At 45.4% G+C, this 72,089-nt stretch overlaps 1 protein-coding gene across 1 annotated transcript; it reads right to left on the bottom strand.

Moving 5' to 3' along the window:
* Window positions 1-14,080: 14,080 nt before the first annotated feature.
* Window positions 14,081-71,518, bottom strand: KIF11 (kinesin family member 11). Its single transcript, XM_038764615.1, has 22 exons — window positions 71,453-71,518; window positions 61,551-61,683; window positions 54,699-54,796; window positions 54,541-54,619; window positions 47,465-47,650; window positions 47,240-47,364; window positions 45,044-45,134; window positions 44,616-44,858; window positions 43,398-43,493; window positions 39,992-40,080; window positions 36,742-36,829; window positions 35,874-36,062; window positions 33,901-34,108; window positions 33,060-33,232; window positions 31,273-31,398; window positions 31,047-31,190; window positions 28,448-28,587; window positions 25,574-25,853; window positions 23,037-23,259; window positions 21,422-21,573; window positions 17,741-17,881; window positions 14,081-14,385 (listed from the first exon to the last, which is right to left on the bottom strand). Exons 1-22 carry the CDS (start codon window positions 71,512-71,514, stop codon window positions 14,251-14,253), a joined length of 3,201 nt encoding a protein of 1,066 aa, XP_038620543.1. The 5' UTR covers window positions 71,515-71,518; the 3' UTR covers window positions 14,081-14,250.
* Window positions 71,519-72,089: the final 571 nt, after the last annotated feature.

Here is a 72,089-nt window from a genome sequence, read left to right as displayed (position 1 = left end):
TGTACTAAGCGTTTGGGAAAGAACAATGTTACCGAGTTGTTAAAGTTCCCTGCCCACAGTGAGCTGACAGTCTAGTCGGGGAGACGGACATTAACATTGATATAAATAAATACAAATTATGAGAAGCATTGAGGCCTAGTGGGTAGAACACAGGCCTGGGGATCAGAAGGACCTGCGTTCTAATCCAGATCCACCACTTGCCTGTTGTGTGACCTTGGGCAAGTGGTTTTACGTCTCTGTGCTTCGGTTACCTCATCTGTGAAATGGGGATTGAGACTGCAAGCCCCACGTGGGGCAGGGACCGCGTCCGACCCCAGCACTTAGTGCAGGGTCTGGCACGTAGAAAGCGCTTAACAAATACTGTTTAAAGAAACAAAAGGAGAAAAATTGAGTTGAGCGGACACATTAAGCTGGAAATCATGGCGGGGTGGGGAGAGGCAGGGGGAGGTGGCCACTGAACCACTTCCCTCTCCATTGCTGGCAGGGCCGGGACAGAAGATTTCCGAGTGAGTGATTCTGTGAAAGTCTGGGGGCGTCAGTGGGGAAGTGAGAGGGTGAGAGTAGGAGGGTGGTTGTGAGAGTGAGAGGAGTGGGGGAATAGGCCCTATCTCGTGGAAAGACCGCCGGCTTGGGAGTCAGAGGAGCTGGGTTCTAATCCTGCCTCCACCTTTACCTGTGGCATGACCCCGGGCAAGTCACTTCTCTCCTCTGTTCCTCATTTCCCTCATCGGCAAAAAAGGGATTCAACCCCAGATGCTCCCTCCTATTGAGATTGAGAGCCTCATGTTACACTTGATCAATCAATCAATCAATCGTATTCATTGAGCGCTTACTGTGTGCAGAGCACCGTACTAAGCGCTTGGGAAGTACAAGTTGGCAACATATAGAGACGGTCCCTACCCAACAGTGGGCTCACAGTCTAAAAGGGGGAGACAGAGAACAAAACCAAACATACTAACAAAATAAAATAAATAGAATAGATATGTACAAGTAAAATAAATAGAGTAATAAATATGTACAAACATATATACAGGTGCTGTGGGGAAGGGAAGGAGGTAAGATGAGGGGGATGGGGAGGGGGACGAGGGGGAAAAGAAGGAAGGGGTTCAGTCTGGGAAGGCCTCCTGGAGGAGGTGAGCACCTCGTAACCTCTCCAGCGCTTAGAACAGTGCTTTGCACAGAGTAAGCGCTTAATAAATGCCATCATTATTATCTCCCTCCACACACTCCCGGCCCCTACTTTCCCGCTGCACCCCATGACTCCGGCCGTAGCCCTCCTTGCCGAGGTTCCATGCATCTCCTCAGGCGAATAGCTTGTATCTACTCCTGCACTTTGTAATAATAATAATAATAATAATAATGATGATGGCATTTGTTAAGCGCTTACTCTGTGCCAAGCACTGTTGGGATTACAAGGTGATCAGGTTGTCCCATGTGGGGCTCACAGTCTTAATCCCCATTTTACAGATGAGGTAACTGAGGCCCAGAGAAGTTAAGTGACCTGCCCAAAGTCACACAGCTGACAAGTGGCGGACCTGGGATTAGAACCCATGACTCTAACTCCCAAGCCCGGGCTCTTTCCACAGAGCCACGCTGCTTCTCTAAGTGCTTGGCACCTAGTAAGCGCTCAGCAAATGCTTCAATTATTATGAGCACAGGAGCAAGAAGAGGGCACAAATTTTCGGGGAGATGTGGATTGGGAGCGGTTGAGCAAGTCTGGAAGTTCAGCTCAGAGAAGAGCAGGAGGGTTTTCTTCCCCCCGTGGCTCTGTGGATTATTCCCCCATGGCGGTAGGATCTCATTTTCTCTCGCTGTTCCCTTTCCTTATCCCCGTCTCTCTCCCCTTATCCCCTGTCTCTAGTGGATAGAGCACAGGCCTGGGCGTCAGAATAATAATAATAATAATAATGGCATTTATTAAGCGCTTACTATGTGCAAAGCACTGTTTTAAGCACTGGGCCAGAAGGACATAGGTTCTAAATCCCAGTTCTGCAACTTATCTGCTGTAATAATAATAATAATTACAGTGTTTGTTAAGCGCTTACTATGTGCCAAGCACTCTTCTAAGCGCTGGGGTAAATACAGGGTAATCAGGTTGTCCCACATGGTGCTCACACTTTTAATCCCCATTTTGCAAATGAGGTAACTGAGGCATGGAGAAATGACGTGACTTGCCAAAGGTCACACAGCAGACAAGTGGCAGAGCCAGAATTAGAACCCATGCCCTCTGACTCCCAAGCCCAGGTGACCTTGGGCAAGTCACTTCACTTCTCTGTGCCTCAGTTACCTCCTCTGTAAAATGAGGATTGAGCCCATGAGCCCCACGTGGCTCACAGAGCTTGTATCCACCCCAGCGCTTAGTACAATGCCTGACATATAGTAAATGCTTAACAAATCTGAATATTATTATTATGGAGCTTATTGGTGACCTCTGGGTGACCTAGGTGACCCGGGGCCCCTGGATGGATTGCGGGTATCCCCCTGGGGAGTCTCAGGAGCAGGGTTTCAGAGGCAGTGGAAGAAGGAGAGTGGGGGAAGGAGGGGCAGAGCTGGAGGCTGGAGCTGTAGTATTTGTCAAGTGCTTACTATGCCAGGCACTGTACTAAGCACCCGGGTGGATACAAGCCAAGCTGGTTGGACCTGCCCCTGTCCCACGTGGTGCTCAAAGTCTTAATCCCCCTTTTAGAGATGAGGTAACTGAGGCCCAGAGAAATGAATAATAATAACTGTGGCATCTGTTAAAGCGCTTATTTTGTGCCAGGCACTGTACTAAGCGCTGGGGTGGATACAAGCAAATCGGGTTGGCTCAGTCCCTGTCCCACGTGGGGCTCACAGTCTTAATCCCCATTTTACAGATGAGGTAACTTGACTCACCCAAGGGCACACAGCAGACAAGCAGCAGAGCCAGGATTAGAACCCAGGACCTTCTGATTCCCAGGCCGTGTTCTATCCACTAGGCTATGCTGCTCGTGTAGAGGGTGAGGGCTAACCAGAGCTGGTGCAGGGAATGTCTGCTAATTCTGTTGTAATATACGCCCCCAAGCACTTAGTACAGTGCTCTGTACATAGTAAGTGTCCAATAAATGCCACTGATTGATTGATTGATTGCCTCTGCCACCAAGGGATGATTTGCAAAGCTTAGAACAGTGCTTTGCACATAGTAAGCGCTTAACAAATGCCATCATTATTTTTATTAGTATTGATGTCCAGGGCAGCAGTGGGCAAGGCATGGCTTGCATCACTGGTGATATTTATTGAGCCCTTACCGCAGGAAAATACGAACAACAGAGTTGTCAAACACATTCGCTGTCCCAAGGAGCTTACAGTCTAGAGGGACTAGGGTTCATTCATTCGATCGTATTTATTGAGCGCTTACTTTGTGCAAAGCACTGTATTAAGTGCTTGGGAGAGTATAATATAACAACAAGCAGACCCATTCCTGCCCACAAGGAGTTCACAGTCTAGAGGGGATTTCTGTTAAACACCTGCTAGTTCTGTGTTCTTGAACAGCTCTAAGTTGTTGATTCGACTATAACTTGAAGGATTCTTCAATTAATATTAAGCTCTCAGTGCAGTGCCCTGCACATAGTAAGTACTCAGTAAATACCGTTGATGATTTGGCTCCTGCCACACATTGGCTCAGTGAGTTAAAAGAATAGGCAATAATAATAATGGCTTACTATGTGCAAAGCACTGTTCTAAGTGCTGGGGAGGTTACAAAGTAATCAAGTTGTCCCACGTGGGGCTCACAGTCTTAATCCCTGTTTTACAGATGAGGTAACTGAGGCACAGAGAAGTTAAGTAACTTGCCCAAAGTCACACAGCTAATTGGCAGAGCCAGGATTTGAACCGATGACCTCTGTCTCCAAAGCCCATTCTCTTTACACTGAGCCACACTGCTTCTCTGAGATCTCTTTCATTCATTCATTGTCGTATTTATTGAGCGCTCATTGCGTGCAGAGCTCTGTACTAAGCATGAACTACAATGTTGGGGCCTCTGTCAATTTAGCTGTACAATTATTTCTGCCAAAAGGCGTGTTTTCATTCTGCAATTTAAACCAAACCTAATGGAATCTGTTAAGCACTTGCTAGGTGTTGAGACCTGCACATAGCGAGTTGTAAAACACGTTCCCTGCCCACAAAAAGCTTACAGTCTAGAGGGGGAAACAAAGATTAAAATTAATTACAGCTTGTACATAAATGCCTTAGGGCTGAGGTTGGTGGGGTGAATATCAAATGCTTAAAGGGAACAGATCTAAGTGTATAGGCAACACAGAAGGGAGAAGAGGGTAGGAGAAATGAGGGCTTAGTCGGGGAAAGCTTCTTGGAGGCGATGTGATTTTAAGGGGGGGTTTGAAAGTGGGAGAGTGGTGGTCCATTATATGGGGGCGATCCAGGCCAGAGGAAGGACGGGGGCAAGGGAGAGAGATAGAAGAGATCCAGAAACAATGAGTAGGTTGTAGTTGGAGGAGCGAAGTGTTTGGACTGGCACACTGACAACGTTGGCAACTTAAGACTCTGCTTTTCTAGTCCCAGGGCCCCACTGCTCTGTCAAATACATCTTTGTCTTTTTTTATCATCTTTGATTTTTTAATGTTCCGCCTTCCCTAAGAGTCCATCGCCCACTTTTCTTCTTAGTTGTAAACGTCTTGAGGGCCAGTGACCCAGTCTAATTCTCATCAATGTATTTTTTCCCAGCATCCTTTGACCATGAACCCTGAGCCGAACAGGGCCTGCCTCGGATCTAATTATCTTGTGTAATAATGATGGCATTTATTAAGTGCTTACTATGTGCAAAGCACTGTTCTAAGCGCTGGGGAGGTTACACGGTGATCTGGTTGTCCCACATGGGGCTCACAGTCCCATTTTGCAGATGAGGTAACTGAGGCACAGAGAAGTGAAGTGACTTGCCCAAAGTCACACAGCTGACAATTGGCGGAGCTGGGATTTGAACCCATGACCTCTGACTCCAAAGCCCATGCTCTTTCCACCGAACCACACTGCTTCTCTAACCATGATGCTTATCTTGTATCTACCCTAGTGCCTACCTCAGAGTTTGGGACATGAGAAGCAGCACGCTATGGTGGGATAGAGCCCGGGCCTGGGATTCAGAAGGTCATGAGTTCTAATCCCGGCTCTCTTACTTGTCCTGCTGTGTGACCTGGGGCAATTCACTTCACTTCTCTGTGCCTCAGTTCCCTCATCTGTAAAATGGGGATTGAGACTGTGAGCCTTATTTGAGACAGGGACTGTGTCCAACCCGATTTGCTTGTATCCACCCCAGCGCTTAGTACAGTGCCTGGCACGCATTAAGCGATTAACAAATACCATAATTGTTATTAGAAAGTACATAAGTAAGCGCTTAACAAATACCATCATTATTATTATTAGGAAGTAATTAATATCACCATCCTCCCTGCAGTATTCTGCCCACAAGAAGCACGTGATAAACACTAATTGCCAGAATTACTACCAGGTGACCCCCCCCCCCCATTCATTACCATGGCGAAATGAACTCTTTGGCAAGTATTTAAAATTCATTGTTTAAAAGAAACTGATTGTAAGCCGCGATAATTGCTTTCGCATGATAATTGTCAGCGATAAAACACAAATACAATAGCTCCCTCCCAGTTTTAGCTTTAAAACGCTGGAAAGAAGCCACACTAGGCTTTTTCACCTTTCTCTGCCTTCTTGGATTTTAACTCAGTGTGATAGAAGCCAAACAGAATTTCTTTTTAAATGGTATTTCTTAAGTGCTCACTGTGGGCCAGGCCCTGGGATGGATACAGTCTCTGTCCCACGTGGGGCTCACAGTCTTAATTCCCATTTTACAGAGGAGGTGACATGGAAGTGGATTGGAGGTGGAAAAAGGCCTATGGCATAGGGATTAGAAATTAGGAATTTAGACTAGATTTATGAACGTCTTCCGACTCTATTATACTGTACTATCCCAAGTGCTGCTAAGCACTCAATAAATACCATTGAAAGGGATTTAAAATGAATTGTAAGAGCTGTCTACCATATTCTATGGGAGTTTGGCTTTTGTTTCTGAAATAGTAAGTGGGCTAAATCCCAGAGGGTCCTCAAACAGGACTTGATGATGATAATGGTGGCATTTGTTAAGCGCTAACTACGTACCAAGCACTGTTCTAAGCACTGGGGTAGATACAAGGTAATCAGGTTGTCCTAGGTGGGGCTCACAATCTTAATCCCCATTTTACAGATGAGGTAACAGACACAGAAAAGAGAAGCAGCGTGACTCAGTGGAAAGAGCCTGGGCTTGGGAATCAGAGGTCATGGGTTCCAATCCAGGCTCCGCTGCTTGTCAGTTGTGTGACTTTGGGCAAGTCACTTGACTTCTCTGTGCCTCAGTTACCTCATCTGTAAAATGGGGGTGAAGACTGTGAGCCCCACATGGGACAACCTGATCACCTTGTATCCACCCCAGCACTTAGAATAGTGTTTTGCACATAGCAAGCGCTTAACAAATGCCATTATTATTATTATGTGACTTGCCCCAAGTCACACAGCTGATAAGGGGCAGAGCCTGGATTTGAACCCATGGCCTCTGACTCCCAAGCCCGTGCTCTATAGATCTCACTTGGATCTATACCCTTTGAGCACTCAATATTTACCCCATCCTGAACCCCTCAGCATTTACGTATTTACAAATAGAATTATATCTATATGCACATCAACAAAATAAACAGAATAGTAAATCTGTACAAATCAAATAGAGTAATAAATCGGTACAAACATATATACAGATGTTGTGGAGAGGGGAAGGAGGTGGGGCGGGAGGGATGGGGAGGAAGAGAGGAAAAAAGTTAGGAGCCCCTTCCTTCCTCTCCCCCTCGTCCCCCTCTCCATCCCCCCCCCCCCGTCTTACCTCCTTCCCTTCCCCACAGCACCTGTATATATATATATATATATATACGTTTGTACATATTTATTACTCTACTTATTTATTTATTTTACTTGTACATATCTATTCTATTTATTTTATTTTGTTAATATGTTTGGTTTTGTTCTTTGTCTCCCCCTTCTAGACTGTGAGCCAACTGTTGGGTAGGGACTGTCTCTATATGTTGCCAACTTGTACTTCCCAAGCGCTTAGTACAGTGCTCTGCACACAGTAAGCGCTCAATAAATATGATTGATTGATTGATTGATTGATTTACGTACATATCCATAATTCATTTTTATGTCTGTCTCCCCCTCTAGACTGCAAGTTGCTTGTGGACAGGGAACGTGTCTACCAACTCTGATGTATTGTACTATCCTTAGCGCTTAGTACAGTGCTCTGCACATGGTAAACACTCAATAACTACCGACTGATTGATTGTCTCGATTTGAGTCTTGCATTCTTTTCATTTGTATCTCTGATTAAAATATTGTTAGCAGATGTGCATAATCAAAGTTTTACCGTTCTTCCAAGGACTCAGGCCTAGTTCTTTTTAGGATTCTGGAAGGATTTCATGATTCCCTTATGCGGTTTGAAAGCCCGGTTTGGTGAAGGACTCTGCTGGCTTCTCAGTCTAAGTACTTCAGCAAAGTGGTCTCTAGCATTGTCTCAGAAAACAATCAAGCCCAATATTTACACATTTGTCCATTGTACTTGAAGAAAACGCCACAGACACCATGAAGATGTGTGTGGTTGGAAACGTGCACACTCGAAGGATGACTACTGGCTACCCTACTGTCCATCATCAACGGCTTTCGCTCCCAACATGCTCCGTGTCTTAAAGGATTGCGAGGGATTGAAACAGTCCATCAGTCGGTGATATTTATTTAGGACTCACTGTAAGCATTTGGAAAAGTGCAGTGAAATAAGTAGACATGATCCCCGCTCTCAAGGAGGATCATTCCAGATGGGGGAGACAGACTCTAAAATAAAGTACAGATAGAAGGAAGTATTAACAGGAAGTAATAATGGGAGTGTGCGAGTACTCAAGTGCTTAGTTGGCATGAAAGTGCTAAACTGGCAGTTGTGATTAATAGCAGTCGGAGAATGAGAGATCAAGCAGGGAAGCCTTCCTGGAGGAGATGGGCTTTCAGAGGGCTTTGAAGATGGGGAAAACAGCGGTCTTCTAGATGTGAAAGGGTGCAGAGTCCTAGGAAGGAAGGGTGGGAATAAGAGGTCAGTTGTGGGAGAGATGAGAAAGAGGAACAGAGAGTGTGTTGGATTAAAAGGAACAAAGTGTGCAAACTGGAGCGTCCAGGGAGAGGAGTGAGGATTCGTAGAGGGGAGAGAGCTTGACTGAATGTCTCGAAGAAAGAGTTGCTGCTTGATGCAGAGATGGACGAACAACCATTACAGGGTTTTGAGGAGGAGGGAGATGAGTTCCAAATGATATTTAAGAAAAATGACCAGGGAACAGAATAAATTATGGGCTGGAGAGGGGAGAGTCAGGAGGCAGGGAGGTCAGCGAGGAGCCTGATGCATTAGTCAAGACAGAATATGACAGGTGCCTGAATTATTCATTCATTCATTCAATCACTTACTGAGTGCTTACTGTGTGCGGAGCACTGGACTAAGGGCTTGGAAAGTACAATTTAGCAACAAATAGAGACAATCCCTGCCCACAGTGGGCTCACAGTCTAGAAGGGGAGAGGCAGACAACGCAACAGGTATACAGGCTTCATCAATAAAAACAAATAAAATTATAGATGTATACACATCATTAATAAAATAAATAGAATAATAAATATGTACATATATATACTCAAGTGCTGTGGGACGGGGAGGGAGGTAGAACAGAGGGAGGGAGTTGGGGTGATGGGGGGGGAGCAGAGGAAAAGGGGGGCTTAGTCTGGCAAGGCCTCCTGGAGGAGGTGAGCTTTTAGTAGGGCTTTGAAGGGGAGAAGTGTGCTAGTTTGGTGGATGTGAGGAGGGAGGGCATTCCAGACCAGAGGTAGGATGTGGGCCAGGGGTCGACGGCAGGACAGGTGAGAACGAGGCCCAGTGAGGAGGTTAGTGGCAGAGGAGTGGAGGGTGCGGGCTGGGATGTAGGAGAGAAGGGAGGTGAGGTAGGAGGGGGCAAAGTGATGGAGAGCCTTGAAGCCGAGAGTGAGGAGTTTTTGCTTGATACGCAGGTTGATAGGCTACCACTGGAGATTTTTGGGAGTGGGGTGACATGCCCAGAATTTTTCTTTAGAAAGATAATCCGGGCAGCAGAATGAAGTATAGACTAAAGTGGAGAGAAACAGGAGGTTGGGAGATGAGAAAGGATGCTGATGCAGTAATCCAGTCGGGATATGATGAGTGATTGTACCAGCGTGACTGAATTAGCATGCTGGCCTTTTGTATGAAGAGGAAGGGGAGGATCCTGGAAATGAGGTGGAGAAAGACCTCCTCTCCTCTCCTGCTTGACCTATCCTCTCTATCTTACAAGCATTGTCTTCAAGTCCCTCGCCCATATAACCCACATATTCAATCTCTCACCAAGTCCTATAGGTGCTACCATCATAACACCAAGCACAGGTTTGGGAGTCAGAGGATGTGGGTTCCAATCCTGGCTCCACCATTTTTCTGCTGTGTGACCTTGGGCGAGTCAATTAACTTCTCTGTGCCTCAGTTACCTCATCTATAAAATGGGGATTAAAAGTGTGAGTCCCAGTGGGACAACTTGATTACCTTGCATCTACCCCCAGCGCCTAGAACAGTGCTTGGCACATCATAAGCGCTTAACAAAAGCCATCATTATTATTATTGTTAGAACATTGCTAAAATCTGCCTTTACTGCATCAGCCTCCTCCTGACCTCCCAGGCTCCTGTCTCTCCCCACTCCAGTCCATACTTCACTCTGCTGCCCAGATCATTTTCCCAAAAAAAGTTCACTCTGCATCTCCCCACTCCTCAAGAGCTACTCGTGGTTGTTCATCCATTTCTACATCAATCCGAAACTCCTTACCATTGGCTTTAAAACACTTAATCAGCTTGCCCCCTCACTGAGAAGCAGCATGGTTTAGTGGAAAGAGCCCGGGCTTGGGAGTCAGAAGTGGTGGGTTCTAATCCCGGCTCCTCCACTTATCACCTGTGTGACTTTGGGCAAGTCACTTCACTTCTCTGTGCCTCAGTTACTTCATCTGTCAAATGGGGATGAAGACTGTGAGCCCCACGTTGGACAACCTGATCACCTTGTATCTACCCAGTGCTTAGAACAGTGCCTGGCACATAGTAAACGCTTAGCAAATACCATCGTTATTATCTCCTACTATAGCCCAGCCTGCACTTAGCTCCTCTAATAACAGTTTGTTCACTGTGCCCTGATTCATTCATTCATTCAATCGTATTTATTGAGCATTTACTGTGTGCAGAGCTCTGTACTAAGCGCTTGGGAAGTACAAGTTGGCATCTTGCTGTTGACCCCTTTCCCACATCTTTCCTCTGGCCTGGAACTCCCTCCCCTTCCCTACAAGCAAGACCACCCCTCTCCCCACCTTCAAAGCCTTATTAAGGTCACACCTCCTCCAAGAAGCCTTCCCCAATGAAGCCCTCTCTTCCCCAGCTTCTTCTCTCTTTTGCATCATCTATGAACTTGGATCTGTACTCTTTGGGCAACTGATATTCACCCCACCCTCAGCCCTACAGCACTTATGTACATATCCGTAAATTATATATTTATATTCATGCCCGTCTCCCTGTCTTAGACCATAAGCTCATTCTGGACAGTGAATGTACCGATCACTTAACTTCTCTGTGCCTCCGTTACCTCATCTGTAAAATGGGGATTAAAACTGTGAGCCCCTTGTGGGACAACCTGATCAACTTGTATCCTCCCCAGCACTTGGAACAACGCTTTGCACATAGTAAGTGCTTAACAAATGCCATTGTTATTATTATTATCAACTTTGTTATATTGTAACACTCAGTAAACAGTAAGCACTCAATAAATACGATTGAATGAATGAATGTTCTACTCACTCAAGTGCTTAGTAGTGCTTTATTGACTGATCTGTCCCTTAAATCTGACTGAGCAATCAAATCAATGGCCATTATTTATTTATTTATGGTATTTGTTAAGTGCTTACTATATAATAATAATAATGATGGCATTTATTAAGCGCTTACTATGTGCAAAGCACTGTTCTAAGCACTGAGGCAGTTACAAGGTGATCAGGTTGTCCCACATGGGGCTCACAGTCTTCATCCCCATTTTACAGATGAGGTAACTGAGGCACAGAGAAGTTAAGTGACTTGCCCAAGTCACACAACTGACAAATGGTGGAGCCGGGATTTGAACCCATGACCTCTGACTCCAAAGCCCGGGCTCTTCAAATGGGGATGAACACTGTGAGCCCCACGTGGGACAACCTGATCACCTTGTAACCTCCCCAGCGCTTAGAACAGCGCTTTGCTCATAGTAAGCACTTAATAAAATGCCATTATTATTAAAGCTGAGTACATGCTTACAGGTGAAGACTCAAATGCATAGGTAAAGTAATATGGAGGTGAATAAGGTGCGGAAATGAGGGAAGACTTCCTGGAGGAGTTGTGATTTTAGTTCAGCTTTGAAGACGGGAAAAGCAGTGGTCTGTTGGATGTGAGGGGAGGAGGAAGGGCAGGAGGAAGAAGTCAAGAGGGAGAGAGATGAGCACGAGGCACAGTAAGTAGGTTGGCAACAGAGGAACAAGTGTAGGAGATGAGCTGTAGTAGGAGAGGTGTGAGGAGAGGTAGAGGGGGAGAGAGCTGATTGAGTACCTTCAAGCCATTGATTAGGAGTTTCTGCTTGATGTGGAGATGGACGGGCAACCAGCGAAGGTTTTGAGGAGCGAAGAGACCTGCAGAATGTTTTAGAGAAATCATATGGGCAGCAGAGAGGAAAGGCTGGCGGCAGGGAGGGTTAGCAAAGAAACTAATGCAGGAGTTGAGTCAGGATACGACAAATGCTTGAACCAGTTTCGTGGCAGTGTGGATGGAGATGAAGGGGATAGAGCTTTGAGACGCTGTGAAGGGAGGGCTGACAGGATTTGGTGGCTGCCTGAATATGCAAGTTGAGGGAGAGATGAGTTGTGAAACAGCAAGGTTGTGAATTTGAGAGACAGGGAGGATTGTGGATCAGGTTGGTCTCGATAGTGAGAGGAAGTTGTGGGGAGGAGAAACTCTGGGCAGGAAGATGAGGAATTGAATTTTGGATACGTTAGATTTGCGGTGACAACGGGGCATCCAAGTAAAGATGTCTGGAAGGCAGGAGGGAATGAGAGACTGCAGGGATGAGGCAGGGTATGGAGTTGTAAATTTGGTAGTCGACAGCATAGAGATGGTACTTCAAGCCTTGGAAGCAGATGAGTTTTCCAAGGGAGTGGGTAGAAGTGGAGAATAGAAGAGGACCCAGAATTAAGCCTGAGGGACTCCCACAATTAGAGGGTGAGAGGCAGAGGAGGAGCTAGTGAGACTGAGTGGGAATGGCCAGAGAGATAGGGAGGAAGTTGAGTTCGGGGAAGAAGGCAAAGTTGAGGTTGTGGATTTATGCTTCAAGATAATGGTAAGAGGTAAGATAATGGTCTGGGATAAATAGTGGGGGTCAGAAGATTGGAAGTCTTTATGGGGAAAGAGGACAGTTCTCTGGGGAAAAGGTGTACAGGAGAGAAAGAAGGTGAGGAGGTTGTCATTGAAAAGTGAGATTTTAAAGCAGGTGAGGTTGTTGTACAATGATTACCAAAACAACTTGTAGCTTTACATTTCTATCCTACTTATCCTACTTATTTTATTTTGTTGGTATGTTTGGTTCTGTTCTCTGTCTCCCCCTTTTAGACTGTGAGCCCACTGTTGGGTAGGGACTGTCTCTATGTGATGCCAATTTGTACTTCCCAAGCGCTTAGTACAGTGCTCTGCACATAGTAAGCGCTCAATAAATACGATTGATTGATTGATTGATTGTAGGTAGTGAGGAAAAACTGGTATAAGGCAAACAAACATTTTCTCCGGGTTAATTAGGAAGAACCGGAGGATTTAGAAAAAGGGGCACAAACTAGCCAGCTGGAAGAAACATTGTTTGAGGCAGGCAGAAAAATGGTATCATTAGGTTGCAGGGATGGAAAATGGGACCGCCTTTCGATCTTTCTTAGGGGAAGGTCTGAAATGATGAAACCTGGACAGGGAATCAAGGAAGTGCTGAGCAACTGTCCCCCAGCACTTCATGTAGAGGAATGTGAAAGTTCTGGGGAGAGGAGGGTAATTGAACTCCTGTAGGCTAGGTAGCTTGCAATGGATTTCCTTTTATAGTGTTCTCTGGAAAAGAAATGCTACATACTTTGAGCACGTTTTATATTCAGACAGGTTATTATGACCCACCGGGGGTGTGGATGTTTCCAGGTGAAAAAAAGACCCAAGCTTGCAGCTGAGAGGAAAGAAAAATTGGAAATATCCAGAAGGGTGTGTACAATCTTCAAATTAACAAGCAGCCCTCTAGAAAAGGGGGGTGGGGGGGAGAAACAGACGAACCGCAAATGAACAGTTTGTTTTGGGGGGGGGGTCTAATTGGAAAGCAAGGTGCTGATGCACTAGGTGAGGGAAATTCCTGGGTGCTCTCCTGAAAACAGCCTGGGTCCTGGGAAGGGGCAAACGTGAGGTTTTTTTTGTTGCTTTTTTTCCCAGGGAGGTTTGCTGGGGTGGTGGAGGGGAAAAAATGGGAGCAGGGGCCTGGAAAATATCCTGACATCTTCCCAGTGACCCTTGCAGCTTTTCTGGATGGGAGGAGAGCTATGGGGGACTCCAGCACGTCACATGATTTTATGGAGTCTTTTTCCAATAATCAGTGCTCCAGGGTTGTGTTAGGAGGAGAATAATAATAATAATGGCATTTATTAAGCACTTACTATGTGCAAAGCACTGTTCTAAGCACTGGAGCCCTAGGAAAGAAGACCCACTCTTTTCTAAAAGTTACAAGAATTGTGGTATTTGTTAAGTGCTTCCCATCTGCCAAACATTGTACTTTGTGCTGGGGTAGATAGAAGATAATCAGGTTGGACACAGTCCCTGTCCCACATGAGGCTCCCCAGTCTGCCCCGGCGGATAAAAGGACAAGGGCTAAACTGTCAAGGGAGTTAATACCAAACATACAAGAGGAAGGTTTATTACATGTACATTCATTATAAAAATTCCAAATGATATTTTATACATTTATCGTGACAAGAGGAAATCAAGTTTGAAGTTCAGCTTTATGTTCAAGTTTGGAATTACAAGATCACAGACACAGGTAAGGAAGACCAGGAGTGACAAAAAAAGATAGTTTGCAAGAGTCCAAGTTAATTATTATTTAGCTGGGTTCGCAGTGGAAGTTTGGATTTGGGCACGTACTGCTCCAACGTCTCTTCTCCTTTTGCCATTTCCAAGACGGCTATAGCTTTGTTTTCTTTATCCTTTTTGTGCGACTTTTTATGCTGTGGATTGAAGGAAGGAGAAACATATTACTACATTTGACCCCGAAAATTCAGTATTTCTCATGGGTTTTCAGTCTTTGGAGGTGGATCTGGAAATAGAAATTGGAATTACCTTCTCCCCTTCCTTCCTCTACTCTGAGGATCAAGCTAGGTGGGAATGACAATGATTTCATATTCTCTGGATAGGAGAGGGACAAAGGGACCTTGTTTTGTGTGTTTTCTTTTTGAAGGCATTTGTTATGGGCTTACTATGTTCCAGGCACTGTATTAAGTGCTGGGATAGATATAAACTAATCAAGTGGGACAGTCCGTGTCCCACATGGGGCTCACAGTCTTAATCCCCGTTTTACAGACAAGGTGATCGAGGCACAGAAAAGTGACGTGACATGCCCAAGGTCACAGCAGACAAGTGGAGGAACTGGGATTAGAACCCAAGTCCTTCTAGCTCCCAGGCCCGTGCTCAATCCACTAGGCCAGTTTCCAGAGTGGAAATAATAATACTGCAATAATAATAACAAGTGTGGTATTGTTAAGCCCTGACTCTATGTCAAGAATTATGCTAAGTGCTGGCATAAATACAAGATAATCAGGTCAAACAGTTCCTGTCCTGTTTGGAGCGCCCCATAGCAACCCCACCGCCACTCTGTTTGAAGTCAATCCAGCCGGTTTCCACTTCCTCTATGCACACATAGTTCAACCCTCACTAAGCACTTTGGCTCCTCTGCCACCTTCCTCTCCAGCCCTCTGGCCACTTCGCTGTTCTTAGTATATCATCTACGTGGGGCAGAAGGAAGTATTGCTCCTCGCAGGCAGCCCTGACCGACATTTTTTATTTTATTTTTAAAGATAAGGGGCTGAAATTCGTGGTCCACTTGAGGTTTTTGTTTTCTCCGACGTTGAAACGCCATTCCCTGGTTAAAGCAGAACTCTCCAAAGAGGGAGCCGTCTCCCTAGCTGATAAGGCACCAGATCAACAAACTATGTTTGAGGTGATGATGGGAACGACAAGATCCACAGGGAGTTGAGCAGAATATTAACGAGGGCGGGGAATTGAGACTAGCCCGGAAATGACTGTCAGAAAATATGGTGCATACGTGTTTCTCACAGTTGAGTTGTTCTTAACTAACTCATGGTGTTTCTCCACCTATTGCATTAGGCGCACTTAGCTAATAATAATGGTGCTTGTTAAGGGCTTACTCTACGCCAAGCCCTGCACTAAGTAGAGGGATAGATCCGAGATAATCAAGTCAGAAACAGTCCTCGTCCCACGATGCTAAATAGTGGGGAGGCTAAACTGTGTGATTCTTGGGCTCAGACGTGGGGAGTCTGGCTCCCTGTGGCCCTTCTGGCTAGGGAGCCTGTGGAGGCCTAGGAGCCTGGTCGCGCTCTGTCAGTTATCAAAGGACATCTTGGCTACATGGACTTCCTTCCGGGTGGGTCAGTGAAAAAAACACATCTGAAATTCTCTCCACTCCAGCTCCGAAGTCCTTTGAGGGCGAAGACCTCTTTGGAGGAGAAAAACCTCCCCTAGAGTTACTGGCCTGTAGGATTCGCCACAGTCTTGAAATGGAAAATGTCAGAAACTGTTTGGAAGAGGATGAAGTTCAGTAGTCAGTGAGTTCTTTCTCAGCTTGTCATTAAGGAGGGGAAAGAGAAGAAAGAATGGTGTGACGGGGGAGTTTGAGGAAGGGTGCAAGACAAGTAGGTGGGGGAATGGACATAGCCGGTGGTTGTGTGAGGGGGGACAATGAACATAGAATTCCTAGAAAAGATGGTGTGAGAGAACGTGAAGGGCCAGAGGATTGGGGAAGAGTGAAAGAACCAGGCCGGCTTCTTACTTTCCTGCTGACAACCGTAGGGTTTCAGCTGCAGCCTTGAATTGCTGCTCTCTGGGGCCTCTGCTCTTCTGTTGTTGCTTGGCTTTATTCTCCTCCAGGGAAGATGGGAAAAGAAGGCAGGAGATGGTGAGGGGCCTGGTTGCTACAGTGGTAGCAGGTTCCGGGGAGAGGCCATTGATCCTTAAGCCCCAGGGATGCCAGGGGCCAGTTCCCTTTTTCCGAAGAGGCCCCGGGCTGCTTCGTCTGGACAGGTCTAGGAAGTTCTAGGATGCCCTCGCCAAGCAAGAAATCCATCTCTCTCAGATCGTGATCCTTGAGGAGTTAACACTATCCCAGCAGGATACCGCATAAACATATCGGCGGTGTCGATGAAGATGTGGTGACAGACCTGTTTGGTCCCCACCTGGCCATGGGGCTTAGGCCTCAGATGCCCGGACAAAAATTAAGGCAAGATGGTCCCCAGTGTCTTGGAGAAGCTAAGGGGAAGTGATGGGAATCTGAATATCTCAGCCTTGATTCTTTCCTTGGGGCTTCAGGCAGGCGCCTGGGGGTGAAGTGAAAAATTCCTACTGCTGCTGAGTGTGGGAAGAGTCCCACTGAATGTTCCCAGCAGCGGGGGAGGATCAGAAGCTGGGCTTCCCTGCAGTCCCTGTGGCCTGAGAGAACTGCAAGCCCCAGGGGTAAAGAACCTTAAGAACCTAGAGAAGCAGTGCGGTCTAGTGGAGAGAACAGGGGTTTGGGAGTCAGAAGGACTTGGGTTTTATTCCCGGCCCGGCCGCTTGTCTGCTGTGTGACCTTGGCCAAGGCCAAGAACTTCTCTGTGCCTGATAACTCAGCTGTAAAATGGGGATTAAGACTGTGAGGCCCATGTGGGACGGGGACTGCATCCAACTTAACTTGTATCTACCCCAGCGCTTAGAAGAGTGCCTGGCACATAGTAAGCACTTAATACATACCATAAACAACAACAAAACAAACAAACGCTCAACTTTGCTCTGCCCACTCCTGAAAGGATCCTGGCTGGATCAGCTAGTAAGTGGAGATGGGACGCAGTCATCCCTTCCTCCACTGCAATTGATCCAACTTGAGTAGCTCGACAGAGTGCTGAGAAAAACTCTTTCTACCGTAAAGAACAGAAATCAAGGGCTGTGTTCCCGCAGACTGACAAACGAACCCACTCAGATGACAAGCAGGCCTCTTTATGGGTTTGGTTCCTTTGGATACGGTATCCCACTCTATCCAAAGAGATTCATGTTGGTGGAAGAATGTTCCCTAATTTCCTAACACAGTTCCAAGCCAAAACCCAGATGAAAACGTTTTGGCCTAACCGAATATACGATAAAAAACTACTAGATCTAAGTCAACACAATGGAGCAAGTTTCTTTTCTGCAGGACTTTGGGGAAATTCTAATGTTTCCAGTTACGACGATAGAAAATTCTGTTTAAAAACCCTTAAAAGCCCAGCTTTTCCTTCATGGTAGGACTTAGAACTGGTCCAGTATTATCAGCAGAAATACCTGGAAAAATGGAACTCCTGCTTTGGCTTGATAACAGATGCTCACGTCTACAGAAGACGTGTCACTGGGATTTTCGTGAACGGAGTCCGGAGCGGGTTTTCCTGCAGCAGGTTCCAGCAGTAGCTTCCCAACCTCTGGATCCTAGAAAACAGGAAGTTCAAACTTTACATTCATTTTACAGGTATTTGCTGAGCTCCCTGAGGGTGTACTGCCTATCAATTCATGAACCACAAGAATGAGCTGAGGGGGTGTAGGTGGCTAAAACTGCACTGGGAAGGAATGATGAAGGAAAATTTTTTGGAGGGGATAAACTCCCTCAACCCTTATAATAATAATAATGATGGCATTTATTAAGCGCTTACTACGTGCAAAGCACTGTTTAAAGCCCTGGGGAGGTTACAAGGAGATCAGGTTGTCCCACAGGGGGCTCACAGTCTTAATCCCCATTTTACAGACGAGGGAACTGAGGCACAGAGAAGTTAAGTGACTTGCCCAAAGTCACACAGCTGACAATTGGCAGAGCTAGGATTCGAACCCATGACCCCTGACTTCAAAGCCCATTCTCTTTCCACTGAGCCACGCTGCCACTTATCTCTGCCAAACCACTTTCCACCTCACCCTCAGAGCCCTTCTGAGAAGTCACCTACCAGAAGCATTCATCAGCAACCTTAGCACTTTTTTAATGGTGTTTTTGTAAGCGCTTACTATGTGCCAGGCACTGTACTAAGCGCTGAGATAGATACAAGCTAATCAGATTGGCCACAGTCCATGTCCCACGTGGGGCTCACAATCTTAATCCCCATTTTACAGATGAGGTAACTGAGGCTCAGAGAAGTTAAGTGACTTGCCCAAGGTTACACAGCTGACATGTGGCCGAGCCGGGATTCGAACCCATGACCTCTGACTCCAAAGCCCGGGCTCTTTCCACTGAGCCACGCTGCTTCTCTGCTAATCTCTCCAATGATTAGCTTGTATCGACCCCAGAGCTTAGCACACAGTAAGTGCTTAAATACCATTTGAAAAAAATGTGGCCACCATGTCTAATAATTTGGATCTGTTCAGTCCTTGACATTTCTCCAAAGTGCTTTCACATTACTTATCTCATTTTGTCCTTATGACAGCCTTATGAAGGAGCAAGGACTTTCTCCAGGGGAGGAAACTGAGGCCTAAAGGAATCACTTGCCTGACCTCTCACTGCCGGTCAGGACTGGGCCTAGAACCGAGAGCTCTGACTTCCAACCCTACTCCGAACCCCGACCAACCCCTTGGGGTGAGGCAGATAAGATTAAGGTCGAGTTGGTGTTAGTAGAGGAGTGGAGTGCGCAGGTTGGGTTGTAGCAGGAGATCACCTACGTAAGGTAGAAGGAGGTGAGCTGAGTGCTTTAAAACCAACAGCGAAGAATTTGTTCTTTGTGGAGGTAGATGGGCAACCACTGGAGGTTTCTGAGGAGTGGAGAAATACAAAGCGAATGTCTTCGCATCTCACCCTGACAGCTCACTCTTATCCAACCCTCCCCTGAACTCTGTCTAAAACGCAGCCTGTGAAATTCCCGTTCCACCATGAGCAATCTCCCTTTCAGCACTGACTTCTTTCTGCCCCAATCACGGATCCCCTCCTTCACTGAGATCTGGCTCACTCCTGACGATAATATGTCCCCTGCCACTCTTTTCCAAGGGGATTTCACCTTCTCCCACTGCCCCAAAATCCACTGCTTGCCTGCTGCGTGAACTTGAGCAAATCATTTAACTTCTCTGTGCCTCAGTTACCTCATCTGTAAAATGGGGGCTAAAATCCCTATTCTCCCTCCCATTTAGGTTGTGAGTCCCACATGAGGCAGGGGCTGTGTCCAACTTACTTGTAGTGTCATTACCCCAGTGCTTAGCACAATAATAAGTGCTTAACAGATAGCTGAATAGGAAGAGGGGAAGATTTTAGCCTGCCCCTTTCCCCTTCCTCTGACACCCTAATTATAATGGTATTTGTTAAGCACTTAGTATGTGCCAGGCACTGTGCTAAGAGCTGGAGTAGATACTTGTTTTGATGTCTGTCTCTCCCCTTCTAGACTGTAAGTCCAGTGTGGGCAGGGATTATCTCTCTTTACTGCTGAACTGTACTTTCCAAGCACTTACTACAATGCTCTGCACACAGTAAGTGCTCAACAAATACGACTGAATGTATGAATACAAGCAAATCTGGTTGAACAGAGTCCCTGTCCCAGATGAGGCTCACTGTCTCAATCCCTTTTACAGATGAGGCACAGAGAAGTGAATTGATTTGCCCAAGGTCAGAGTAGACAAGTGGAGGGTCTGGGATGAGAAATTAAGGTCACGTCCATGTTGCAGGGCTAGCGTATGGACGCTGAATGAAAGAGTCAAGATTTAAGATGCAACTCAACCAGAGAGGGTGACTAGGATGACGTGACCATTTCCCTCACGTGTGAATCTCCAGTGCACAGCTTTACTATGCCCTGGTTGCCCTAACCCCTGGGGCACTGGGGGATTCTCATCAGCCCCTGCTTCAGCCGAGAAAGGTTTCAAACAACAGCAGGTTGCCCTCAGAGTCAACCTCCCAGGGCTCATCTGGGTGGGATCGATGCCGCCACACCCCCATATGAACAGGACTCCCACCAGCCCCTGCTCCAGCCCGGGAAGGACTGACCACGGGCAGCCGTGATGCCTTTTCAACTTTTAAAACGGGGAGAAAGGTCACTGCTGTAACTGCAGAGCTCTGAGGAGTCAGAAATCTTGCTGCTCTTTTTATGTTTACCAACATTATTGAATATTTATTGTGTGCAAAGCACTTGGGAGAATACAATAGTTGTTACACAAGTTCCCTGCCCTCAGAGAGCTTATAGTCCAGTGGGGTTTAATCATTGTCTTTGTTTGCCTTTCCCTGCATGTCTGTAGCTAACTCCTCCCCAACCCCCCTTCTTATTCTTACATTATGAGCTCCTTGGAGGTCAGGGACCATATCTAAATCTCATCCGTATATTCCTTCCCCAGGACAGAGTACTAGGCTTTGCGTATAGTGTTTAATTCTATGGCTATACCTACTTCTTGGTATATTGATCCAGGGACTTGGATTTCACCTTAAGATCACTGATCACCTTGGAGAAGGTTGAGAAAAGACACTTTTCCCGTGGAAAGGACACCCAAATTTTTCATATTAAAAAAGCAAATCACCCCACAAAATGAAATGAAAAACACATATAAGCTTTAATGGGAAATCACTGGGCATGAAATCCTGTCCTGCTCTTTTGAAGTTCTACACCCAAAACACAGGTCTGGGGGAAATGAATGAAGAAAAGCCGAGGCGCGCTATTTAAAAGGATTGATTATAGTATTTGGCAAGCAGTGTGACCTGGTGGAAGAAGAATGTGCTTGGGAGGCAGAGGACCTGGGTTCTAATCCTGGCCCTTAAGTGCTTGCTGTGTGACCTTGGGCAAGTCACTTGACCTCTCTGCGGGTGAGTTCCCTCACCTGTAAAATGAGAACTCAATCCCTGCCCTCCCTCTTAGACTGTGAGCCCCATGTGGGACAGGGATTGTATCCCAGTGCTTAGAACAGTGCTTGACACATAGTAAGCACTTAAATACCATCAAAGAAGAAGGCGGGGGGGGGGGGGGGGGCAAGAAAGAAAGGATTGATCCATTTAGGAATTCACAAGTCCAACAACTTTACCTCACTGGCATCACCATTGGTTCTTGCTGCATTGTTCAGTGAGCTCAACAGCTCTGGCTGTTTTTCCCTCAGCTGGCTCAGAAGAACATCCCGAGGCTCAGTCCTCTGCAGTTTGGCTGGGTACAGATAGTCCTTTCTCTGAGGAGTTGTACCTTGAACGAGTCGCCACACATGAAGAAATTAATTGCAGGTACAGAACAGAGTGCCCTGCGCAAAAGAAGTGCTCAATAAAGACTGTCCCTTCTAATACGATAAAGATGGGATTTGTGAAGTACTTATTATGTGGCAAGCACTACCCTAAGCACTGGGCTAGATGCAAGTTAATCCGGTAAGACGCAATCCCTGTCCCAAATGTGGCTCGAGGTCTAAGGAAGAGAGGGGACAAATACTTCATCCCCATTTTACAGTCGAGGAAACTGAGGAGTGAAGTGACTTGCTCAAGGTCACACACAGCAAGCAACTGGGCAGAGCTGAGATTAGAAAACAGGTGACCTGTCTTCCAGGACTGTGCTTTTTCCACTAGGCCATACTGCTTCTATTCTTTCAACCCTCCGAAAGACACAGGATCCATCCGCAATGTTATCACTGGTCAGTTCCATGATCCATCCAGTTCGAGATTCTGTCTCTGACAGGGCCACTAAAAGGACGGAAGCCATTTGCCGGTTACCTTCCGGAACCTCTGTCCTCATAGTAATAATAGTAATGGTTTCTAGTAAGCACTTACTGTGTGCCCAGAGTACTTTACTAAGCGCTGGGAAAGAATACAGAGGTGGGAAAGATCGCGGACCATCCTTAAACTTCCCTCTAGACTTTGGCTTCGTGTTCCAGTGGTAGGTTTGAGGGAAAAGATTGAGCTCAAATTCAAATTTTACCAAGGTGCCCTTTGAGAAGCAGCATGACCTAATTGATAGGCCACGGGCCTGGGAGTAAAAGGGACCTGAGTTCTAATCCCATCTCCGCCACTTGCCTGTTGTGTGACCTTGGATAAGTCACTTCACTTCTCTGTCTCAGTTATCAGGGGGGTTGAAGACTCATGTGGAATAGGGACTGTGTCCAACCTGATTAGCTTCTATGTACCCCAGTGCTTAATACAGTGCCTGCCACATACTAATAATAATAATAATAATAGCATTTATTAAGCGCTTACTACGTGCAAAGCACTGTTCTAAGCACTGGGGAGGTTACAAAGTGATCAGGTTGTCCCATGGGGTCTCACAGTCTTAATCCCCATTTTACAGATGAGGTAACTGAGGCACAGAGAAGTCAAGTGACTTGCCCAAAGTCACCCAGCTGACAATTGGCGGAGCCGGGATTTGAACCCATGACCTTTGACTCCAAAGCCCACGCTCTTTCCACTGAGCCATGCTGCTTCTCATGGTGAGCGCTTAACAAATGCCACATGTTATTATTACTTAGAAAATAAAAGCGTCTCACTCTGGTTTCCAGCCTTATATAAATGACGGTTCTAAAGGGCAACATTCGTTTTTTTACAGTACTTACGACCACCATGGGGAACAGGGACTGTGTCCTACCTGATGAACTTGTATCTACCTCAGTGCTTGGACCCACGTTCAGCGCAAAGTGAGCACAAAACAAATGCTGCAATTATTATTACCTGTTGGGACGTCCTGCCTCAGGTCCTCTTGCAGGAAGCAATCAAGCTTATTCAGTCCGGTCTGAATGATCTCATTAAGTTCCAGACTCTGGTCCACTTGCTTTTCCTTGTCTTTTGATATCTGATTGAGAAAGGAGTTCAGCTGGCCCTCTTCAACCACTTTCCGGCTATCTTCTTTCTCTGTGATTTTGGAAACGGAGGTGCTGCAACCGTCGCTCACAACCTAAAGGACACAGGAATGAGGTTTCCCGTTGGAATGAAAACAGCAGGGGCTTCCACCTTATGTTTTTATCCCCATCGGGTTCCCCTGAGGCAGGGGCAAACTGTCCTACTCTCAGAAAGGGAAGTTGAGATCCAGAATTTAGCCCAAGCGCCCCAATAGAGCAGCAAGCCCATTCAATTAATCAATCGCATTTATTGAGTACCTATAATAAGGGTACAATACAATTGACGTAGCAGACACATTCCCTTCCCTTAAAGAGCTTACAGTCTAGAAGGGGAAGTAGACGTTAATATGAATAAGTAATTTATCTTCTATAATTTGAAGATATTTACATAAGTGCTTCGGAGTTGGGGATGGGGCGGACATTAAATGTCTTAATGTCCAGAGAGATGAATAGATGCGGGATTCCTGGGCACAACTCAGAGAGTCAAAGTAGTCTGTCACTCACTCAATAGCGTTTACTGAGTGCTTACTCTGTGCAGAGCACTGTACTATGCGCTGGGAGAGTACAATACAAGAATAAACAGACACATTCCCTGCCCACAACAAGCATACAGTCTTGGAGGTGGTGGTGTGGGGGGAGAGACAGACATGAATATAACTAAATTACAGATATGGACATAAGTGCAGCGGGGCTGGGAGCGGGGAAGAGCAAAGGAAGCAAGTCACGGCGACGCAGAAGGGAGTGGGAGAAGAGGAAAGTTGCGGGGAGGGTTTAGTCAAGGAAGGCCTCGAAGGAGCTGTACCTTCAATAAGGCTTTGAAGGCCGGGGGGAATAATTGTCTGTTGGATTTGAGGAGGGAGGGCATTCCAGGCCAGAGGCAGGATGTGGGTAAGGGGTCAGCAGTGAGACAGACAAGATCAAAACACAGTAAGAAGGTTAATATTAGAGGAGCCAAGTGTGCGTGCTGGGTTTTAGTAGGAGAACAGCGAGGTGAGATAGGAGGGGGTGAGGGGATTGAGTGCTTTAAAGCTAATGGTCAGGGGTTTTTGTTTGATGTGGAGGTGGATGGGTAACCACCGGAGGTTTTTGTGGAGTGGGGTGACAAGTCTTGAGCATTTTTTTAGAAAAATGATCCTGGCAGCAGAGTGAAGGATGGACTGGAGTGGGAAGATAGGAAGCTGGGAGGTCAGCAAGGAGGCTAATGCAGTAATCCAGGCAGAACAGGATGAGTGGATCAGCATGGTAACAATTTGGATGAAGAGGGGTGGATTTTAGCCATGTTGTGAAGGTGAGACCGACAGGATTTAGGGATTGATTGGGAATATGGATTGAGTGAGAGAGAGGAGTCAAGGATAACACCAAGGTTGTAGGCTTGTGAGACAGGAAGGATGGTGGTGCAGGCTAAAGTGATGGGAAAGTCAAGGAGAGGGCAGGGTTTGAATGGGAAGTTCCGTTTTGGACATGTTAAGCTTGAGGTGACAGCAGGACATCTAAGTGGTGTTGTCTTGAAGGCAGGAAGAAATGAGAGACTGCAGAAGGAGAGAGATCAGGGCTGGAGACGCAGATTTGGGTACCACTGGCATAGAGGTGGTAGTTGAATCCATGGGGTCAAATGAGTTCTCCAAGGGAGTGGGTGTAGATGAAGAATAGAAGGGGACCCAGAAGGGAACCTTGAGAGACCCCCCCAGTTAGGGGTTGAGAGGCAGAGGAAGAGCCCATAAGGAGACTGAGAATGAACAGCCAAAGAGATAAGAGGAGAACCAGGAGAGGACAGTGTTGGTGAAGCCAAGGTTGGAAAATGTTTCCAAGAAAAGGGATGTTGCCGACTTGTACTTCCCAAGCGCTTAGTACAGTGCTCTGCACACAGTAAGCACTCAATAAATACAACAATGAATGAATCAACCACCCTCTTATGAGTCTGACTGCCACTCAGAGTGTTATCGGGGTCAATTCCATACGGGTACTGTGCTCGGGAATTCTGGATTGAAAATAATAATAATAATAATAATGGCATTTGTTAAGCGCTTACTATGTGCAAAGCACTGTTCTAAGCGCTGGGGAGGAGACAAGGTGATCAGGTTGTCCCACTTGGGGCTCACAGCCTTAATCCCCATTTTACAGATGAGGTAACTGAGGCCCAGAGAAGTAAAGTGACTTGCCCAAAGTCACACAGCTGACAGTTGGCAGAGCCGGGATTTGAACCCATGACCTCTGACTCCAAAGCCCGTGCTCTTTCCAATGAGCCACACTGCTTCTCGTGAAAATGATAAATGCAAGCAACTACTTAGGCTCCTATAGCCGAGAATAAGAACATTCAATGTCCTGGTAAGCATATTCTCCAGAAAGCAAGTGCCTGGTACAAAGAATTACCATTTGTAAACTCCGAAGCTTTTCCTTCTTATCCTTTAAGCAGGAGGCCCTTTCATCGGAATTGTCAGCAATGATTGTAGTTGTAACTCCACACCATTGTTGGCTCTCTTGAGACACCTCTTTAAGCTTGCTGCTAACTTGTTCACAGTATTGGATAGACTCATCCACAAGCTTGATGTTTTCACTGTTCGCCTGTAGGAGTTCTTGTGAGAAGTCATTAGAAACAGCAAGGAAATTTAGGTGGTGAGATGTTGCGCTCCTGATTATATCCTTCGTACGCCTGCGGGACAATGAAGAGTCATCATCTGGTGATCCCATCGAAACCGACAAGACCCGTGACACGCTAACACCCAAGGCCAGAGTCCACCATCAGCACAAGGATGAGATCCGGATGACCTCAGGCTCATATGGTGATCCCAGCCCTTACAAGAAGTATGAGAGTAACCACGGTTCGATCGTGATCGATGCGCCAATAATACTTTGGATTTGTCTAGTGTTCTAATTTCCCCCAAGTGCTCTGATAATGCATCTCATTTTATCCTCTAGACTGTAAGCTCGCTGTGGGCAGGGAACGTGTCTGCCCACTCTGCTCTAATAGGATGTAGTACCGTATCCCAGCCCACACACTTCACTCCTCTAGTGCTAACCTTCTCACTGTATCTCGATCTCATCTATCTTGCCACTGATCTCTCGCCTGCATCCTGCCTCTGGCTTGGAACACCTTCCCTCCTCTTATCATCAATCGTATTTATTGAGCGCTTACTGTGTGCAGAGCACTGTACTAAGCGCTTGGGAAGTACAAGTTGGCAACATATAGAGACAGTCCCTACCCAACAGTGGGCTCACAGTCTCTTATCCGACAGAAAATTACTTTCCCTGCCTTCCAAGATTTATTGAAGGCACATCTACTCCAAGAGGCCTTCCCAGAGTAAGCTCTCCCTTCCTCCTCGTCCACTCCTTTCTGCATCACCCTGACTTGCTCCCTTTATTCATCCTCCCCTCATTCATTCAATCGTATTTATTGAGCGCTTACTGTGTGCAAAGCACTGTACTAAGTGCTTGGGAAGTACAAATTGGCAACATATAGAGACGGTCCCTACCCACAGCTCTTATGTACCTATCTATAATTTATTTATTTTCACGGCCCCACAGCTCTTATGTACGTATCTGTAATTTATTTATTTTCACGTCTATCTCCCCATCTAAACTCTAAGCTCCTTCTGGGCAGGGAATGTGTTTGTTTATTGCTATACTGTACTCTCTCAAATGGCTAGCACAGAGCTCTGCACATATAAGTGCTCAATTAATTCAGTTGACAGTTATCGGTATTTAGATGCTGGCAAGAATAAGCACCTCCAATCAATCGGCCACCACTGAAGAAGTAATGGTATTAAATCCGAACTGAGGAAGACTGGCCTACTTGTTTGAGTTCCAAATGAAAAGAAATTTGAATGCATGAAAAACAGAGGAGATTCAAAGCTCAGCCAACTGATGGCTATCCAGAGGCAACTGCAAAGAGCTCAACTTCAAAACTCTTCTAGATCCCTTATTTCATTTCGGAAGAACTAATTCATATGCCAGCTTGCTGAGATGATCACTGCATCAGAAGCCGTAGCCACAAGAGGTTCATTGAGCAATTTTACCCTTCCCTGGGCCCCGGCCTACAATTGCCAGGGTCAAATTCTCTCCCATCAATGATAATAATAATAATAATGGCATTTATTAAGCGCTTACTATCTGCAAAGCACTGTTCTAAGCACTGGGGAGATTACAAGGTGATCAGGTTGCCCCACGGGGGGCTCACAGTCTTAGTCCCCATTTGACAGATGAGGTCACCGAGGCACCGAGAAGTGAAGTGACTTGCCCAAAGTCACACAGCTGACAAGTGGCGGAGCCGGGATGTGAACCCATGACCTCTGACTCCAAAGCCCCTGCTCTTTCCACTGAGGGAAGAGCAGAAGCCAGAACTGCAGCAAATCTGTAGAAACCACTAGAACGCTGGAGGAGCAGTGTGGCCTAGTAGAAAGAGCCCAGGGCTGGGAGTTCAGGTTTTAATCCAGCCCTGCCGCTTTTTTGCTGCGCGTGACTTTGGGCATGTAACTTAACTTCTCTGTGCTTCAGTTTCCTTACCTGCAAAATGGGGGATTCGATAACTGCCCTCTCCCAATTTCAATTAAGTCCCATGTGGGACAGAGACTGTGCCTCTTCTGATTAACCTGCATCTACCCCAGCACTTAATACAGTGCTTGACACATATAGTAAGCACTCAACAAATACCACAGTCATCATTATCATCATCATCAGCCAGGGTGAGATTGTATCTGTGAGTGTAAATGTCATTGAAAGAAAAATCTCTCTCATATTTAATCCACAAAATACAGTAGTGCACTGCTTCTGGTCCCTGGCCCTTTGGAGTGCCACAGGATTAAATTCCAAACTCCTGGAGAATATGAACTCCCTCAGCTTGTCAGTGAATTCATTCTAACCCCTCCAGAAACTATTGCTATTTTCTACCTATACAAAGGCTGTGGTAAAAGACATCTTGAGCTTCTCATTCACTGGTTGAAGAAATGTTTCCTTTCACTGGTTTTTAGTCCTACCACCTTCAGGCTTCAATCGGCACCCTCTCTTCCTGACACACCTTTGCCTTGTCCCCCCTTTTCATGATTTTGTAGACTTTTTATCACGTTCTCTCTCGCCCCTAGTTCTAAGTCCTCTAAATGCAATAGGTCAAATACTCCACAAAGAGCAATCCACATTCTCCATAACCAGCACCCTCCCATTCTCACCAAATCAAAATAACTTAGGCTGAATCCTACCCATTAGTCATGAGATACACTGCCATAAATAAGACGGTGAAAAGTCTTTGCTTACTGTGGCACGCTCTCTTGGCCGGAGCAAATTGGTTTCTGAATGTTTCCACAGGTTTCTTCACAACTATTCAATTTCTCTTCAGATTCCTGAAGAAAGCTTTTCATTTGGCTTTGCACGGAAGCCATGAATTGGTGAAATTTCTGTTGATAAAAATGAGAATATTCAGTATGTACCCAGATTGAACAACCATTAAAGAATTTTAGTTATACAATGTAGTTGAGTCCTGGAGCTGCAGGACAAAGAGGGAAGTTTGTGAAACCGCGTGGCCTACAGGAAACAGCGTGGGCCTGGGTTCTAATCCTGACTCTGCCACGTGTCTGCTGGGTGATCTTGGGCAAGTCACTCCCTTTAGATTTCTCTCTTTAGACTGAAAGCTCCTTGAGGGAAAAGACAGCCTGGCTTGCTTCTGCTGCCCTTCCACAAAAAAGCACCACTCAGTGGGTGCTCAATAATTAGGATTGATGAGGACGAGGAGGAGGGCGTTAACTCAGGTGGCACGGAGGGCATTAGCTGGGTTGTAGCGGAGAAGAGGGCAGTTAGAAAATAGGGAGACAACTGGTGGAAACTGAAACAAGAGCTGTCCTTAGAGGAGTTGGCATTGTTCAGGCGATTACATACGTTAAGGAAACGGTACCTTTTTTCATGTAATAATTTGTTTGATTTTATAAGAAACGTTCTGATCCAAGGGGGCCAACTTTTCCTTTTGAGGTTTGGGGTGAGTGAGGAGGACAAGGAGAGGGAGTGGGAGGAAGAGGAGAGGGCTGCTTGATGGGAGAAGCAGCGTGGCTCAGTGAAAAGAGTCAGAGGAGTCAGAGGTCATGGGTTCAAATTCCGGCTCCATCAACTGTCAGCTGTGTGACTTTGGGCAAGTCACTTAACTTCTCTGTGCCTCAGTTACCTCATCTGTAAAATGGGGATTATAACTGTGAGCCCCCCGTGGGACAACCTGATCACCTTGTAACTCCCCAGCGCTTAGAAAAGTGCTTTGCACATAGTAAGTGCTTAACAAATACTACTATGATTATCATTATTATTATTATTATTGGGTCACCCCATGAGGTTTAAACCCATGCTGCAGCAGCTCAGAGCCATGATCCGACGGTAGCCTCGTCCTCAGAGGATCACTTTGGGATACCTGGGAATCGGGCATGCTTCTCATCCTCATCCATCACCGGGCCAGGGAGCAAGAGGAGCCTGTGGCCCAACCTTATCCACTAGGTTAGTCCAGTATCTGCCACATAGTAAGTGCATAATAATAATAATAATGGCATTTATTAAACGCTTACTATGTGCAAAGCACTGTTCTAAGCACTGGGGTGGCTACAAAGTGATCAGGTTGTCCCACGTGGGGCTCACAGTCTTAATCCCCCTTTACAGATGGGGGAACTGAGGCACAGAGAAGTGAAGTGACTTGCCCAAAGTCACATAGCTGACAAGTGGCGGAGTCAAGATTTGAACCCATGACTTCTGACTCCAAAGCCCATGCTCTTTTCTCTGAGCCACGCTCTTACTGTGTGCAGAGCACTGTACTAAGCGGTTGGGAAGTACAAGTCGGCAACATATGAAGATGGCCCCTACCCAAAAACGGGCTCAAAGTCTAGAAGGAGGAGACAGACAACAAAACACGTCGACAGGTGTCAAAACCGTCGGAATAAATAGAATTATGGCTATATGATAATGATGGCATTTATTAAGCGCTTACTATGTGCAAAGCACTCTTCTAAGAGCTGGCTTGCTTCTGTTGCCCTCCCGCAAAAAAGCACCACTCAGTGGATGCTCAATAATTAGGATTGACGAGGAGGAGGGCATTTACTCAGGCGGCACAGAAGGCATTAGCTGGGTTGTAGCGGAGAAGAGGACAGTTAAAAAATAGGGAGACAACTGGTGGAAACTGAAACAAGAGCCAGCCTTAGAGGAGTTGGCATTGTTCAGGCGATTACATACGGAAAGGAAACGGTACCTTTTTAATACCACTCCCACCCTCCCAGAGACAAACACATACAGTTACCAAAACCAACCTGATCACCTTGTATCCCCCCCAGCACTTAGAACAGTGTTTTGCACATAGTAAGTGCTTAACAAATGCCATTATTACTATTATTTGCTCGTGAAGCTACCTGCCTTGGTTGGTTATCATTAACCAGTCAACATCCAGGACCAGAGAACGGTTCTGATTTTTGCGGGCAGAGGGTTAAGGGGAAGAGGAAAAGGATTAATAATAATTATGGTATTTGTTAAGCACTTACTATGTGCCTAGCAGTCTTCTAAGCGCTGAGCACAGTTCTAGATCTTGCTGCCCATTTCTGAAAGTTCTCTGGTGCTGGTGTAACTCTGCTCTTTCCCTCCGGACCACGTGAGGAGACTTGCCCCTAATTCATTTCTCTCTCTTAACCATGCCGGTCTGCTGTGATGGATGTTTCTGACCTTTCTATAAACACTCCGTCCCCATCCCCATTCATTCAATATCGCCACTGTGGAAAGTGCTATTGGATTTGACACCATTAAAGCCATCTAAAATTTCTGAGAATTTCTTGAATACATAGGCAATTACGCTCTAAGCCCACTTGCCTCCGCTCCTGACTCAGTATTGAGGGAATACCTTGATGGGCCTCAGGTCCTTGGATAAAGTCTCGCAATGTCGCTGGGCTTCAGCCAGAGAACAGACAGTAGTTTCCTCTAGTTCAAGGAGACGCTCACACAGAGTGTCATGAAAGACGCTCGCTTCCTTTTTTTGCTCTTCAATCTATAAGAAGGAAACAGATTTGTTTTTTCTATAGACGGTATTGTTTGGTTGCAAGATTCTAGGTAACATCCTTGTGCGTTACCTTCTCTTGGACCTGCCCTATCATCTTAAAAGAATCCTTTAAGCGACAGTTGAGTTCCAATATAGATGTCACTATAGGTGAAATAATCATTTCCAGTGATTTTTGCATTCCAGTTTTATGCTCTTCCTGGTTTAAAGAGGAGAAAGAAAAGTTAGCAAATACTCAAATAGATTTTAGATGTTTACACCAGTATCTCTACTTAGTATTACGGTATTAAGAGCTTACTACGTGTTGAGCGTTGTTCTAAGTGCTAGGATAAATACAAGTTGATCAGATTGGACACAATCCATAATAATGGTATTTATTAAGCGCTTACTATGTGCCAAGCACTGTTCCTAAGCACTGAGCTAGATACAAGGTAATCAGGTTGTCCCATGTAGGGCACAGAGTCTTAATCCCCATTTTACAGATGAGGTAATAGGCACAGAAAAATGAAGTGACTTGCCCAAAGTCACATGGCTGACAAGTGGCGGAGCTGGGATTAGAACCCACGACTTCTGCCTCCCAAGCCCGGGCTGTTTCCACTAAGCCAAGCAGCTTAGCCATCATCATCATCATCATCATCATCAACATAGGTATTTATTTAGGGTTTAGTACAGTGCTCTGCACAGATTAAGTACTTGGGAGAGCATAGCAGAGTTGGTAGACACGCTCCCTGCCCACGAGTTTACAAGTCTAAAGCGGGAGACTGACATTAATATAAGTAATTTATAATGATATAATTTTGGATTTGTACTATAAGTGCTGCGGGACTGAGGGTGGAGTGAATATGAAATGCCCAAAGGCCACAGAACCAAGTTGTAGAGGATTCAGAGGGAGAGGGAGCTGGAGAAAAGAGGGCTTATTCAGGGAAGGCCTCTTGGAGGAGATTTGACAATAATAATGATAATATCTGTAAGTAAAGAGTCTAGATAAATGCGGAGAATATTTTTAAAAAATATCTTATGCCCTAGTCATCTCAAATCCCCTCCTCCCTACCAAAGCGTCTCAAAAAGAAATTACCACTGAGAGTTACCAGAACTTCCAAGGAACAGAAGGTCTGAACTGCCAGCAATTTTGGAATGCCCCAGAGGAATTTTCTAAGGCAGTGGGTAGAACCAACCAGAGCCTGAACCTTTCCAGATTTGACAGTGTCCAACTGAAGGAGCTTGTTGGTTCAGGGGCTAAATGTGGGCTGCAGCCTTAGAGAAAATGATTTCAAGGGTCCCAAAGAAAGAAAAATTAAGTCTGAGAGAGTTCAAGAGGCTCCAAAAGGAGCCCCATGCACAAATATAAGAATAGCACAGAAGACGAAATAAAACATCCACAAAGCATCCAGGTACGGCAGCACAAAGTAGACACACAAACACATACATAAAAAACCAGAAACTAAGGTTTCCTTTAAAAAACAAAAAAAAAAAATGCAAAAGAAAATTATTTGAAATACAACAGGAACTAGAGAAGGAGAAAAGAACGTGGGAGTCATTTTTTTAGAGGGGAAGGAAAGGGTTGAATAGGTTTACAGAATAAAGCTAGAGGTTTCACTAGCTACAAAAATGAGTAAGAGGTGTTGGGGTAGAAGAATAGGCTGGCCCCTTCCCTTCTATACAGCCTAGGGGTCATAAGGTTTCTGTTTCTAGAAAATCATGACTGAAATATGTTGGAAATGGAATCCCTTGGGACATTAGGGAAGGGCACGCTAAGTCATTCAACCACCTTCAGTTACAAGGAATAAGCAGTAACAGCTCAGAGTTGTTGCTGAAACAGTTCTCAAAGTTGATTCAAATAAGGTCGAAAGAGTTACGAACAATTCGTTTCTGAAGAATATCTCGATTCTCAGCCTCCAAGAATGCCTCCTTTGATACTGCATCAGAAAACTGAGAAACACCTGTAGAAACCATTTCTGTAATTGATGTAAAAGATCCCAGTGCTATTTTTGTAATATCTTTCAGTGAAGATAGATGGGCAGTCATCTGGTTGCCTAGAAAAAGAAGTGGAGATGGGAAGCTGATGACTACTTAAAATAATAATGATAATAATGGTATTTGTTAAGTGCTTACTATGTGCCAGGCACTGTATCAAGTGCTGGGATAGATACAAGCAAATCGGGTTGGACACAGTCCCTGTCCCGCTTGGGGCGCAATCTTAATCCCCATTTTACAGATGAGGTAACTGAGGCACAGAGAATTTAAGTGACATGCCCAAGGCCGCACAGCAGACAAATGGCAGAGTCAGGATTAGAACCCATGACTTACAGCCAACCTTTTAGAGACAGGGTTAAACACACAGTAAAGCAATGACTTTAACTGTCCACAATGTGACAAAGCCCTGTTCATTCGGTCAACTGAGGCTAAAAATTTCCTGGACTTGTTCAGATGTCTCCTTCACAGAGAGTGAGGATAAGAAACCAGGCTGACCAGGGGGAAGGGGTGTGAGGACCCACTGTAAAGAACAAAATTTGAACACGAGGAGCGATATACCATTATCTATCTGCTCCCAAAATGAGATCAGTGAATATCACTGGGTCCCTTTGCCTATGTGCAAAATTTCGTTTCTAAAGTCGGATTTATAAATTTTGATACCAGTGTGGGCCTCTAAAGCAATACACGATTCCGTCAATTAGGAACTTCTCCGAACATAAAAACTTACCGATCAGTGTGGAGTACAGGTCGAACATTCTTTCCTGCTTGGTACTGCCATCATTTACCAATGTGTGCAGGTCATTAAAGATGCTATTCATCTGACTTCCAAACACTTCTTGTGCTCTTGTGTTATGTTGATCAATCGCCTTTTTACGATCCAGTTTTAAGTGGAGTCCTGACACATCTTTTGTAGTTTCTTCAACTGTATTAAGCAACTAAAGATGTGGGGAAAAGGGAAAAAAAGAAGCATAAGCCCAGCAGTGTGGTTCAGTGGAAAGAGCCCGGGCTTGGGAGCCAAAGGCTCTAATCCCGGCTCCGTCACTTGTCAGCTGTGTGACTTTGGGCAAGTCACTTAACTTCTCTGGGCCTCGGTTACCTCATTTATAAAATGGGGATTAAGACTGAGCCCCACGTGGGACAACCCGATCACCTTGTATCCCCCCCAGTGCTTAGAACAGCACTTCGCACATAGTAAGAGCTTAACAAATGCCATCATTAATTAATTAATCACGGTGGAGTAACACAGCACATCGCCAGGTGGGGTTAATCTTTCGAGCCTATATTGGAGTGGCTGAGGATTCATTTCTTTTCATTTCATTTCTCCCCTACTTTCTTTTCTTAATGGTCCTTGATAAGTGCTTACCAAGTGCCACGGACCTGGCTTAACAAAGCACTTAAATACCATAATTATTATTATTATTTATTGAGCGCTTACAACGTGCACAGCACTGTACTTAGTGCTTGCTATACTGTACTCTCCCACACTAAAGCGCTCAATAAATACGATTGATTGGAAGAGTACAATACAACAAAGTTAGCAGACATGTCCCCTCGTCACCATGAGGTTACAGTCTAGGAGACAGACAGATAATTTGACTTCATGGCTACAAGAGCAAGATTTGTATGTGACCCTGATGCCCGATGAGTTTTACTGTAAACACCTAGAGGGTAGGGTCTATACCTATTGCTCTGTAGAGCATCATGGGCAAATAGGCACTTAGATGTATTTTTGATAACGGACCTCTGGAAACTTTCAGTGCTAAAGGGAAGTTTGGACACCTCAGTGTAGACCTACTGGGTAACCTTTGAGGAGAGACAGCAAAGGTAACTAGGCAACAAGCAGTTGATGCCAATGTGCCTCCTACTTCCATCTATCAATAATAATAATAACTATAATAATGGTATTTGTTAAGCACTTATTAGTTGCCAAGCATTGTGCTAAGCACTGCAGTAGGTAAAAGGTAATCAGGTCCCACATGGGGATCACAGTCTAAATAGGTGGGAGCAGAGGTTTTGAATCCCCATTTACCAGATGAGGAAACTGAGGTACAGCAAAGTTAAGTGACTTGCCCAAGGTCACACAGCAGGTTAAACATCGGAGCCAGGATTAGAATTCAGGTCCTCCAACTCCTTGGCCCATGCTCTTTCCACAAGCCAAGATGCTTCCCAACAGATTTCCATAAAGATAAATTAAAGTGGTCTCTCCGCAGTAGATACAATCACTGGTATTTATTGGGTACTTCCTGTGTACAGAGCAGTGTACTAATTGCTTGGGAAAGTACGACAGAATAAATAGACACACTCGATCCCCACAACTTCTATGGCTTTATGGTTTCTCCCAAGAGGCATAGCCATCATTCAGTAAAAGCCAAGATTTTTAAGGAGAAGCGCATAAAAGTTTAATGCAGTGGAGAATGCAATGTCAAGAGCTACAAAATTAATGCCAGCAACTGACCAGAGACTACACTCCTGATCCCGCCAAAAGGTCAGGGAAAAGAGTATTTTACAAGCTTCCAGTTGTATTCCCTTGGGTGAAAAATTCAATGCTGGCTATACTCTTTGTCCTGGTGAGCCCCAATTAATAGCATTTTGCAAAGAAAACAATTTATAGATTTTTTTCCCCCCTAGTCAAGCCTCTGAATGCTTAAAATGAAGCTTGCAAGCCATAATTTTGGAATGAGGAAAAAAGCCCAAACAAACCTGGCTGGCAGTTTCGTGAAGCTGCTCCTCTGTGTTTTCCAAAACTGTTGTCACATACTCCTCTTCAACAAGCTGTATTTTGGTTTCTTGCAAAGTTTTCTGAGTGCATTTAAGTTCCTTCTCCTTGCTTTGCAAGTCAGCTTTATACTGTTCCAGTTCATTTTTGTTATCTAGAAACAGTTCTGTGACCTAAGAATAAAGTAGTTAGAATTCAAAGCAGGCACCTTTTCAGAAGAGAAAACAAATGTTACGCCTTTATCGTTTTCGCTCCCCAGATATTAAATAATGGACGTGAGTCTCTCTGCAGGGGGTATAATACCTCTGCCCAAGTCCCTCTTGTTTTAAAGTCACGGAGGTACATCTGGGGATACGTTTACCTCGAGATTTTGTTGGGGACCAGGTGGCCACCATTTCACTTTCCATTTCGTCAGAGAATATGGCACCGACAGCCAAAACCCCAGCTATGAAGGACTTAATTTTGTCAGTTGATCGTATTTATTGCCCACTTACTGTGTGCAGAGCACTGTACTAAGCGCTTGGGAGAGTACAATACAATAAACAGACCCATCCCCTGCCCTCAATGAGTCTAGAGAGAGATATGGGTATTAATGTAAATAAATTATAGATATGAACATAAGTGGTGAGGAGTTGGAAGAAGGGATGAATTAAAGGAGCAAGTTAGGGTGACGCAGAGGGAGTGGGAAAAGAGGAAAGGAGAGCATAATTTAATGTGCATGGAGACAGGTGGGGAGAAGAGATCTGTACCATTATAAGACAGTGTACGCTGTGAAGGAAGAGAAAGCTGTTCAGGATGACTTTTCCAAGGTTTACATCTGGAATTGTGGCAAAACAGTTTCTACAGCCTTACCCTCTTTAGCTCTTCTTCCATAACACCAATTTTCTCCACATACTCGGTAATTTGCTCTTCCTGGACAGTCAGTTTTCCATTCATAGCCCTAGAAGGAACCCAAATTCACAATCATGTTATTTTCAGAATAATGCTAGAAAAAGAGACTCAAGTCAGGAAGCAGGAATGATTTGCAGTCTCAAGAAATATAATTTTTATTAAGATCCTAGGCAGGTCTTGAATCTATATCGCCAGGAAAGTTAGTATTGTAGATATAAGTACCAAGAAAGCAGTGTTGCCTAGCAGAAAGAGCATTGGCCTGGAAGTTAGAGGACATGGGTTCTAATGTTGGCTCTGCCAACTGCTGGCTGTGTGACCCTGGGCAAGTCACTCGACTTCTCTGTGCCTCAGTTTCCTCAACTGTAAAATGGGGATTAAATACTTGTTCTCCCTCCTACTTTAGACTGTGAGCTCCATGTGGGACAGGGATTGTGTCCAACCTGAATAACTTGTATCTATCCCAGTGCTTAGAACAGTAATTGACACATAGTAAGCACTTCATTCAATAGAATTTACTGAGCGCTTACTGTGCACAGAGTGCTGTGCTAAGTGCTTAGGAGAGTATAATACAACAATAAACAGAAACATTCCCTGCCCACAATGAGCTTACAGTCTACACAGGGAGAGACTGACATTAATATCAATGAATTACAGATATGTACATGAGTGTTGTGTGGCTGGAAGGTGGGTGATGAGCAAAGGGAGTGGGAGAAGAGGAAAGGGGGGCCTCTTGAAGGAGATGTGCCTTCAATAAGGCTTTCAAGGCGGGGAGAGTCATTGTTGGACTCAAGTCCAACAATGACTTGAGAGGGGAGGGCGTTTCAGGCCAGAGGTAGGATGTGGACGAAGGGCCGGCAGAGAGACAGATGAGATGGAGGCACAGTGAGAGGGTTAGCACTAGAGGAGCGAAGTGTGCAGGCTGAATTGTAGTACGAGAGTAGCAAGGTGAGGTAGGAGGGGACAAGGTGATTGAGTGCCCATGATAAGGAGTTTTTGTTTCACGTGGAGGTGGATGGACAACTACTGGAGGTTTTTGAGGAGTGGGGAAATATGCCTTGAACGTTTCTGCATAAAAATGATCCGGGTAGCAGAGTGAGAAGTGGGGAGAAAGAGGAGGCTGGGAGGTCAGCAAGGAGGCTGGTGCAGTATGCCAGGGGGGATAGGATATGTGATTGTATGAATGTGGCAGCAGTTTGGATGGAGAGGAAAGGGTGGATTTTAGTGATGTCGTGAAGGTGGGACCAACAGGATTCAGTGATGGATTGAATATGTGGGTTGAATGAGAGAGGGCAGTCAAGGATATGCCAAAGTTACAGACTTGTGAGACAGGTAGAATGGTGGTGCAGTCTACAGTGATGGGAAAGTCAATGGGAGTACATTGGATGGGAAGATAAGGAGCTCTGTTTTGGACATGTTAAGCTTGAGGTGACAGGAGGACATCCATGTAGAGATGTCCTGAAGGCAGGAGGAGATGCGAGACTGCAGAGAGGGAGAGAGATCAGGGCTGGAGATGCAAGTTTGAGTGTCATCCACATAGATGTGGTAGTTGAAGCCGTGGTAGTGAATGAGTTCTCCAAGACAGTGGGTGTAGATGGAGAATAGAAGGAGACACAGAAGTGAACCTTGACAGGTAGGGGATGGGAGGCAGAGGAAGAGCCCATGAAGGAGACTGAGAATGAGCAGCCAGAGAGACAAGAGGAGAACCAGAAGAGGACAGTGTCAAGAAAGCCAAGGTTGGATAATGTTTCCAGGAGGAGGGGGTGGTCGACAGTGCTGAAGGCCGCTGAGGTCGAGAAGGATTAGGATGGAGTGGAGGCCAGTGGATTTGGGAAGAAGGAGGTGATTGGTGACCTGTGAGAGGGCGGTTTCGGTGGAGTGAAGGGGACGAAAGCCTGGTTGGAGGGGGTCAAGGAGAGAACTGGAGGAGAGGAACTTGAGTCACTCAAAGAGTTTGGAGGGGAATGATAGGAGGGAGATGCGGCAATAACAGCACCCAGTAAGCGCTCCAGTGCCACTGATTGACTGATAGTGAGCACATTCAAGGCCCCAAGCTACCCCCAAGGGGTTAGTTAAGTGCCAATCGCCTGTCCTGAAAAGGTTGGAATCAAAATATCCTCAAATTCTCAGGGGTCAAAGAGATAGTGGCTGGAGTGGTTTGTGATCAGGCTTTACAGAGGAAGGACAAAACGCCCTGGAGCAGTATGATCTCCTCAGCGCCCTAATGGTGTAACATGACTATGGATGATGGGAAGATGAAGATTTGCTAAAACATTATTTTTAGTGCAGTAAAGTGTTGTTTTTTTTTTTAAAAAATGATATTTGTTAAGTGCATACTACGTGCCAGGCACTGTACTAAGCATTAGAGTAGACATAAGTTAATCATATTGGACACAGTTCAGGTCCCACATGGGGCTCACAGTCTTAATCCCCATTTCACAGATGGGGGGGAACTGAGGCATAGAGGAATAAAGTGATTTGCCCAAGGTCACACAGCAGACAAGTGGTTGGGCAGGGATTAGAACCCAGGTCCTTCTCACTTCCACACTCGGCCTTTATCCACTAAGTCACACTGCTTCTTGGTCTAGCCTGCCAATTTGAATCTTCAGGTTTCTGGCTCAACTCTAGTTTCCAGGACTGCCTTAAGCGTGATCCTGCCTAGAAATAGTTACAGGTTATGAGCCCTCTCACTCTAGGAGGAGTGATAATATTAAGGACATATATGCAGAGCACTGTGCTAAGCACTGGGAGAAAATACACAGTGGGAATTAAACACAATCCCTGCCATTTTAAGAGGAGTATCAACTGCTGTCCCTCACTCTCTGCTTTAAAGACAAGTATCTAATACCTTACAAAACTGCTTTAGTACAGGTAAAATCCCTTTTCTCTAGAAAACAAGCCTCACCACTGGCCACGGATTTCATCTTTCCTTGCTCTTTGCTCCTGGTGACAAACCTGGGGTCTTGAAGTACTGACCCCCGTCTCTTGAAGGCTTCTGGGCTGGGCAGAGCGCCAGGAAGTCTTGCTCAGGTTTGCTGCCATCCAGGAAAAGCCCCCTCCAAAAGAGCAGTCTTTCTCCAGAATAGTTTCAAGCCAACCCATTCCATTTATCGGGAGTTTCTCCAAAGTGTTTCATAATACTAAGCCTTATTTCTGCCAGCCCCTTGCTCTCGGAATGAAATCTCTTCTAATATTATTTTCCGGCAGGACTTACTCATAGCTTTCAACCGAAATGTACATTCCATTTTTCTCTCTGGCAGCAGCGAGATCCCGTTTCAACCGCTCTATTTCTTCTGTATACTCCTATAAAAAGAGACGGAGACAGTTAGGCTGCTGAGTTTGATGCATTTCAGAAAACACCTTCAAGATCTGGTACGCCAACCAACCTTTTGACCCCGCCCAACCTAACCGGATTATCTGTCGATTGAAAATACACTTAAAATGAAAGAAAGCACCTCTTGGTTGCAGTAGATTTCAAAGATACTTTGAGAAGCAGCATGGAGAAGCAGCACCCCAGTGCTTAGAACAGTGCCTGGCACATAGTAAGTGCTTAACAAATGCCACAATTACTACTAATTTAAATTATTTTTATCAACACTGAAAGAATGAGCCACTATATTCTCCAATATTTGCTAATACAGTCCCCTAGATTGGTTTCTGGTTCTGCTAAGGGTCTGCAGTTTTGATCATACTTAGCATATGCATATCCAGAAAACTGGGTTACCAAATTTTTGGTTGAGATAAACATTCAGAGGGGTGTGCTATCTATATTCAAGTTACTATGTATATATGTTTGTACTTATTTATTACTCTATTTATTTTACTTGTACATATTTATTCTATTTATTTTATTTTGTTAATATGTTTTGTTTTGTTGTCTGTCTCCCCCTTCTAGACTGTAAGCCCGCTGTTGGGTAGGGACCGTCTCTATATGTTGCCAACTTGTACTTCCCAAGCGCTTCGTACAGTGCTCTGCACACAGTAAGCGCTCAATAAATACGATTGAATTAATTAATGAATGAATTATTAGAATGTGTACACAAATACATTCCACTGAAAACTATGCAACTCCCCCATGTATATATATGGTGCCAAATCAGGTCAAAGGTCCCTGAATAAGGTGGAATGTGACCTGTTTCGATGAAACCAAAAATCTAAACCCCCACCTGCACCAGTCCCACTACTAATAAAATAATATTTTATTATTTTAAACGAATAATTAATTCATTAGATCGATAGCATTTATTCAGTGCTTACTGTGCGCAGAGCAAAAAAGGTCGTCATTCTACCCTATGATGCTAACGCCTAGTTTTAGAGAAATGGCATGACCTAGTGAAAGAAGCACGAGCCTAGGATTCAGAGGACCTGGGTTCTAATCCCAGTTCCCCCACTTGCCTGCTGGGTGACCTTGGACAAGTCACTAAACTTTTCTGTGCCTCAAGTTACCTGATCAATAAAATGGGGATTCAACTCCTGTTCGCCCTCCTACTTAGACTGTGAGCTCTATGTGGGACAGGGACTGGGTCCCACCAGATTATCTTGTAATAATAATAATAATAATTGTGGCATTTAAGTGCTTTTACTGTGCTTACTGTACTATGTGAATAGAGAGTCTGGACTGAGCCTGCCAACAGAGTTACGCTAAAGCCCCAAGCTTGGCATTCCTCAGAGACAAAGTGTCCCAACAGCATAAATTAATAAAATAAAATAAAAAATTTGTGTGGTTTTTAAAATTTTAATGTTATTTGTTAAGTGCTTACTATGTTCCAGGCCAAGCAGTGGGGTAGATATAAATTAGTCAGATTGGACAAACTCCATGTCCTACATGGGGCTCACAGTGTTAATGCCCATTTTACAGAGGTGGGAACTGGGGCAAAGAGGAAGTGAAATGACTTGTCCAAGGTCACACAGCAGACAAGTGGAAGAGCAAGGATTAGAACCCAGGTGTTTCTTACTTCCAGGCCACGCTGCTTCTCCTTGTCAGCAAGAATGGCATCTGAACTTTTGACACCTGTCTATGTGCTTTGTCTTGTTGTCTGTCTCCGCATTCTCGACTGTGAGCCCGTTGTTGGGTAGGGACCGTCTCTATATGTTGCCGACTTGTACTTCCCAAGCGCTTAGTACAGTGCTCTGCACACAGTAAGTGCTCAATAAATACGATTGAATGAATGAATGAATGAATTTGGACTGTGTTCAGGGCTGAGGCCGGGTCAGGCTCTTTCCCAGTGAGACCTAGAGGCTGGGATCCAGCTCCTTCCATGTTTGGGAGGAAGAGAGTGTGCTAATGAGATTCCTCTCTTCAGGGGCTCGAGGAGGTTGGGTTTCCAAGCTGCTCGATGCACCTTCAAAGGCTCCAGAGGGTAAGCAAGCGTTCAGAAGTTCGCTTTGCCATTAGTCACGAGGGAAAACAGAATGCTTACCACACAACTACAAGAGGACAGATGTTCCTTCTGGCCACCTCTGAGGCCGTTTCCTTGCAGCTGCCGTGAACTGCCCCTTTCATATTTCAAACATTTCCTGTTCTGCTTTCGTTTGAGGTTTTCAGCATTTTTCAAATAAGGGATGCAGTGTGTGTGTTTTTTTATGATATTTGTTAAGCACTTACTACGTACGACGCACTAAGCACTGGGGTAGATACGAGATACAGGTTGGCCACAGTTCCGGCCGTGCGTGGGGCTCACGGTCTTAATTCCCGTTTTACAGATGAGGTAACAGGCACAGAGAAGTGAAGTGACCTCCCCGAGGTCACACAGCAGACAAGTTGCACAGCTGGAATTAGAAGTCGGGTCCTTCTAACTCCCAGACCTGTGTTCTACTCACTAGCCCACAGTGCAGGCTTAAAAAGTGGGCTGCACTGTAGTTTAGCTTCCAGGGGCTGGGATAATTAGATTCCTGTTCTCTCTCCTATTTAGATTGTGAGCTCTCAGTAGTTAACCCACTGCTGCAACAGGGCATCAGTCTTTCCCATTCTGTACTGGGCAGAATCTGACTGACATGTTTTATCTCAAGTTCTACCTCTCTTAGAGCTATGTTCTAGCCTGCTCCTCCTCAAGTGGTTCTGATAGCCGAAGATAAGGTTTTGATTCCCAAATTCATATTATATAACTCATCCAAAGTTCGTTATTTATTCCACCCCTTCCAGGGGGGAAGGGAAGAAAAGTGAGTTCATCTGTTATTATGGTAATGCAGTTTGGGTAGGTTAAATTGATTTTATTTCATACTTTTTAATGGTGCCAAAGTACTTAAAGTAACTTACAGTCATTTGAGACTTTGCAAGGGGAGATGGTACGCTCAAATGGCAGGTATAAAAGTTGGCTTCATGTGCTAACTGTTCTAAGAGAGTTGGTCATTTCTTAAACATCCCAACTCTGCCACCTGTCTGCTGTGTGACCTTGGGCAAGCCACTTAACTTCTCTGAGCCTCAGTTCCCTCATCTGTCAAATGGGGATGAAGACTGTGAGCCCCACGTGGGACAACCTGATCACCTCGTGTCCCCCCCCCCAGCACTTAGAGCAGTGCTTTGCACATAGTAAGCGCTTAACAAATGCCATTATTATTATTATTATTTGGAGCAAATGTAAGTTAAAATAGCCAAATCGGAGGAAACTCAAAATTATTACCTTAATAAGAGCTTTTTTGGTCAACTTCTGATTAATTTCCGGTTTATTCATGATATTCTTGGCTCTATGAGCATATTCCAAAGTACTCAAAGTTTCCTATTGAACAAAGACAAGCAAAGTTAGTCAAAAGGGCTACAATTCCAGCACTGTTTTATCCCATTGGGTGCGGAAGAGTTCAAGGGCAGCCTCAGGTAACGTCGTCACTCTCAACCAAAAAGGGCTCACCGGCCGTGGATCTGTTCTGTTCCTTGGCCTTGATGAGCTTGCCAAATACTCTGATGAAAATTGAATCTCTCAGACATAAGCACCTCAGAGTCTTCCCCTCTCCAACTCTTCCTTCTAACTGTCTTCGCCCTGCTCCAGGAACTAGTCATATCCACTCGACTCCTGAATCAGCCTCCTCAGTGGTCCCCCTGCCTCCAGTCTCTTTCCTCTCCAGTTACTGGCATCATTTTCTCTACAATATTCTGCTCCTGTAATCCATTATAGAATGGCGTTAACATAAATAAATTACAGGTATGTAAATAAGTGCTGCAGGGCTGAAGTGGGAGTGAATAAAGGGTGCAAATACAACTGCAAGGGTGATGCACAAGGGAGTGGGCGAAGAGGAAATTAGGGCTCAGTCCGGGAAGGCCTCATGGGGAGATATGCCTTCAATAAGGCTTTGAAGCGGGGGAGAGTGATCGTCTTCACAGCCGTGAAGTGGGGAGTTCCAGGCCAGAGGTAGGACACAGGCCAAATGGTGTTTAGCAAGATAGACGAGATCAAGATACAGTGAGTCCCAGAAATGGGCTGTTGGTCTTTAAACTGTAAGCTCCTTCAGTCAGTCAACTGCATTAATTGAGCGCTAACTGTGTGCACAGCACTGGACTAAGCGCTTGGGAGAGTACGATATCACAATAGACTACTTTCGTGCCAGCTCCTTCAGTCAGTCAACCGTATTGAGCGTTGTGTGCAGAGCACTGGACTAGGCGCTTGGGAGAGTACGATATAACAATAAACAGACTCATTCCGTGCCCCCAACAAGCTTAGAGGGGAAAAGAACTCATCTACCCTCACTGTTGTAATCCCAAGAACTCAGTACAGTGCTCTGTATTCAGTAAGTGCTCAATAACTACCACCGATTGAATGATTGATTGGAACTTTTCTGTAGGCTGCCGTACGAATAATAAATGGGGCGAGTACCTTCTGGGTGGGGGAGGGAGGACGGTTTCTCACCTCAAGATTGAGGGATGCAGGAGAAATTGTAGCAATTATGGATGTCTTGGTACGGCCTCCGAGAGAATCTTGGAGGATCCTCGTTAGTTTGGATTCCCTGTATGGAATATGCGGCGTTCTCTCTACAAGGGCAGTAATAACCCTTCCCAAAGTTAACAGGGACTGATTGATGTTTCCAGCTTCACGAGCTCTTTTGTCAACTGCTCCGGAACGTCCGATGTTTTCGCTTCCTGCAAGATCAACCTTGTGAAAATTGGAGGGGGAGGGGAGAGAAAATAAAAACCTTCAGTGGGTCACAAATCAGTTAAAAACGTCAGCAAACATTTTCCAGTTGACGAGTTTCTTCCCAACCGATAATGCCTCCACTGATTCCAAATGTTTACCCCAAAGTACAGGTGGGTTAAGCCGCTTGGTGTAGTTGTACTTACCAAGTTCAGTTTCCCAATTTTAACAAGCTCTTCTCCATCGACAGTGGTTTCTTTCATGTGTATTGTCACGGAAAACACAGAGTGGGAACGACTGAAAAAAAATCAAGGCCGTTAAAAATAGTCTTTAGGAAACAAGGCATCATACGCTGGATGAAGACATCGATCAGGATATAACTGTCAAAGTTGATCACCCGCGCGTCAAGCTACACTCCTGTCGCTGTGGCCCAAACTTCTCCACAAGGCCAGAGCCTGCGGCCATTTGCTCCCTCCCCGCTGGGGTACAGAGGGGAACCCAAAGGAGCCTTTACAGCTTTCAGATCGTCGAGGCAGTAGTACCTCAAAGGACCAATTGGTACCCCTCATCCTGTCCTCTTCCCACCACACATTCCCCCTTAATGTTACCCTCTCCTGTCATTCCCCCAAGTCCTTCTCTCTCAACACCCGCCAATGCCCCCCACCATTGTCAATCCTGTTATGGTCTTGAAATCCCCCTTGAGCCATGACCTGCCCTTGGCACTCATTCCTCCTCCTTGTCAGAGACTTGGCGCTCAAGTCAGTGACGCTGTCTCCCCGCCCTGCCATATCTCAAAGGGGCCTCATCTTCTCCCACTGTGACAGACTGATGGGGAAAGGGGGTAGGACCTGCTCTTTGCCCTCCCACATCCCCCATGTTGCTTTCACTCTATTTCGCCCCCTTCATCTCCCTCCTTTTCTTTCGAGTCTCTGATCATCCACCTCTCCCACCCATTACCAACCCCTAGTAGTTGCTGATATCTACCCCCTCCTGACTCCTCTGCATTTCTCGCTAATATTCATGCTTGTACATATTTATTCTATTTATTTTATTCTGTGAATATGTTTTGTCTTGTTCTCTGTCTCCCCCTTCTAGACTGTGAGCCCACTGCTGGGTAGGGACCGTCTCTATATGTTGCCAAATTGTACTTCCCAAGCACTTAGTACAGTTCTCTGCACACAGTAAGCGCTCAATAAATACAATTGAATGAATGAATGCTTATCTCACCCTCCTGCTCCCCCTGGCTTCAAAGCCTTATTGAAGGCACATCTCTTCTCCCATTCATTCAATCAATCGTATTTATTGAGTGCTTACCATGTGCAGAACACTGTACTAACCACTTGGGAAGTACAAATTGGCAGCATATAGAGACAGTCCCTACCCAACAGTGGGCTCACAGTGTAGAAGGGGGAGACGGATAACAAAACAAAACAAGTAGACAGGTGTCCATACCATCAGAATAAATAGAATTATAGCTATATACACTTCATTAATAAAATAGAGTGATAAATCTGTACAAATATACATAAGTGCTGTGGGGAGGGGAAGAGGGTAGGGTAAAGGGAGGGAGGGGGGTGATGAGGAGGGGAGGAGGAGAGGAAAAAAGCGGGGGACAGTCTGGGAAGGCCTCTTGGAGAAGGTGAGCTCTCAGTAGGGCTCTGAAGGGATCTAAACTCCTAGAATGGGTCATTTTATACCTGCCATCTCAATTTCTTCGCCACCAACTCTCTTCTCAACCCTCTGCCCACTGTCTTTTGGACCCTTTCAACTCTACAAAGACTGCTCTCTCCATAGTCACCAATGACCTTCTTATAGTCAAGTCTATATGCACCCTGATAATTCTCAAGCTCTGCTACTTTTGACCTTCTGGATCGTTCCCTCCTCCTCAAAACAGTCACTCTCCTAATTGGGTTCTCCTCCTCCCCCTCCTCAGTTTCATTTGCTGACTCCTTCTCTGCTTCATCCTCTAACCGCGGATGTCACCCAAAGCTCCTGACACTGGGACAAGAAATCTGAGGCTGGAAGCATGCGCCTGGTAGATAGATTGTAGAGGCTGTGAGGTGTAATAATAATAATGATACTAATAGTATTTGTTAAGCATTTACTATGTGCCATGGGCTGTTCTAAGCACTGGGATAGAGATACAAGGTAATCAGGTCGGACACAGTCCCTGTCCCCCATGGGGCTCACGGTCTTAATCCCCATAGTAAGTGCTTAATAAATGCCATTACTATTATTATTATTACCCCAGCACTTGGGTAGAACAGTGCTTGGCACCTAGTAAGCGCTTAACAAATACCATAATTAAATTAAACACAGCTTAAATCTTGAATGGGATTTAATTTGATCTGTGGCCCTCTGATCAACGAGGAGCACCTGGGAAGTGGCCACGTTTCTCTCACCTGGAGTAAGCATTCAAGAAAGTTGCCGCTGTCGTTCGTTTGGCTGCTCCCCTCTCCAAGATTTGGTAGACTTCATCTTTGTTGTGCACGGTGATTTCTTCCAAACCTTTGATGATGACTCCCCTCTGGCATCATATTTAAAACAGGGTAAACAATGTATAACTTTTAGCTTCGGAAAGGTCATCGGATCTCCAAGACTCAGAGACCAGAACCCAAGAAAATTACCTTGTTCCGGGGATCGTCAAACATTTGCAGTTTCTCGGAAACGTCAGCCGATGGATTCAGTAGATCAAAGAGCTCCTCGTTATAGATTTCCAACAGGGATACTTTGATCGAGAATTCCGTCCCGTTCTCACTAAGTTTCTCAAAGATCTGATGCAGCGTGCGGGGTATGATTCCAGCCAATGGATCCTGAAACAAAAGGACAATCAATTATCAGCAAGGTAACGATCGGAAGGAGGATCAGACATTCAGCCTCAAAAAGGGGAGATAGGATGGTGCAAGAGTGGTCTAAAGGTTTTTATTTTTAAAAACAAGGGACCACGTTATGAAGCGGGTCAAAAACTAGCACTTTTGATCTACACCAGCATTCTCAGACTTCAAACTAAGCCTACCGTATCCGGCTTTTAACTGGCTGAATTTCCTTTCTACGTACCAGCCCACGTCCTTGCGATGGGCCACAGCGACCCTTTCTATTAAAGAAGGCTTACTTTGGAGAAACGGGAAGATGAACTACCCACAACCAGGCATCTAGGGCAAGATTTTCCAGCTCCTCTTTCTAGCTAAAGGAAGATTAAGGCTCTCCGTTGGCCTTATTATTTCTATCCCACACAAGAGGCAAAACTTTTGGTTCTCTAGCCTAATCTCAAGCCCCTCCAAATTCACACATTGCAAATCTTGAGGTGCTAGAAGCTGGGAAGGACAATCTCCTCACAACCCTAATTCCTCTTGGAAATGAGGGAATAGGAGGATCTCATTGAAAAATTCCTTTACTGCAGTTGACCACAGGCTCGATTCTTCATTTCGGAAGGCACCTACCAACATGGACACATGCTGGATCTCATCCTCTCTAGTTATTGTACAGTCTCTACCCTCATCAACTCCAAAATTCCGCCATCCGACCACAAGCTCCTCACCTGCCTTCTCTCCCACATGAAGGAGCCTAGGTTAGAGAGTCAACGCCCAAGGTCACTCGTCTGCTGTGTGACCTTAGGCAAGTCACTTCTCTGCCTCAGTTGCCTCATCTTGTAAAGTGGGGGTTGAGACTGTGAGCCCCACACGGGACAATTATGACACCTGTCTACATGTTTGGTTTTGTTGTCTGTCTCCCCCTTCTAGACTGTGGGCCCGTTGTCGGGTAGGGACCGTCTCTATATGTTGCCGACTTGTACTTCCCAAGTGCTTAGTCCAGTGCTCTGCACACAGTAAGCGCTCAATAAATACGATTGAATGAATGACAGCCTGTGTCCAACCTGATGTGCTTGCATCCACCGTAGTGCTTGGCTCATAGTAAGCTCTTAATATTTGTTACTCTTTTTATTTATTTTATTTGTACATATTTATTCTATTTATTTTATTTTGTTAATATGTTTTGTTTTGTTCTCTGTCTCCCCCCTTCTAGACTGTGAGCCCACTGTTGGGTAGGGACCGTCTCTATATGTTGCCAACTTGGACTTCCCAAGCGCTTAGTACAGTGCTCTGCACACAGTAAGCGCTCAATAAATATATATAAATGAATATACCCCGTCCCTTCAAATCTGCCCTGTCCCCCAATAGAGACCTCCAAAATTTTGACCCCCGCCTCCAATTTTCTGAAGTCATCACGCCCCATCTGGTGTCCATAACTAAACTACCTTCCCTCAGTGGTATTTATTGAGTGCTTACTGTGTGCAGAACATTGTACTAAGCGCTTGGGAGAGTACAACACCCTTGGGAGAATACAATACGCTGAAGAAGCAGTGGGGCCTAGTGGATAGAGCATGGGCCTGAGAATCAGGAGAACCTGCATTCTAATCCTGGCTCTGCCACGTCACTTTTCTGAGCCTCAGTTACCTCACCAGTAAAATGGGGAATAAGACTGTAAGCCCCATGTGGGACATGGACTTTGTCCAACCTGATTGGCTTTCATCTACCCCAGCACTTAGAACAGTGCCTGGCACATAGTAAGCGCTTAATATCATAAAAAATTTACATAATGGAGTTGTTGGACACATTTCCTGACCACAGTTTACAGTCTAGAGGGGGTGCACAGATGCACATCTGAAGCACAAATTCACACCCTCAACAATACCCTCTCCACTAAACTCAACTCCATCCCACCTCCCTCCTACCAATCCTCTCCACACTTTTTAATTGAGTTGCTTAAACTTCATTCATTCAGTCGTATTAATTGAGTGCTTATTGTGTGCAAAGCACTGTTCTAAGCGCTTGGGAGAGTACAATGGAACAACAAACAGACATTCCTGCCCACAGCGAGCTCACAGTCTAGAACTAGTTTGCCCCTGCTGCCTCCACTCTCACAACTCTTTGTCCTCCTCCAGCCTGGCTTCCACCCGCTTTGCTCCATAGAAATTGCTCTCGAGATCACCAATGACCTCCTCCTTGCTAAAACCAATGGCTTTGACTCCATCCAAATCCTCCTTGGCCTTTCTGTTGCTTGCCACACTGTGGGCCACCCCTTCAATCTTGGAAATACCGCCATCTTCCATCTCACAAGCCTGTAACCGTGGTGCTATCCTTGATACATAACAATAATAATGATGGCATTTGTTAAGCGCTTACTATGTGTGAAGCACTGGTCTAAACACTGGGTGGGGGGGGAGATACAAGGTGATCAGGTTGTCCCATGGGGGGCTCACAGTCTTAATCCTCATTTTACAGATGAGGTAACTGAGGCCCAGAGAAGTGAAGTGACTTGCCCAAGGCCACACAGCTGACAAGGGGCGGAGCCGGGATTAGAACCCATGACCTCTGGCTCCCAAGCCTGGGCTCTTTCCACTGAGCCACACTGTGATACATCTCTCTAATATAACTCACACTCAGTCTGTCACCAAATACTGTCGCTTCTACCTTCACAACATCTCTGGAATCTGCCTTTTCCTCTCCATCAAAACTACCACCCTGATTCACTTATCCTATCCTGCCTTGATTACTGCATTAGCCTCCTCACTAACCACCCTGACTCCTGTCTCTCCCTACTCCAGTCCACACGTCACTCGCCTGTTAGAATCCCTGTTCTTTAAAGAAAATTAAAAAAAAAAAAAAATCGGACCACATCTCCCCGCTCCTCAACCTTCTGGCCTGGAAGTCCCTCTCCTTTCATACACAACAGACGATTATTCTCCCCACCGTCAAAGCCTTATTAAAAATCACATCTCCACCAAGAGGCAAGACAGAGCCCTCATCTTGTATACTCCCCCTCCCTTCCGCGTCACCTATGCAGTTGGACCTTTATCCTTTAAGCAGTTGATATTCACCCCACCTTCAGCCCCACCGTACTTATGTACATATCCGTTATTTTAATGTCTGTCTCCCCCTCTAGACTGCAAGTTCCTTGTGGGTAGGGACGGTACCTATAAATTCTGCTATACTGTACTCTCCAAAGTGCTTAGTGCAGTGGTTTGTCCATAATAAATGTTCAATGCCACTGATTGATTGATTCTGTAATGGTCCTACAAACCCAGAATGAAATGCAAAACAGTTCGCTTGGATGAGAAACAAGGACAACGATCCAGGCGGGGGAAGGATGGCTTAGACACAAAGTTAGCAGTAAGAGGCTTGCGGGGTGGTCATGAATATTAGTTTACAATATAGTGCCAGTATTAAAAGCTAACATCTTACTCCTGGAATGTAGTCTAGTAGTCACTGTACTGGTCAGATGCATTAGAATCCTGAAAACAGCTTTTAGTTATTCTCCTTTAAAACTTCCTGGCTTTTAGGATGAAAAAACAGTGGCATAGGCCACTAAGACTTTGGGAGCCTCCATCCCTGGTTATCTTTTAAGGGAAAAATAAAACTAACTGTCAGTTAGCCTGGAGGAGGGATGGAAGCAGCATGGCCTAGTGGAAAGAGCACAGGTCTAAGAGGCAGAAGACCTGGGCTCTAATCCCCATTTTGCCACTTTCCCCCTATGTGACCTTGGGCAGGTCACTTAATTTCTCTGTGCCTCAGTTTCCTCATCTGCAAAAATCAACGGTGTTTATACTGGGCAAGTCACTTAACTTCTCTGTGCCTCAGCTACCTCATCTGTAAAATGGGGATTGAGACTGTGAGACCCACGTGGGACAACCCAATCCTAGTACCCCACCCCCAGCGCTTAGAACAGTGCTTTGCACATAGTAGGCGCTTAACAAATGCTATCATCATTATTATTATTATACCATTTATGCAGATAATTGTACTAAGCACTTGGGAAAGTACAGTACAATGAGTTGGCAGACAATCCCTGCTCACAAGGAGCTTGCAGTCTATAGGAGGGGCCAGACATTGAAATAATAGAGTATAAGGATATAGCAAGTCACTTCACTTCTCTGTGCCTCAGTTACTTTATCAGTAAAACGGGGATTGAGACTGTGAGCCCCACATGGGACAGGGACTGTGTCCAACTTGATTTGCTTGAATCCACTCCAGCACTTGGTACACGTAGTAAGCACTTAAAATACCATTAATATTATTATTATATGTACATGAGTTCTGGGGGGTTTGGGTGGGTATCAAAGTACTTAAATGGATACCTGGCCAAATGCACAGATGATGGTGGGTAGAGGAAACAAGGGCTTAGTTGGGAAAGACGTTTTGGAGGAGATGTGATTTTTAGGAGGGTTTTGAAGGTTGGGAGGGGGGAGGTCTGTCAGAAAGGAAGAGAGAGGGTGTTCCAGGCCTGAGAATTCTATACCTGTTCGCCCTCTCCCTTAATAATAATAATGATGGCATTTGTTAAGCGCTTACTATGTGCAAAGCACTGTTCTAAGCGCTAGGGAGGTTACAAAGTGATCAGGTTGTCCCACGGGGGGCTCACAGGCTTAACCCCCCATTTTACAGCTGAGGTAACTGAGGCTCAGAGAAGCAAAGTGACCTGCCCAAAGTCACACAGCAGACAATTGGCGGAGCCGGGATTTGAACCCATGACCTCTGACTGCAAAGGCCGGGCTCTTTCCACTGAGCCACGCTGCCTTAAACCTGTGAACCCCGTGTACTGTGCTTCATTTGATTATCGTGTATCTATGCCAGTTCTTAATCCAGTGCCTGGCATGTAGTAAGTGCTTAAATACCACAAGTATTATTTATAGTAGAAGTGGTAGGAAGTAAAAGAAGAAGCATATTCCCCATGCTCAGACTTCTCCCTTTTAGACAAATGGCTGCCAGTTCCGTGGGTTGCTCTGTCAATCCCCGAAAGCCTAGCAGGGTTAAAAAACTGTACACTCTGAAGATAGAAATATTCTGTGATTTTCTTCTATTATATTTCCCTAAATGCCCAGACAGTACCCTGAACACAGTAGGCGCTCAATAAATGATGATGCCGATTGTACTGTTAAATCATCCTGGAGTTGTTTCTGCTGATGAAAATGGCCCCTAGTTAATGGGTTGCTAACCCAGGGGAAGGTGGAAGAACACTTATAACCTTACAAGCTCCAAATAATTGATTGATTTAAAGGTCACAGCTGTCAAATAGGAGGACCCCTCTTTATTGTCTCAACAAAAGTTAGAGGCCAACCCACCCGGATAAGGCAATACCCGCTCAAGAATTGAGTCAAGGCCAGGAAACGAAGGAAATCGAACTGTGCTCGTTAATCAGTGAATTTTGGTGGGGAAGGAGCCCAGATTGCATTTTCTCCCTCCCATAATCTTTCCTGCATCGGCATTCTAGAGTATTAAAGGTGGCTCATAATATTAAAGGTTGTTCAGCTAGTTTAGAGTTGCTGCAGGGCTTTCCTGCACTCACCCTCCTGCAATCTGGATTCATTTCCTACCAAAATTCACTGGTTTCCACTAGAAAAGTGTTCATGCTCGAACAGCACACTAAAGAGAGAAAGCAAAAAAACGTACGAAAGGCAGCTTTTCCTAACCCAGGGCAGGACTAAATAGGGAATTCTAACGCCTTCCAGGTCTGGGTTGGAGGGAAAATAAGCAGAATTAAATTCCTGTTAGTGGACTGGACTGAGTAATACCAGTAGCCTCCGAGTCAAGCGGGAAAGGTTGAGGATTTTAGGATTACAAAACTTTGACGTGGTTTAGATCAGGGAAAAATTCTGGCTCGCATGGTTTGGCGAAGGCTCAGGAAGAGTGCAAGTGCCTTGTGGAGGATTGTCTGGGTAGTCCAGATTTCAATATGGTCACCAGGCAGACCCTCCACCCCCAAACTGAGGGGGTGACACCACCCCCAGTACAAATTAAGGACACCAACTCTCCTCAGGGTTAGGATCACCAGCCTCACCGTGGGCAAAACTCATGCTCTGCCCAGCTAACAGGTTAGCCTGGTGGTGTTGGTTTGTTCTTGGGTGGGTTAGAACTTCTCTGTGCCTCAGTTACTTCATCTGTAAAATGGGGATTAAGACTGTGGGCCCCACGTGGGACGACCTAATTGTATGAGAGAAGCAGCGTGGCTCAGTAGAAAGAGGTCGTGGGTTCTACTCCTGAAACCGCCACTTTTTTTTTTAAATGGCATTTATTAAACGTTTACTACGTGCAAAGCACTGTTCTAAGCGCTGGGGAGGTAACAAGGTGATCAAGTTGTCCCATGTGGTGCTCACAGTCTTAATCCCCATTTTACAAATGAGGTAACAGGCACAGAGAAGTTAAGTGTCTTGCCCAAAGTCACACAGCTGACAATTGGCAGAGCCGGGATATGGACCTGTGACCTCTGATTCCAAAGCCCGTGCTCCTTCCACTGAGCCACGCTGCTTCTTGTCTGCTGTGTGACTTTGGGCAAGTCACTTCACTTCTCTGTGCCTCAGTTACCTCATCTGTAAAATGGGGATTAGGACTGTGAGCCCCATGTGGGACAGGGACTGTGTCCAACCTGGTTAGCTTGTCTCTGCCCCAGCGTTTAATACCATCATAATTTTCCAGCAAGTTCAAGAGGAGTAGTAATAATAATAATAAAAATCGCATTTACTCTGCGTTTCCTATGTGCCTGTCACCGTTTTAAGCGCTGGAGTGGATACAAGCTAATTGGGTTGTACACACTAAGTGCTTATTGCACGCGGAGTGCCGAACTAAGCGCTGGGAGAGGATACATATGTGGGAAACAGACACGGTCCCCGACCCCCAGGGGGTCTTAGTAGGAGAGAGGAAATACATACTTCTTCCCAAGTGTACTCTTCATTAGGTGACCGCTCTCCTTCCATGGTAAATGTCTTTCCCGTACCGGTTTGGCCATATCTGTAAATGGGAATCGTAAGATTTTTTTAGCTGGACGCCGCAGTCCGTCAAGATGAGAACGCAGGGTCATCTCACTTACGCAAAGATGGTGCAATTGTATCCCATGATGACTTCATCCAAGATAGGGCACACCACACTCCTGTAGACATCAATTTGTTTTGTGGAGGGCCCAAAAACCTATCAAAGGAAACCCAGACAGAGAGGTTATTAGAGAATGCCTTTTCCAGAGATCCTATAAATGAACACTATTATGTTTCCCATTTATTTATAAGATGGACATCGTGATCATCAATGGTATTGAGTGCTTACTCTGTGCAGAGCACTGTACTAAGCCCTTGGGACACTACAGTACAGTGAAGTTGGTCAGCTATGGCCCCTGCCCACAATGAGCTTACAGTCTAAAGGGGGAAGACAGACATTGATTTGATATATAATATATTAAAGATATATGTATATATGTGCTGTGGGGTTGAGGGCGAGGCAGATATCAAATGCCCAAAGGTCACAAATCCAAGTGTGTAGATGACTCTGAAGGGAAAGGGAACTGGGAAGAGGCCTTAATTTGGCCTCTTAGATCTCCTTTAATAGTAATAACATGTTACCAGCAATTGTACAGAGGACATTTATTTATTTTATTTGTACATATTTATTCTATTTATTTTATTTTGTTAATGTTTTGTTTTGTTCTCTGTCTCCCCCTTATAGACTGTAATAACATGTTACCAGCAATTGTACAGAGGACATTGATTTATTTTATTTGTACATATTTATTCTATTTATTTTATTTTGTTAATGTTTTGTTCTCTGTCTCCCCCTTCTAGACTGTAATAACATGTTATCAGCAATTGTACAGAGGACATTTATTTATTTTATTTGTACATATTTACTCTATTTATTTTGTTAATGTTTTGTTTTGTTCTCTGTTTCCCCCTTCTAGACTGTAATAACATGTTACCAGCAATTGTACAGAGGACATTTATTTATTTTACTTGTACATATTTATTCTATTTATTTTATTTTGTTAATATGTTTTGTTCTCTGTCTCCCCCTTCAAGACTGTGAGCCCACCGTTGGGTAGGGACCGTCTCTATATGTTGCCAACTTGTACTTCCCCAGTGCTTAGTACAGTGCTCTGCACACAGTAAGCGCTCAATAAATATGATTGAATGAATGAATGAATGACATTTAATGTGCTTATTTCTATCCACTGTTTGGGAGGGAGAGTTACGCCTGTTGTCTCTCAACGTATCATGAAAAAGTGTCAGGACCTGGCGCTTCAGAAGGTCCGATCTGTCTGGTTCAGACTCAGGTTACCAGCTCCTTCTGGCTCCTAGGCTCTTCCTCTGGCAGTAGTGATAGTATTTCTTAGGTGCTGTGAGTACAACAGAGCACTAAATGCTGGAAAATACTTCACAGATGAAGTAAGACATAGTTCCTGGCCTCCAAGGGGCTCGCAATCTAATAAGAGCTCCCATCTTTCTCTTTTTTTGGTTTTAAATGGTATTTAAGTGCTTCCTGTGTGTCAGGCACTGTTCGAAGCACTGGGGTAGATACAAGGTAATCAGGTTGGACACAGTCCACGTCCCACACGGGCTCACAGTCAATCCTCATAGGAAGCACTTAAATACAAAGAGAGAGTGAATTTGGGCAAATCACTTCACTTCTCTGTGCCTCAGTTACCTCATCTGTAAAATGGGGATTAAGACTGTGAGCCCCCCTTGGGACAACCTGATCACCTTGTAACCTTCCCAGCACTTAGAACAGTGCTTTGCACATAGTAAGCGCTTAATAAATGCCATCATTATTATTATTATCTGTAAAAGGGGGATTAAGACTGTGAGCCCCCCATGGGACAACCTGATCACCTTGTAACCTCCCCAGTGCTTAGCACAGTGCTTTGCACATAGTAAGTGCTTAATAAATGTCATTATTATTATTATTAAGGTGTCAAAGAAAGCTGAGAAGTTGAGGAGTCCATCAGAATGGAGACTTCGATTTGGCAAAGAGGAGTCACTGATGACCTTAAAGAGAGAGCAGTGTCAGTGGGACAAAGGGGGCAAAATCTAGAGATCAAGGAAAGTGGAGGTGAGGCAGTGAAGGTAGCAGAGGCTCTTGGATAAGAATGGTAGGAGGGAGGGGGCCAGGGGCCACAGCTAGATGGTTAAAGGAAGGGGAGTCCAGTGAATAAAGAAGAAAGCCTCACAAGGTTTGCCGCCTCCTCCTCTTCCTCTCCTACCCCCGAGCTAGCCGAGCATAGCCGAGCATAGAGTATAGTTATACTACACTCTCCCAAGCGCTTAGAACAGTGCTTTGCACACAGTCAGCGCTCAAATACCGTTGATTGATTCAATGATACCTCCTATGTCAGATTTGTAAAGTCTGAATTTTCTAGAACAATATTAATCCTGCCCACAAATAATCATAATGATGGTGATTGTTAAGCGCTTACTATGTGCAAAACACTGTTCTAAGCACTGGGGAGGTTACAAGGTGATCAGGTTGTCCCGGGGGGGGCTCACAGTTTTAATCCCCATTTTACAGATGAGGTCGCTGAGGCCCAGAGAAGTGAAGTGACTTGCCCAAAGTCACACAGCTGGCAGTTGGCGGAGCCCTGGATTTGAACCCATGACCTCTGACTCCAAAGCCCGGGCTCTTTCCCCTGAGCCACGCTGCTTCACAAACTTTTCTCACCTTGACTACTGCAACAGACTCATTGCTGAGTTTCCCCACCTCCTGTTTTTTCCCGCTCTGCTTGTTCCCGGATGCTTGTTCTAAAAAACTTTTAGTCCATGTTTCCCACTTCTCAAGAACCTCCAGTGGTCAACCATCTACCTCCACAGTAAACAGAAACTTCTTACTATGATTAAAACACTCTGACAGTTCATCCGTTCCTACCTTACCTCACTGATTAACTACTCCTCTAACGCCAACCCACTCACTGTATCGCGATCTCATTTATCTCGCCATCGACCCCTCGCCCGCATCCTCCCTCTGGCTTGGAACTCCCTCCCCCTTCACACACAACAGACCACCAATCTCCCACCTACAAATCCGTATTAAAATCCCACCTCCTCTAAGAGGCCTTCCCCGACTCTTCCCTCATTTCCCCTACTCCCTTCTGTATCGGCTCTGGATCGCAATCGATCACATTTATTGAGAACTTAGTGAGTGCAAAACACTGAGAAAGACTTCGGACAGTGCAATACAACAGAGCTGGCGGATGCTTTTCCTGCCTGCAAGGAAATAGAGGGGGAAACAGACATAAAGATAAATTTCAGCTACGCACATAAGTGCTTTGTGACAGAGTGGGGCGAAGAAAAGGTATAAATCCAAGTGCAAGGTGATGCAATCAATAAATCAATCATATCAATCAATCAATCAATCGCATTTATTGAGCGCTTACTATGTGCAGAGCACTGTACTAAGCGCTTGGGAAGTACAAATTGGCATCACATAGAGACAGTCCCTACCCAACAGTGGGCTCACAGTCTAAAAGGGGGAGACAGAGAACAGAACCAAACATACCAACAAAATAAAATAAGTAGGATAGAAATGTACAAGTAAAATAAATAAATAAATAAATAAATAGAGTAATAAATATGTACAACCATATATACATATATACAGGTGCTGTGGGGAAGGGAAGGAGGTAAGACGGGGGGATGGAGAGGGGGACGAGGGGGAGAGGAAAGAAGGGGCTCAGTCTGGGAAGGCCTCCTGGAGGAGGTGAGCTCTCAGCAGGGCCTTGAAGGGAGGAAGAGAGCTAGCTTGGCGGATGGGCAGAGGGAGGGCATTCCAGGCCCGGGGGATGACGTGGGCCGGGGGTCGATGGCGGGACAGGCGAGAGCGAGGTACAGTGAGGAGATTAGTGGTGGAGGAGCGGAGGGGGCGGGCTGGGCAGTAGAAGGAGAGAAGGGAGGTGAGGTAGGAGGGGGGCGAGGTGATGGACAGCCTTGAAGCCCAGGGTGAGGAGTTTCTGCCTGATGCGCAGATTGATCGGTAGCCATTGGAGGTTTTTGAGGAGGGGAGTAATATGTCCAGAGCGTTTCTGGACAAAGATAATCCGGGCAGCAGCATGAAGTATGGATTGAAGTGGAGAGAGACACGAGGATGGGAGATCAGACAGAAGGCTAGTGCAGTAGTCCAGACGGGATAGGATGAGAGCTTGAATGAGCAGGGTAGCAGTGTGGATGGAGAGGAAAGGGCGGATCTTGGCAATGTTGCGGAGCTGAGACCGGCAGGTTTTGGTGACGGCTTGGATGTGAGGGGTGAATGAGAGAGCAGAGTCGAGGATGACACCAAGGTTGCGGGCTTGTGAGACGGGAAGGATGGTAGTGCCGTCAACAGAGATGGGAAAGTCAGGGAGAGGACAAGGTTCTCGGTAAATCATATTTACCGAGAACTTACTGTGCAGAGCACTGTACTAAGCGCTTGGGACATAATAAGCTCTTTACAAATCCCATAACTATTATTATTATTATGACAACAGAATTAGCTGTCAGGCTTCCTGCCCATAATGAGCTTACAGTCTAAAGGGGGAGACAGCCATTAGCGGGAATAAATAATTTATAATATCTGATTTAAAGATATACATATTAAGGACTGCGGGATTGGGGCAAATATGAAGTATCCAAAGGTCACAAATTGAAGCGCATAGATGACACAGAAGGGAGACTAATTTAAAGATATATATATATATATATATATGTATATATAGGGACTGCGGGATTGGGGCACATATCAAGCAACCAAAAGGTCACAAATTGAAGTGCATAGATGACGCAGAAGGGAGACTAATTTAAAGATACATATGTATATATATATATATATATATATATATATATATATATATATATATATATATATATATATATATATGTATAGGGACTGTGGGATTGGGGCAAATATCAAGTATCCAAAGGTCACAAATTGAAGTGCATAGATGACGCAGAAGGGAGACTAATTTAAAGATATATAGATAGATAGATAGATAGATAGATAGATAGAGACTGCGGGATTGGGGCAAATATCAAGTATCCAAAGGTCACAAATTGAAGTGCATAGATGACGCAGAAGGGAGACTAATTTAAAGATATATATGCATAGATAGATAGATATATAGTGACTGCGGGATTGGGGCAAATATCAAGCATCCAAAGGTCACAAATTGAAGTGCATAGATGACGCAGAAGGGAGACTAATTTAAAGATACATATGTATGTATATATGTATATATATGTATGTATATATATATATATATATATATATATATATATATGTAGAGACTGTGGGATTGGGGCAAATATCAAGTATCCAAAGGTCACAAATTGAAGTGCATAGATGACGCAGAAGGGAGACTAATTTAAAGATAGATAGATAGATAGATAGATAGATAGATAGAGACTGCGGGATTGGGGCAAATATCAAGTATCCAAAGGTCACAAATTGAAGTGCATAGATGATGCAGAAGGGAGACTAATTTAAAGATATATATGCATAGATAGATAGATATATAGTGACTGCGGGATTGGGGCAAATATCAAGCATCCAAAGGTCACAAATTGAAGTGCATAGATGACGCAGAAGGGAGACTAATTTAAAGATAGATAGATAGATAGATAGATAGAGACTGCGGGATTGGGGCAAATATCAAGTATCCAAAGGTCACAAATTGAAGTGCATAGATGACGCAGAAGGGAGACTAATTTAAAGATATATATGTATAGATAGATAGATATATAGGGACTGCGGGATTGGGGCAAATATCAAGTATCCAAAGGTCACAAATTGAAGCGCATAGATGACGCAGAAGGGAGAGCTGGGGAAAAAGACGGCTTAATCGGGGAAGCCTTTTTGGAGGAAATGTGACCTTAGTAATGCTTTGAAGGTGGAGAGAGCGGTGGTTTGGCGAACGTGGAGGGGGAGGAAGTTGCAGGCTAGGAGGAGGATGTGGGAAAGGGGTCGGTGACGAGATCGGGGCACAGAGAGTAAACTGGTGCTAGGGGAGCGGCGTATGCAGGTTGGGATGTAGTAGGAGGAGGACGCAGAAGGGAGAGGGAATGGGGAAAATGAGGAAAGGCCTCCTAGACAAAACACAGTCTGTACCCCTTAAGCACTTGCTATTCACCCCACCTTCAGCCCCACAGCACTTATGAACATATCCGTAATTTTTCTGCATGTCTGTCTCCCCCTCTAGACTGCAAGCTCCTTGTGGGCAGGGAATGTGTCTGACAACTCTGTGGTACTCGACTCTCCCAGGTGCTTCGTCCAGCATTCTGGACAGAAGAAGCGCTCCATATACACCTTTAATTATTTTAAAACATTAACGAAGCAGATTATTTCTGTTTGCCCTGTTGGCGGAGAAAGTAAATGCTCAATATACACCTTTAATTATTTCAAAACATTAACGAAGCAGGTTATTTCTGTTCGCCTTGTCGGAGGAGAATTATTTTCTACTATTAGGGTGGCTTTGGTGATTCAGGAACGTCACCTCTGCGATGGCGGTACAATACAGTGAGTATTTTGAGGCCTTTCAAGTGGCCCAGGGGACTTACTGTACCTCTGAGCCCCCAGATTGAATTCAGGGAGGGATTTAGCGTGGCTCAGTGGAAAGAGCCCAGGCTTTGGAGTCAGGGGTCATGGGTTCAAATCCCAGCTCTGCCAATTGTCAGCTGTGTGACTTTGGGCAAGTCACTTCACTTCTCTATTACCTCATCTGTCAAATGGGGATGAAGACTGTGAGCCCCACATGGGACAATCTGATCACCTTGTAACCTCCCCAGCGCTTAGAACAGTGCTTTGCACATAGTAAGTGCTTAATAAATGCTATTATTATTATTATTTAGGTACAGGAGGAATCCAGATGAGGGGAGAATCTGGCTTAGTGTTTAAGATTATGCGTCACATAAAAAAACCCAAAAAGCAACAATACCATATCAAAAGTATACGTCTTCCTTGCAGATTTGTCATTCACTCCTCCGGTGCGAATGTTGACTTCTTTTTTGGCCTGGTCACAATCTACCATGGCATGGGGGCCTGCTTTGCGCTCTGACAGGTTAAAGGGCCTATTAAAAAAAAAAAAAGTCATTCAGTGCATACCTATTACACATTCACATTTTCCATTCCTGTAGAACTGTTGCCTGGTACTTGTTTTGATGTGTACAGATCTATAATTCTATTTATTTATAATACTAATAATAATTTTGGTATTTGTTAAGCACTTACTATGTGCAAAGCACTGTTCTGAGCGCCGGGGAGGATACGAGGTGCCCAGGTTGTCCCATGTGGGGCTCACAGTCTTAATTCCCGTTTTACAGATGAGGTAACTGAGGCAAAGAGAAGTTAAGTGACTTGCCCAAAGTCACACAGCTGACAAGCGGCAGAGCCAGGATTTATACTGATGCTACCGATGCCTGTTTACTTGTTCTGATGTCTGTCTCCCCGCTTCTAGACTGTAAGCCCGCTGTGTCAGGGATTGTCTCTCTTTAAGGCTGAATTGAACTTTCCAAGAGCTTAGTACAGTGCCCTGCACACAGTAAGCGCTCAATAAATACAATTGAATGAATGAGTGAACTCCAGCCTCGATAGGGAAGACTTAGTATCAATAGAGTCTGCTGCATAATGGAGTTATAGAACTGGGGTCTTCGTTGTTGTTTTTAAAGAAATTTGTTAAGTGCAGTGTGGTTCAGGGGAAACAGCATGGGCTTTGGAGTCAGAAGTCATGGGTTCAAATCCCGGCTCTGCCAATTGTCAGCTGTGTGACTTTGGGCAAGTCACTTAATCAATCAATCGTATTTATTGATTAACTTCTCATTAACAAAATACATGGAATAGTAAATATGTACAAGTCAAATAGAGTAATAAATCTGTACAAACATATATACAGGTGCTGTGGGGAGGGGAAGGAGGTAGGGCCGGGGGGGAACACTTAACTTCTCTGGGCCTCAGTCACCTCATCTGTAAAATGGGGATTAAGACTGTGAGCCCCCCGTGGGACAACCCGATCACCTTGTAACCTCCCCAGCGCTTAGAACAGTGCTTTGCACATCGTAAGCGCTTAATAAATGCCATTATTATTATTATTATTATTAATCACCGTATTAAGCAATGGTGTAGAAACAAGAGCATCAGGTTGTACACAGTCCACGTCCCACACGGGGCTCACAGTTTTAATTGCCATTTTACAGATGAGGAGACGGAGGCATAGAGAAGTGAGGTGACTTGCCCAAGGTCACACAGCAGACAAGTGGCGGGAGCTGGGATTTGAACCGAGGTCCTCTGACTCCCGGTCCTCTTCCCTTTCTACTTTGGAGTCAGAGGTCATGGGTTCAAATCCCAACTCCGCCAACTGTCAGCTGTGTGACTTTGGGCAAGTCGCTTCACTTCTCTGTGCCTCAGTTACCTCATCTGTAAAATGGGGATTAAGACCGTAAGCCCCCGTGGGGCAACCTGACCACCTTGTCACCTCCCCAGCGCTTAGAACAGTGCTTTGCGCATAGTAAGCGCTTAATAAATGCCATCATTATTATTACTAGGCCACGCTGCTTTGAGACTTCTGCAACAACTGAGGCCTTGACTACGATGGCTAGAATTCAACTGGGGATCCCACTTTCAGCGTCCCCCTTGAATAGAGGAGGAGGCTAGACGTCAGGTAGAGGTGATTCATTCAGTCATTCAATCGTATTTATTGAGCGCTTACCGTGCGCAGAGCACTGTACTAAGCGCTTGGGAAGCACAAATAGAGACGGTCCCTACCCAACAACGGGCTCACAGTTGAGAAGGGGGAGACAGACAACAAAACAAAACATGTAGACAGGCGTCAAAATCGTCAGAACAAAGAAAATTATAGCAATATGCACATCATTAACTAAATAAATAGAATGGTAAATATGTACAAGAGATGGGAGAGACTAGCAGATTCTTCGACAAGGAGTAGGATTCTTCGAAAAAACAACCAAAAACCAAAGGACAGCTTCCTTGTCTCCAGAGAAGACTAACCAATGACTGAAATATTGGAATCGCATAAGGAATGCTTAAAAATTTGAGATATTAAAGGCTGCACTTGATTTTGTTCTGATGGCACACCAAGTATTCCTAAGCACTGCCACGCATTTAAACGGAGCCCAGAAAATAAACTAACACCACAGTTCTAGGTAGGGACAAAACCAGGTAACAGCAACACGTGCAAGATAATTTAGCTACTCTTAAAGGTGAGGGTTAAGGTTCAAATGTACAGATTTATTACTCTATTTTACTGGCACACATTTATTTTGTCAATGTTGTCCATCAAGCTTTACTTCTATTTATTCTGACGACTTAACACCTGACCACATGTTTTGTTTTGTTGTCTGTCTTCCCCTCCTAGACTGTGAGCCCGTTGTTGGGTAGGGACCGCCTCTCTACGTTGCCAACTTGTACTTCCCAAGCGCTTAGTACAGTGCTCTGCACACAGTAAGCGCTCAATAAATACGATTGAATGAATGAAAGATATAGCTAGTCACCCATCACTTACACTTGGGGCTATTAGTCAATCAATGGGATTTATTGAGCGCTTACTGTGTGCAGAGCACCATATTAAGGGCTTGGAAGAGTATAATAATAATAATAATAATGATGGCATTTGTTAAGCGCTTACTATGTGCAAAGCACTGTTCTAAGCGCTGGGGGGGATACAAGGTGATCAGGTTGTCCCGCGTGGGGCTCACAGTCATCATCCCCATTTTACAGATGAGGTAACTGAGGCACAGAGAAGTTAAGCGATAATACAACAGAGTTATAATAATAATAATTGTGGTATTTTTTAAGCGCTTACTGTGCACCAGGCTCTGTACTAAGAGCCAGAGTAGATAAAAGGTAATCAGGTTGTCCTACGACAAAGCCCTTGGTGCAAAATATGGTACTACTCTGCTTTTTCAAGTAGGTGGGACGCAGACAACCCTACTCTTCCAGGCCGCTGGAAGTCAGAAGGGGACTATTTAGGGGGTCATACCTCACCCCCACCCTCTCCTGCAGGTCAAATAATAATAATAATAATGGCATTTATTAAGCGCTTACTATGTGCAAAGCACTGTTCTAAGCGCTGGGGAGGTTACAAGGTGATCAGGCTGTCCCATGGGGGGGCTCACAGTCTTAATCCTCATTTTACAGATGAGGGAACTGAGGCATAGTAAAGTGATTTGCCCAAAGTTACACAGCTGACAATTGGCGGAGCCGGGATTTGAACCCATGACCTCTGGCTCCGAAGCCCATGCTCTTTCCACTGAGCCACGCTGCTTCTAATAATAATCATCATCATATTTGTTAAGCGCTTACTATGTGCCAAGCACTGTACTACGTGCTAGGGTAGATACAAGATTATCAGGTCCCTCATGGGGCTCACAGTCAAGGTAGGAGGAAGAAAAGGGGGCCCCAGACTGAGCCCCCTTTTTCCTCTCCTCCTCCCCATCCCCCCCGCCCTACCTCCTTCCCCTCCCCACAGCACCTGTATATATATTTGTACAGATTTATTACTCTATTTTACTTGCACATATTTAGTATTCCATTTATTTTGTTAATGATGTGTATCTAGCTTTATTTTTATTTATTCTGGTGACTTGACACCTGCCCACATGCTTTGTTTTGCTGTCTGCCTCCCCCTTCTAGACCACGAGCCCGTTGTTGGGTAGGGACCGTCTCTGTTGCCGACTTGTCCTTCCCAAGCGCTTAGCACAGTGCTCTGCACACAGTAAGCGCTCAATAAGTACGGCTGAATGAATGAACAGGGACTGAAACTCCCATATTTCAGGTGAGGGAACTGAGGGTACAGCAGACACGTGGCTGAGCTGGGATTAGAACCTCGGTCCTTCTGACTTCCAGGCGTGTGCTCTTTCCACTAATAATGGTAATAATTATGGTATTTGTTAAGCGCTTACTACGTGCCAGGCACTGTACTAAGCTCTGGGGTAGATACAAGCAAATCGGGTTGGACAAAGTCCCTGTCTCACGAGGGGCTCACAGTCTCAATCCCCATTTTACAGATGAGGTAAACGAGGCATGGAGAAGTAAACTGAGTCACCCAGCAGACAAGTGGAGAAGCGGCGTGGCTCAATGGAAAGAGAACGGGCTTGGGAGTCATTCATTCACTCATTCAGTCGTATTTATTGAGCGCTTACTGTGTGCAGAGCACTGTACTAGGCGCTTGGGAAGTACAAGTTGGCAACAAATAGAGACGGTCCCTACCCAACAGTGGGCTCACAGTCTAGAAGGGGGAGACAGAGAACAAAACAAAACATATTAACAAAATAAAATAAATAGAACATGTACAAATAAAATAGAGTAATAAATACGTACAAACATATATACATATATATATAGGTGCTGTGAGGAGGGGAAGGAGGTAAGGCAGGGGGATGGGGAGGAGGAGAGGAAGAAGGGGGCTCAGTCTGGGAAGGCCTCCTGGAGGAGGTGAGCTCTCAGTAGGGCTTTGAAGGGAGGAAATGGGAGCCAGAGGTCATGAGTTCAAATCCTAGCCCTGCCAGTTGTCAGCTGTGTGACTTTGGGCAAGTCACTTCACTTCTCTGGGCCTCAGTTCCCTCGTCTGTAAAATGGGGATTAAGACTGCGAGCCCCACGTGGGACAACCTGACCACCTTGTATCCTCCCGAGCGCTTAGAACAGTGCTTTGCACATAGTAAGCGCTCAACAAATGCCATCATCATCATCATCGAGTGGTGGAGCTGGGATTAGAACCCATGACCTTCTGGATTCCAGGCCCGTGCTCTATCCACTATGACATGCTGCTTCTCTATTATATATGTATATAATAGATAGATAGATAGATATACCTATGTATATATGTTTGTATGTATTTATTACTCTATTTATTTTATTTGTACATATTTATTCTATTTATTTTATTTTGTTAATATGTTTTGTTTTGTTCTCTGTCTCCCCCTTCTAGGCTGTGAGCCCACTGTTGGGTAGGGACTGTCTCTAGATGTTGCCAACTTGGACTTCCCAAGCGCTCAGTCCAGTGCTCTGCACACAGTAAGCGCTCAATAAAAACGATTGAATGAATGAATTAATTAACTAATTAATAGATCATGCTGCCACCTTTCCAGGGGAAAGCAAAAATCCTTCCCAAATACTATTTGCGGAAATATCCGTGCTCTGAAGCCAACTGGGGTGTCAAACCTCAATTTTTCCTCCTCCCTCCAGCAAACTCTCCAAATAATGACCATTTAACAGATCGGCGAAAGTACTTGCCAGTTTCCGGCGACCCCTGCCCGTCTTGTTTCACTAAATATTCACAATCAATCAATCGTTTTATTAAGCGCTTACTGTGTGCAGAGCACTGTACTAAGCGCTTGGGAAGTACAAGTTGGTAACATATAGAGACAGTCCCTACCCAACAGTGGGCTCGCGGTCTAAAAGAACAGTCTAAAAGATTCACAACCACCAAAACCTCGATGCCGGCTCTCTGGCGGGCTCAAAGAAGCTCCGCGCCCTTTTATATAAATGGCATTTGTTAAGGGCTTACTAAGTGCCGGGCCCTGTACTAAACGCTGGGCTCACAGTCTTAATCCCCATTTTACAGTGGAGGTAACCGAGCCACAGAGATGCGAAGTGACTTGAAGTAACAGACACAGAGATGGGAAGCGACGACGTAAAACAGCAGACAAGTGTCACAGCTCACTAAATAATAATAATAATAATGATGGCATTTATTAAGCGCTTACTATGTGCAAAGCACTGTTCTAAGCGCTGGGGAGGTTACAAGGTGATCAGGTTGTACCATTGGGGGCTCACAGTCTTAATCCCGATTTTACAGAAGAGGTAACTGAGGCACAGAGAAGTTAAATGACTTACCCAAAGTCACACTATGCCACTGGTGTACTTTCACAAGCCCTCAGTACAGTGCTCTGCGCACAATAAGCGCTCAAAAAGACGAATTATTGTCTGGGAGGGTTTGGAGGGGATGGGATTAAGCCGTGGGGCTGGAGAGGAACCCGGCCTGCGGCTTGAACTGTGATGCAAAGAGGGAGGAAGGAAATATACGGGTGGGAGTTGCTCTGCAGGAAGGCAGAACCAGCAGAGGAGCCCTAATAGCTCAGGGAGTCTGAGGACCTGAGTTCTAATCCCACCCCTGCCACTTGTCTGCTGTGTGACCTTGGGCAAGCCCCAACTTTTCGGTATCTACATTACCACCTCCATAAAAATGGGGATGAAAACTGGGAGCCCCGTGTGGGCCATGGACGGCACCCAACCTGATTAGCTTGTACCTACCCCAGGGTTTAGGACAGCGTCTAGCACAGGGTAAGCTCTTGACGAATACCATTAAAACAATTCCCACGTGCAGTTTTTTTTTCTTTTGGAAGGAGCTGGGTCATTGTTGGGTAATAATAATAATAATAATAATAATAATGGCATTTATTAAGCACTTACTATGTGCAAAGCACTGTTCTAAGTGCTGGGGAGGTTACAAGGGGATCAGGCTGTCCCACGGGGGCATCCCCATTTTACAGATGAGGTAACTGAGGGCCCAGAGAAGTTAAGTGACTTGCCCAAGGTCACACAGCAGACACGTGGCGGAGCCGGGATTCGAACCCCTGACCTCTGACTCCAGGAGGCCTTCCCAGACTGAGCCCCCTCCTTCCTCTCCCCCTCCTCCCCCTCTCCGTCCCCCAGTCTTACCTCCTTCCCTTCCCCACAGCACCTGTATATATGTTTGTACGTATTTATTACTCTATTTATTTCACTTGTACGTATTTATTCTATTTATTTTATTTTGTTAATATGTTTTGTTTTGTTCTCTGTCTCCCACTTCTAGACTGTGAGCCCGCTGTTGGGTAGGGACCTTCTCTATATGTTGCCAACTTGGACTTCCCAAGCGCTTAGGACAGTGCTCTGCACACAGTAAGTGCTCAATAAATATGATTGAGTGAATGAATGAATATGTTGCCAACTTTGTACTTCCCAAGCGCTTAGTACAGTGCTCTGCACACAGTAAGTGCTCAATAAATACGATTAAATGAATGAATTCACCAAAATCCACTCTACCCAAAGGATTCTCTCTCCCACCTCCATGCCCAGATGGGGCTTTTCATTTCTTTTCTTCTGCAGGGTGATTAATTGGATGGGAGGGCGGATTTTTAAAAAAATGCACCCGACTTGCCAAAATACTTCACCCCAGCCGTGATCTGATCCGACTGACAACCCGATTAATCCTCGATATTTACCGAGCACTCGCTCTGTGCTGAGCACTGTACTAAGCACTTGGGAAAGAACACGACAACAGAACTATTATTCTTCTTATTATTCTTCTAGACTGTGAGCCCACCGTTGGGTAGGGACCGTCTCTATATGTTGCCAACCTGGACTTCCCAAGCGCTTAGTACAGTGCTCTGCACACAGTAAGCGCTCAATAAATACGATTGATTGATTGATTGATGACAACAAACAGACACGGTCCCTGCCCACCACGAGCTCGCTGTCTAGAGGGGGAGAGGGACATTCATACAAATTGATAATAGGGACCGTCTCTATATGTTGCCAGCTTGGACTTCCCAAGCGCTTAGTACAGTGCTCTGCACACAGTAAGCGCTCAATAAATACGATTGATTGATTGATTGATGACAACAGACACGATCCCTGCCCACCACGAGCTCGCTGTCTAGAGGGGGAGAGGGACATTCATACCAATTGATAATAGGGACCGTCTCTATATGTTGCCAACTTGGACTTCCCAAACGCTCAGTACAGTGCTCTGCACACAGTAAGTGCTCAATAAATACGATTGATTGATTGATTGATGACAACAGACACGATCCCTGCCCACCACGAGCTCGCTGTCTAGAGGGGGAGAGGGACATTCATACCAATTGATAATAGGGACCGTCTCTATATGTTGCCAGCTTGGACTTCCCAAGCGCTTAGTACAGTGCTCTGCACACAGTAAGCGCTCAATAAATACGATTGATTGATTGATTGATGACAACAGACACGGTCCCTGCCCACCACGAGCTCGCTATCTAGAGGGGGAGTGGGACATTCATACCAATTGATAATAGGGACCGTCTCTCTATGTTGCCAACTTGGACTTTCCAAGCGCTTAGTACAGTGCTCTGCACACAGACTGTGAGCCCACTGTTGGGTAGGGACCGTCTCTATGTGTTGCCAACTTGTACTTCCCAAGCGCTTAGTCCAGTGCTCTGCACACAGTAAGCGCTCAATAAATACGATTGAGTGAATGAATGAATGAATAGAAGGGGGGAGGCCGACAGCAAAACCTGGCGCACTTACTGCGTGCAGAGCACTGTACTAAACGCTCGGGAGAGGACACTACAGTGTTGTGCACACAGCAAGGCCTCTATGTATATATGTTTGTACATATTTATTATTCTATTCATTTATTTATTTTACTTGTCCATATCTATTCTATTTATTTTATTTTGTTAGTATGTTTTGTTTCATTCTCTGTCTCCCCCTTTTAGACTGTGAGCCCACTGTTGGGTAGGGACTGACTCTCTATGTTGCCAACTTGTACTTCCCAAGCGCTCAGTACAGTGCTCTGCACACAGTAAGCGCTCAATAAATACGATTGACTGATTGATGACAAGAAAAAGACACGATTCCTGCCCACCACGAGCTCGCTGTCTAGAGGGGGAGAGGGACATTCATACAAATTGATAACAGGGGCCGTCTCTATATGTTGCCAACTTGGACTTCCCAAGCGCTTAGTCCAGTGCTCTGCACACAATAAGCGCTCAATAAATACGATTGATTGATTGATGACAACAGACACGATCCCTGCCCACCACGAGCTCGCTATCTAGAGGGGGAGAGGGACATTCATACCAATTGATAACAGGGACCATCTCTAGATGTTGCCAACTTCGACTTCCCAAGCGCTCAGTACAGTGCTCTGCACACAGTAAGCGCTCAATAAATACGACTGAATGAATGAACGAGCCCGCTGCTGGGTAGGGACCGTCTCTAGATCATCATCATCAATCGTATTTATTGAGCGCTTACTATGTGCAGAGCACTGTACTAAGCGCTTGGGAAGGACAAATTGGCAACATATAGAGACGGTCCCTACCCAACAGTGGGCTCACAGTCTAAAAGGGGGAGACAGACAACAAAACCAAACATACTAACAAAATAAAATAAATAGAATAGATACGTACAAGTAAAATAGAGTAATAAATATGTACAAACATATACACAGATGCTGTGGGGAAGGGAAGGAGGTAAGATGGGGGGATGGAGAGGGGGACGAGGGGGAGAGGAAGGAAGGGGCTCAGTCTGGGAAGGCCTCCTGGAGGAGGTGAGCGTTGCCAACTTAGACTTTCTCCCTTCAAGGCCCTGCTGAGAGCTCACCTCCTCCAGGAGGCCTTCCCAGACTGAGCCCCTTCCTTCCTCTCCCCCTCGTCCCCCTCTCCATCTCCCCCATCTTACCTCCTTCCCTTCCCCACAGCACCTGTATATATGGATATATGGTTGTACATATTTATTACTCTATTTATTTTACTTGTACATTTCTATCCTATTTATTTTATTTTGTTGGCATGTTTGGTTCTGTTCTCTGTCTCCCCCCTTTAGACTGTGAGCCCACTGTTGGGTAGGGACTGTCTCTATGTGTTGCCAATTTGTACTTCCCAAGCGCTCAGTACAGTGCTCTGCACATAGTAAGCGCTCAATAAATACGACTGATTGATTGATTGATTCCCAAGCGGTCAGTACAGCGCTCTGCACATAGCAAGCGCTCAATAAATACGATTGAATGAATGAACTGCGATAAGTGGCTGAATAAACAAAATAATGATAGGAAGGAATGAGTCCCCGGCCGGCTCACCTGCAGCGCACCACCACCTGGATGTTCTTCCCCTTGTCCTCCTTCTTGGAGGCGGAGGCCATGGCGCCGGGATGGGCCGGGAAAACCGGGAAAACCGGGAAGGGCCGGGAACAATCGGGACAGGCAGAGCCCAACGCTCGTTGGCTCGCGCGCGCGCGCGCGCGCTCCCGCCGCGATTTAAACTTGGCCCTTGTTGCCTCAGCCAATCGCAGCCCGCCGAGCCGCGAAGCACCATGGGAGAGCGGTTCGAAAGAGCGTCGCGCCGCCGGGAGCCCTTTAAGGGGCCGCTAGGGGCGCCCGCCAGCCGGCGAACTACGGGGGCGAACTACAACTCCCAGAAGGCCCCGCGGCGTGCGCACGGCCCCCTCCTCCCCTGACAGGGCCCGGCCCCTTACGAGGTCGTCGTGGTCTTCCATAGATATCATCATCATCATCAATCGTATTTATTGAGCGCTTACTATGTGCAGAGCACTGTACTAAGCGCTCGGGAAGGACAAATTGGCAACATCTAGAGACAGTCCCTACCCAACAGTGGGCTCACAGTCTAAAACCTGTATATATGGTTGTACATATTTATTACTCTATTTATCTATTTATTTATTTATTTTACTTGTACATTTCTATCCTACTTATTTTA

The sequence above is a fragment of the Tachyglossus aculeatus genome, chromosome 22 (assembly GCF_015852505.1).
Source record: "Tachyglossus aculeatus isolate mTacAcu1 chromosome 22, mTacAcu1.pri, whole genome shotgun sequence".
NCBI lineage: Eukaryota > Metazoa > Chordata > Mammalia > Monotremata > Tachyglossidae > Tachyglossus > Tachyglossus aculeatus.
Note: the sequence above shows the minus strand (reverse complement) of the source record. Positions and strands in the feature narration are given on the sequence as shown.

Excerpts from the sequence above, each read along its gene's own strand:
- KIF11 (XM_038764615.1), bottom strand. The coding sequence starts at position 71,514 with ATGGCCTCCGCCTCCAAGAAGGAGGACAAGGGGAAGAACATCCAGGTG. Across the intron at positions 47,365-47,464 it reads TTGACGATCCCCGGAACAAG|AGGGGAGTCATCATCAAAGG; the intron begins GTAATTTTCTTG and ends ATATGATGCCAG. Across the intron at positions 45,135-47,239 it reads TTCTTGAATGCTTACTCCAG|TCGTTCCCACTCTGTGTTTT; the intron begins GTGAGAGAAACG and ends ATTTTTTTTCAG.